The 61,879-nt window shown below is 32.5% G+C and overlaps 2 protein-coding genes across 2 annotated transcripts; one reads left to right on the top strand and one right to left on the bottom strand.

Annotated features, from left to right (window-relative positions):
• Positions 1–5,073: 5,073 nt before the first annotated feature.
• On the bottom strand, positions 5,074–38,520 carry LOC132549698 (carnitine O-palmitoyltransferase 1, liver isoform-like). The gene is made up of 21 exons (XM_060213651.1): positions 38,380–38,520; positions 33,962–34,098; positions 31,117–31,291; positions 30,435–30,536; positions 29,679–29,816; positions 28,047–28,124; positions 27,567–27,674; positions 27,193–27,277; positions 26,711–26,825; positions 26,190–26,346; positions 25,465–25,512; positions 22,066–22,173; positions 20,018–20,043; positions 14,974–15,039; positions 13,959–14,021; positions 11,257–11,341; positions 10,870–11,034; positions 10,134–10,268; positions 9,168–9,356; positions 7,450–7,620; positions 5,074–6,480 (listed from the first exon to the last, which is right to left on the bottom strand). The coding sequence occupies exons 1-21, from the start codon at positions 38,518–38,520 to the stop codon at positions 6,406–6,408; spliced, it is 2,367 nt and encodes a 788-aa protein (XP_060069634.1). The 3' UTR covers positions 5,074–6,405.
• A 9,021-nt stretch (positions 38,521–47,541) lies between these two features.
• Positions 47,542–52,755, top strand: LOC132549745 (dnaJ homolog subfamily C member 8-like). The gene is made up of 9 exons (XM_060213701.1): positions 47,542–47,646; positions 48,845–48,946; positions 49,219–49,275; positions 50,055–50,121; positions 50,525–50,619; positions 51,010–51,081; positions 51,683–51,774; positions 52,180–52,255; positions 52,553–52,755. The coding sequence occupies exons 1-9, from the start codon at positions 47,542–47,544 to the stop codon at positions 52,655–52,657; spliced, it is 771 nt and encodes a 256-aa protein (XP_060069684.1). The 3' UTR covers positions 52,658–52,755.
• Positions 52,756–61,879: the final 9,124 nt, after the last annotated feature.

The following is a 61,879-nucleotide window of genomic DNA, read 5'->3' on the forward strand; positions in this document are numbered from 1 at the left end:
CTCATATATCAATACTTTATGCACAAAGTCATGATAACTATTGTTTGAATAACTTAATTTTAACTACATTTTAGAGAATATCTCAATAATTATGTGTGATTCTACACTAAATTTTTGGTGAACGTTACGTATATTGGGGCTTTAACATCATACGGTAGAATGCACTTAGTTATATTAGTATTATTCATTAAAAATGTATTTTTTCCCAATCTTGACTAAGTAATCTATCTCAACCTATGTCTGGGTTTATCCCCAATTTCAATATCTCTCTCCCTTCTTATTCAGCTGAGGCTTTTTACCCCTCATTTGCATTATTTTTCTTGAAAAAATAAAACCTGATGACACTGGAAACTTGCATGTAAAATTTGAGAAGTGAAATTTTAAAACTTCAAACTATTGCTTGTCAGTCCTACAGACTTTCAAAGAATTCCAGAACGGACTCACAAACTAATGACAATGACCTAAAAATCAACAACAAAGACAAACTCATAAACAATGGATATTTATTTCTGATTTTAAAGTGGTCTCTGACATCAAAAATGTTCAATGGAAATCCCTGAATGTCTATACATATATCTAAACAACTTAAATATCTCAAAGCAACAACAGAAGGTTTTAAGAGGGAAAATAAAAACAGGTGAGTAAACCTATGACAATCAGCTTGTATTTCTGAGGAGATACAGGCATGCTACACACAGCAAACTTTTAATGTGATCTTTGTGTCCTAGCATTTTCATCATACACTCAGGTTAATTATGCAGTCAAAACTATGCTTATTTGGGTTAACAAGGGTAAGGTCCCCTATTAAAGTCATCTTTTTTTGTTTATTGTTATAAATAAATACTTCCACAAACATTTCTACACAAATTCACACAGCAATTTTCCATTACCTAACATCGTAAAACTTTAATATATATATATATATATATATATATATATATAATTTTAATATTATATATCTTGTCATTAATTTTTGCAGCATTAAAGGTATAACTAGCAGTACTAGAAACAGAAACCAAGTATAATAATTACAAACGTAAGTAGAACTCCAGGAGATCGTAAACACAGTAAAACAATGTATCACTGTTATAGTCTGACAGACCGATCCTATTGAACCTGGAATATTTACGTTGGGGGATTATATTATAGTATGTCCACCTATTGTTTGGCGGAGAGTTGTTAGGAGGACAGAGTCTAGTAACATGTCCTATGATGGGATGTCTGAGTATCCTGGTCACCATTCATCTAACTATGCTCAACACACAAATATTTGTTTGTCTATAATCACTATAGAAATGAAATGTGATAGCCTATCCTGTTCAGATTTTCATAGAATTTCAAAGAATTTAATATCAACAAATCTTCAAGTCAAGATCGATAAAATAACAGAAAATGCCTTTATGAAATCTCTCCACACATGGAATCTCCTTTATTTTAAATTTTGATGGTTGAATAATCTCCACACATGGAGTCTCCTTTATTTTAAATTTTGATGGTTGAATAATCTCCACACATGGAATCCACACTCCTTTATTTTAAATTTTGATGGTTGAATAATCTCCACACATGGAGTCTCCTTTATTTTAAATTTTGATGGTTGAATAATCTCCACACATGGAGTCTCCTTTATTTTAAATTTTGATGGTTGTCTCCTTTATTTTAAATTTTGATGGTTGAATAATCTCCACACAATCTCCTTTATTTTAAATTTTGATGGTTGAATAATCTCCACACTCCTATATTTTAAATTTTGATGGTTGAATAATCTCCACACATGGAGTCTCCTATATTTTAAATTTTGATGGTTGAATAATCTCCACACATGGAGTCTCCTTTATTTTAAATTTTGATGGTTGAATAATCTCCACACATGGAGTCTCCTTTATTTTAAATTTTGATGGTTGAATAATCTCCACACATGGAGTCTCCTTTATTTTAAATTTTGATGGTTGAATAATCTCCACACATGGAGTCTCCTTTATTTTAAATTTTGATGGTTGAATAATCAGTCAAGGGAGAAGTCATTATCATGTATCATGTAAAATCCTTTCTTTTCGTTCCTTCAAAATTTACCGAACAAACATGAATCAGTTTATGTGAAGTAAAATGACTGTACACACCCTTGTTTTGCTTGCCTATTAAGGGTTATATAAGGAAGACAATTTATATAGATGATAGATAGGATGATAGGATGTGAAAATTGCCATTGATATGAAAACAAGACGACAACAATAACTACCCTGCCTTACTCATCGTGCTGTCATTAACTATACAAACTAGCAACAAACATTTCTATATCAAGATGTAACAATTATACATAACATGCACAAAAACATGTATTTCTAAGTTGCATAAAAGAATATATTGTGTTGAAAATTGCAATAAAACTAAATCAAAGTGCAACGTACCCAAATACCCAAACTACAACTAACCCTACATTTAATATTTTCAAAAAATGAACTATCTTGTAACATGTCTTTCTCTCACTTTTCTTCATTTTTCACTTTATCTTTTTAATTTTTTTTTTAAAGCTTCCTCCTTCTTAAGAGACGACAAAAGTGACAAACACAAACATACAATATCATATACAGGAAAATCATGTTTTATACTTCACAAATATCATTAATTATTGTTATCTCCAACATCACACACAACACTACACACTTTAAAAAAATGTCCGTATCAACTTCAGCTTTTCAGCAGATAAGTATGCTTCAACATGTAGTGGAGAATGGACAGGAGATTAACATTAAATCCTAAAAATTGTGAAACAAATAATTTGCATTGATTATGCTTAATGAAATAAAACTATACTACATGGTGTTTCTACACAGATAACTTGACCAGAAATGTAATGTGATATTGTTACCAGAAATGGTTTCCAGCTAAAGTGTATTTCCTCCAAAAATTTGCCATCTTGGTAAATGTATGGTATAAACAGCTAGGATTATCAAAAATGTATCGGATTGAATAGTCAGGATTAAAACTAATGTAACCCTAGTCAGGATTAAAACAAGTGTAATCCTAGACAGGATTAAAACTAGTGTAACCCTAGTCTGGATTAATACTAGTGTAACCCTAGTCAGGATTAATACTAGTGTAACCCTAGTCAGGATTAATACTAGTGTAACCCTAGTCAGGATTAATACTAGTGTAACCCTAGTCTGGATTAATACTAGTGTAACCCTAGTCTGGATTAATACTAGTGTAACCCTAGTCTGGATTAATACTAGTGTAACCCTAGTCTGGATTAATACTAGTGTAACCCTGGTCAGGATTAATACTAGTGTAACCCTAGTCTGGATTAATACTAATGTAACCCTAGTCAGGATTAATACTAGTGTAACCCTGGTCAGGATTAATACTAGTGTAACCCTAGTCAGGATTAATACTAATGTAACCCTAGTCAGGATTAATACTAGTGTAACCCTAGTCAGGATTAATACTAGTGTAACCCTAGTCAGGATTAATACTAGTGTAACCCTAGTCAGGATTAATACTAGTGTAACCCTAGTCAGGATTAATACTAGTGTAATGCTAGAGTTATCCAAGTCAGGATTAAAACTAATGTAACCCTGGTGTAATCCTAGTACTGTCACAAATATTTTATTTCCTTTAGTATTTGGTTGTGTTTAAGTTATTAGATTCACAACGTTTACTCACACGTTTCACCAACAAATATCAGCAAATAAAATTAGTCCTCTAACAAAATCTGAAGTATTATACTACAAGTTACGATTATCTTTATTCTTATTACTTCTCAAATGCATTGATCAACATTATATACAGGTTACTTAAAAAAAACCAACAACAACAATGCAAATATATATAACAGGATTGCCTGATACCCCTTTCCACTTCCTACCACCTTTCCAGTTTATGGGAGCATGAAAGTACAATGAAATTCCAGATTACACACCATATATCCGTACACTACATGAAGCTGGTGTATCAGTAAGAGAGCAGTTGCTTGAACTTCTTTGTTTTAATGTTTATAATGTTTTGGAATGACATATATCTATTCCCAGAGAAATCTTTATGTAATACATTGTTTAACATGGGTATAAACTGACCAATGATGCTGTTAACAGATATATTTATACAGATTTTCTTTGCTACAATGTATTTCCATGAATGTAAACCAATGTTTCAGCCTTCTACATTCTAAATATCTCTTCCGACATAATTTAATTCAAAAGAAATGAGTTGTATGCCTAAGATGTTTCCAGCGTAAATTTCTCTACAAGAATTTACTCTAACATCTTTTTTAATTATATCTCAGCCCTCGCCATTTTTTTTCTGATGTTTTATCACAGTTTCTCAATCACTGTCCAGGTATTTGTGGTGATAATATCAGCAGATTGAAAATATCAACAAAAACAAACATGTATAACCAAAAACCATGACCAGAAAACTCAATGTAAAGACAACAGCAGTAACAAATGGTTCTACCACATTACCAATGTTATTCCATTTTCATACCAAAAAAAGCGGGGAAAAAGAAATGTTGAAAACTGTAAAAAAAAAATAGTCTTTTTTCCATATTAAGTTTAAATTAAATATTAAATGTTTTTAACAGTCCTAATACTGGGCTACATTTACGGCTTATCAATCCATTCTAACCATCCCCAACCTCTACTGATGTGGTAGAAAACAAAACATTCCCAAACAATGATGAAAAAGAAAACTATATCAAAGATAATATAACACAAATTATTCAAATTAGTCTGTATTAAAATGGCATTTCTCTAAGACGATAATGAATATATAATGAAAGGTAGTATAGTGTTAGTGCATGTTTACCAAATCATGAGTATTTGCATCTAGGAATACAGTCCTTTTATAATACATACATTATATTTGTATCATTGCATTCAGTGTAATGATCCGTCCAAAATACTTCCTAATTTCTTTAGAGACTTCTATTTATAAAAAAAAAAAGCAGTTTTGATAAAATCTTTTATAGCAGTAGAAAATCAGTCAACAAAATTTCAAACATACCTGGTACTCGTGTTTGGCATACAAGCTAGTGTTGTGGTCACGTTAATAAACATCCAGGGCACGTTAATGTTCCTGCCACATTACACATTACTATCAGACAAATGCAAAAACATTGACATTAACCTTGTCAGATCTTGGGAATGATATTAAGTGTTAGAGAATAACTATCATGAATAGGGATTTTTTTTCATATAAATTAGTGTCACATTATTTTCAGCATATTTGCAGGCAGCATATTTCACCAAATGAAATTATCACAGATTTTTAAACAAATAATAAGAAAAAAATAAACAGGATGCCCTGTTTTACTAAAACATGCCATTGTATAATACAAATCTGGACTAATGGTAGTTTTCATCAATCAGTGTTGATCAGAGTGTTTTGGAAAGTTCTATTTAAATGCTTTTACAATTGATGAAAAAAGGGGAAAAAGTTACCAAGCTAAGTAGAGGGTCACTGATTACAGTGAATAGAGTATTAAAAGCATGTCAAGTTTTCATTTACATCTTGTATACATATATTTGTGGTATTCTTACAGTTGTGCTTTTTCCTAAAATGCTTTCAAACATGCCAGTGGTGATAAAAATTTCAATAACTTACACATCGAAAAATAAATATAATCTTAAAGCAGTGCACAAAAGGAAAAGGGTCAAAAATTTTAAAAATTTTATTCCTATGGGGGAAAAAATCTTCACTTTGGTCCTGGATGTAACTTGTAATCTGTGAAAAACATACAATGTTTTAGCGATTTGGTCTAGATGTGTAAGATAGTGAACTCCACATATAATGGTCTTTGTGTAAACCAAACAAACATATATGAGTTCTAACAAACACTATTTACAGTAAATGCACTCAAACATCAACATACATACAAATGTACAAACTATGTGAGAAATATCTACGATTATTGTTTAACCAAAACATGTACCAGTCCTGATGCAAGTTATTGTGTAAAGTAACGAGCTATAAAAAAATGCGACAGTAACTTTAAAGTATATATATTTCAGAATGCACTTAAGTCAAATATCACACAATACAGCAAACACAATACATTAATGGAATCCTTTTAATGTACTTTAAATCTTTGTTTTATATCACTCTGGTAAAACCTTGGTTAAACAATTCTGTTAAAGTTAAAAAACACAAAAAAAAAAAAAAAAAACATTTGGTCAGGCCCCGTTGATCTTGGAATATATTTTTGAAAATCAAAATGATAAAATCTATCCTCTAATGAGAGAGCTTCTATGTTGACCAGAGAGCCAGATCAGTGAAGGTTCAGTGTGTTCTATATTCCAATGAATGTCTTTATCTGACAGGCAAGATTCCACAGGTCACTGGTTGGCTGGAGGGATATGTAGTTGGAACTGATCTTATATTAAGAGTTTAGCTAAATACAAACTAACATCACCGAGAGTTGGTAAACATATTCTTGATATCTTGCATAGCCTGATTGATGCTGTTTCCAAATTTCTTGGAGTCCTGAAAGTAAATGAAATGGAGATTTAAAAAAAAAAATTTTGTCTATAAGTTTCTATTTTTAAAAGTTTTTTTGTCTATAAGTTTCTAAAGAGATTATACGTTAAAAAGAAAACCTGGCAGCTTAGTATCAATTAAATGATAGTTATGTTGTAGAATCATTTGTGAATTAAATAACATGTAACGATTTGTCAAGTTCAATAATAATATACTGTACTTATCTAACAATAAGCCACGGGTTCAAATAATAACCTTTGGCACAAAGTGGGCTTATTACTGGACAATGATTGGTTGATAATTTTTCCAGTATTATTATGTAGGTGTGTTTGTTACCAGACATGGGCTTATTGTCATAAAAGTAAATATACATATCATAACTTGTAAAGTAAGATTACATTTTCTTTATTGATGTACGTATGTAAGTATTAAAAGAACTTACCACTCTCAATATTTATTGGGATTTCACAGCCATAAATTAACTCTTTAACAATAAGGTATGGGCTATTTCAGTAAAATTCCAACCCCACAGGGGAATTAAATCTGAATTTTTCAAACAGGGACTACCTGGATGTCTGATTATAATTCAAGAAGTTCTATATTGTTTGAATAAACTTGCCTTTGCTACTGCTGCCATCACCCATAGATTTTGTTCTTTCTATTTGTTTCTTTAGAGGGAAGGGATGTGGGGTTTGAACTTTCGGATAAATAGTTCATCAGAGGTTAATGAAGTACAATGACTTAACAATCTGTTGAGCGTGAAAATGACATCAAATATAGCAGCATGATTAGGTAATTCTAAATGTTGAAGAAAGGAAAGAACTATGTGTATGTTAGGTAAAAGTATGTTTAGATGTCAGTGGAGAATCATCCTGTAATGTTACACTTGTGTTTTTGTCAATAAAACAGGTATTTTACTACAACAGCCTTATGATACATAACCACCTCTTAACATTAGCTTTGAGGTGTACTTACAGTGGTGAGGCAGGACACTTTACACGATACATGGAAAAAGATCACATCCTCTCCTGCAACAATATAGGACACCCCATATCCATCATCAGCCACTGGACCAAAACCTCCTCCTGCTGATATGTGTTCTGGATGCTTCACCAAGTCCAATTTGTTGGTCTGCTGGTGTGGTGTCTGTAAATTATTAAAAAGACTTATTGAAATTTTCCTGATAGTAGAAAGAATCAGCTTTGGTCAGACAGGTGAACTGTTAATACTATAAAGAGATCAATCAGCATTAATTTCTACAACATGAAACATTAAACTTTATCATGTATAAACATACAAATTTCAGAAACAGATATCACATCTTTTCCTTTCAATCACCATCATGTTTGTTTGGTTCACAGTATCACCTTCTTCACCTTGTATGAATATTTCTTGTACTAAAGTTTTGTTGTTCTTGATAGTGTATCAATCCCTAAGATCTGACTGAGGGTATAACATTAACAATAATCTCTATTAGTGTCCAGTTCAAGTCCTTTAAGGTGCCTAGGTTTAGTCCCTAAATGTGTACAAGTTTAGTCCCTAAAGGTGTACAGGTTTAGTTTGTGTATCATTCCCTAAGATCTGATTGTCCTGAGGGTATAACATTAGTCAATAATGGTGTCCTTAAAGGTGTCCAGTTCAAGTCCTTTAAGGTGCCTAGGTTTAGTCCCTAAATGTGTACAAGTTTAGTCCCTAAAGGTGTACAGGTTTAGTTTGTGTATCATTCCCTAAGATCTGACTGAGGGTATAACATTAACAATAATCTCTATTAGTGTCCAGTTCAAGTCCTTTAAGGTGTCTAGGTTTAGTCCCTAAATGTGTACAGGTTTAGTCCCTAAAGGTGTACAGGTTTAGTTTGTGTATCATTCCCTAAGATCTGACTGAGGGTATAACATTAACAATAATCTCTATTAGTGTCCAGTTCAAGTCCTTTAAGGTGCCTAGGTTTAGTCCCTAAATGTGTACAAGTTTAGTCCCTAAAGGTGTACAGGTTTAGGTGTACAGGTTTAGTCCCTAATGGTGTACAGGTTTAGTCCCTAATGGTTTAGTCCCTATTGGTGTTCAGGTTTAGTCCCTATTGGTGTTCAGGTTTAGTCCCTATTGGTGTACAGGTTTAGTCCCTATTGGTGTTCAGGTTTAGTCCCTAATGGTGTACAGGTTTAGTCCCTAATGGTGTCCTTAAAGGTGTCCAGGTTTAGTCCCTAAAGGTGTACAGGTTTAGTCCCTAAAGGTGTACAGGTTTAGTTTGTGTATCAGGTTTAGTCCCTAATGGTGTCCTTAAAGGTGTCCAGGTTTAGTCCCTAATGGTGTCCTTAAAGGTGTCCAGGTTTAGTCCCTAATGGTGTCCAGGTTTAGTCCCTAAAGGTGTACAGGTTTAGTATGTGTTTCCAGAAGTGATCAAATCAGTTACTGTGTGTGGTTGAGGCAATAACTGTGAAGTTTGGGTCAAGAATTTCAGCAGTTGATGTATTCAGAATCCCACGATGCATAAGGAACAATATGGTTCCTCGCAAAACTGGCATTTGCTTTGTTCTATCACCTAATTATTAAGCATTGATCTGCATGCCCCTTCCGTAAACTAACGCTATGTGATGTAGAAAAGATTTGTTCATAAAGTTTATGAAACTGAAGGTGCAAATTGAGACAAAATTTTAATCAGATCACTTTACATCTATGTTGGCCTTTTGAATTACCTGACTGGTTGATAATCTCCATGGTTCACTGAGCACCTCTGACAGGAAGGGTGAGTCAGTGCCCAGATATTTGGACACTACATACATGCAGAAGAGGTGACGATCAATGCCTTTGCCAGTCATGGCATCCCTGTAGCCCTTCTGGTGCACTTCTGCTGCAGCTTTCATCAGCTTTACTCGCTCAGCGTCCTGGAAACAAGTTACATCATTGTAATTATGAAATGCAGAATTTCAGTCAAAATTCACTAAATTTAAACTGGAAAACTTACCAGATTATTAAAAGTTGGTAAAGATATCAAAGATTTACTCATTATGATCTTGTGAACTGAACAGCAATTCAAAGTCAAGTCCATATGACAAGAAAGTTGCTAAACATAACTTATTCAGATTAATTATCCTAAGACATCAAGATAACTTTTTAAAACTTTAAATTCAAAATAACAGTAACCATGACATTGATTTTTCCAACCTGAAAAGCAACTTCAAACAAGCAATTCAATTTTTGTATGAACTTTTTTTTGTTGAAAAAATGGAGTTTTCTCTTCTTCTATTCAAGCAAAAGTTCATCAAGATATTGATTTGTAATTGATCCATTAAAAATCATGCTAGTAAACAGAACACAATGTTGATAGATGGCCAGAGATACACACGCTTTGGGATCACTTATTTGACGTATGGTAAGAAGTCTTTTTTTTTCTTTATACAAAGAATACGACAAGACAACTATTCTGCTTCAGCTCTAGATCTGCTGTCTACAAAACACTAAAATACAAACATCTGCTCAATGTCCTTTTCTCTCACTATTCTGTTACACATGTCAATATGGTAAAATGTAAAGCTGGAAAAATTAACGCATTCATCATAATGATTTTCAAACCATAACCAGTATCTATGACAACCTTTTTGACTTAAGAGATATTTTCTGGTAAAATACTCTGATTTGCTTTCACACAACGATAGACTTACGGTTTTTCCTGAATCATCCATAGATCGGACAAATGCACAAGACTCATTGGTACATGATCGGACAGTCTCAGTACGTCCTTCTTTAAAAAGTCTGGTCATGCTGGACTCGTAGGTCAGGCAGAACTTCTTGGCATTCTGTTATATAAAGAAATACCAAAAACTGTCAGTGAATCATTCTATGCAGAATGGGTTATAATACAGTTAACATTAGGTATTACTGATGTGTGTAGCATTTCACTAGTATGATACCAAAAAAGAGCTGTTACAAACATAGACCTTAAACAAGAAGAGCAATTGTAGTAAAAACTCTAGAAATGTGACACTCTAACATATACACACATCACGGATCAATGTGAAATGCATCTGGTGAACCTTCCAACAAATACCATTTCTTCATTAATATCTGTTCTCATGTAAAAAATATCTTATATCTTTCACAATAGGGAAAGTCCTGACAATCTAAGGCACTAAATATGTGTACAACATCCAGTGAGAACAGATTGGGAAATTTTACAAAGCATTACTCTACATTACAGTATATAAGGATGTCATCAAGCTGTCATAACTTTCGATATAAAAATCAGAAATAAATATCACAAACATGAAATACCATTGTACAGTCCATACATATTATGTACAATAAGAACTGGTTGAGACAGATAACAGCATTACCGAGGAAAACTTCAGTCAAACAGACATGTGAATGCATCATAATTATGTAAAGTACAAGGCATACCCTGTAGTAAGCCAGTTGGAGAGCTAGCTGAAGGTAGGCATCAGGACTAACTTTACAAGTCTTCATAAATCCTTTGCCATATGAGTTATGCATGATGATGTGCAGATCTACATCATTAAGAAGCTGCCTCGCCACTTCTAGACTGTTCTCTATCACAGCAATACACTACAACATAAGCATACAAATAAAGAATTAGAATTATTATTATCTAAATTCAAACAAATAACTTCAGTATTTTAAATTTTCAAATAATTTACATGTAGGTACAATTATTAAAATATAATTACATATTTGCATTAATTTTTGTGCTTTCCAGAATCGAATCTTTAAACAATTTTCTTTTTTTTCTTAATTTTTGAATTATTGAATCTGTTTGAGTATACATACGGGTTTGGGAAGTTCCCATTCTAAACGGATAGGGTTGGGTGGTGTCATCTCAGGTTCTCCCTTTGTGTGGCCATCTTCTTTGTATCTGTCAAACATTTATCATCCATTATCACATCTGACATATGCTCTATAGCAATACATTTATTTTACCTTGAATAAAAGAATTTTGTAGTTTAATCTTTGCTTTAATTGGTCTAGTAAAATTCTCATAGTTGCATAAATTTTCTTCCAGTAGCAGAAACTGGCATTAGAGGATATATTCAAATTCAGAATCACCGAAATCTTTTCTATTTTCAGGAATTGAAACATATTTCGGACAAAATGTCCAAATGCGTAAATAATAAATCAAAATTCTGAATTTGTTAAATCTAATTAAATGATAATTTTTATCCTTCAACATTCTAAATCAATAACTTTGTGATATAGATATGCTGTTTATTATATCAAAATACATATCTCTGTGAGTAGTTATAGCAGATAAAAAGCAATGTTATTTATTATAAGTGTAAAGTATACACCATTACATCTGATACGTTATATCACTATATGTATTGATATGATTTATGAAATAAATATGAGGTTCACTAATATCATTTCATCCATGAGCTCCCAGAACCTAAACGGGCAAAATTTCCCAAACTCAAACTTTACTAAACTGAACTAGCACTAGTCAATTACAGCAATTATAATATGCTACCAGATGCAGAAAAAACAAAAACAAAACTAAAATTCTTTATAATGCCTAAAATCATGGCTCAAAATGGAGGGGGAGAGATGAGATCTTAAAATAATCAAAACCCTCGCCAAGGACATACTAGTATGAATGATGGGACAAATATGAGAGGACAACAGGTAGAAGTGTCACTCAGGTATCTTACAGTACTGTTGCTAACTATGAAGGATATCAAATACTAAATCTTGGAAAATACAACTGCATTAGTTTAGTATCAGCTAAATATCTGAGAAGATATAATGGCTTTGTGTGATAATAATGTCCCTTACCAAAGAAATCTATACACAATATAATTTATCCAGGACTTCTTAAAATTATCACTAACGTTTGTGAATCTACCATTGCTAGCTTGTAACAGGTAATTTAAGTTCTAGCCTTCAGTGAATACATGTGAAATCCATGAAATCCATAACTGACTTAAATATTCTCGGTGTAGCTAGTAACATTTTCCTCTAGATACTCCTATGATGATTTTCACTGCAGATAACTTTAAATATGAACAGAATTTAACAAATGTGGTAATTTCTGACATAATCTGTATATTTGACTAAAACATTTTAAAAGCCAATAATGATTAGTTCAGGATAATTGGATTATGTAATGTAACTACCAGTTTGAAAGCAAACATTTATTTTGGCTGATTGTTTCTAAAAAATAAATGACAGTTCACTCATCTTTAATGAAAAAACAATGTAAAACAAGTTACAAATATTAGACCAACAGGAAGAAAACAAGTTTTTTTGTTACTATGTCATTTTGGAAAAGTCAAAACTCAGTGATTCTGTCAGTATGAGACAGGTCTGTTATAGGATGAAAAAAGTAGCCAAATCTCCAACTGGTGCAGCATGCATTTTCCAGTAGGTATGGAATATTTTCAAACAAGTGATTCTTCTATAACCGGATGATAAATTACGGAATTGAACATAACCGCAACAATAAAAGGTACTACTACCTACAGGACTGCGATGAAGTATCATGGACGATTGTATCAATCTCTTCCATCAGAATCCAACCCTGCTCAGAATTATATTTTCCCATATTCATATCAGAACAACATTGTGGCAGTTCCTGGGGGCTTATTTCGTCAGGGAAGCAGAATCAGTGAAATTCAAACTTTAATAGTGAGGAAAAAACAGCACAATTATTATTATCTAACCATTAGTACAGCGTTAGTACTGCTATTCATATAATCTTGACTCTTTCAACTTTCAAACCTTTCCTTTCAACTTTATTCCTTTGCTTTGCTTATCCTAAATCAGTTTACGTGCTAACATTATCAAACAAAACAAGGGGACAAGAGAAGCCTTCCTTCATTTCTCAAGGAATAATTATTACAAGCTTTAACTGTCGAAATCAAAGATGGCTGCATGTTGGCTAATTCATCTCTTCATCAAACTCAAAACATAACTTGCACATTTCCAGACCAAAGTATTTCTCAAGAAACAGCAGTAACATTTTTAGGATTGATGGGTAACAAAAGACAGGCAATTTTAACAGCCCTCCATCTAAAGACATGCCCATAAAAAAAGTTAAAATGTACATATTGAAGGAGTTATTTGATAACTTTGGCCCCATCTCACCGTACCTTAGTGTGGGCCTCAAAAACTTTAAATACAATAATATCACAATAAGATTGATAGGACATTATATCTGGAACCAGTTTATTTCTCAATACCTACTCAAATTTTGCCCACCAAGCCACATGAGGCCACTTTCCCACTACCAACAAGCAAATGGCTGCCACCTCCCCTCCACAACAATGCCAATGGGTACCCCCTCCAACTATTGCCCAGCCACTGGAATCCCTCACAACCACCATTCAAACCTCTTGTGGCCCTCACCCAACACCAACAAGCCACTGGCTCCCCCTTCCCACTGCCACTGGAATCTCCCCCTTCCAACCACCACTTAACAATGTCCATCTATCTGGTGTTAGTGAGGACATTACTGGTCAGGTTTCATGTATTACCCAAGAGTGCGATCGTCTGCCGTTGATACTTCCCAGAGATGGCCCATGACCGGCGCGTCGGCCCTGTTGTGTATATACAGTTACATGAGGGTACAGATAGAACATGATTTTGTACAGTATGTCTAGCATCAAACTACATCATTACAAAACTCAGGCCATGATTTTGCCAAGCTACAATAAAAACATGTTAATTCATGTATTAGTACATGCAGTGACAACAACAAAATCAGATGACTGGAACAAAATGCTATGGGAAGGAAAAGCTCACAGCTGTTCCAATGACAATGGTGTTTCTACATATAACCGATTGATAATCTGATTCTCAATCTCGGATCTAATATGGACATCGAAGATCCGATATGACAGGGTAGGGACACTTCCATCAGAGATAAGAGAGATCTTCCTAGGGCATAAATCATCAAGCAACAGGATTTCTGAATGAAAGTTTAAGCTTGAAATAAAGGCAGAAGAGTATGACAATACTACTACTTTATGTATCATCAGATAACCTGTTTAACACCATATTTCTATTGGACAAGCTGTTAGCTAAGTATTAGTCACCTAAACACAAATGGACACAGCCTACAAAGGTTTCTAGTTCCATTCTGTGTTATGTACCCAGTCAGGGTTAGTATAACTAGTAGGTGGTGTACAACTTTAAGCAACCTTCAACATCTGTGTCGAGATATTTCACTTGGATTTTTAAAGTCAACATCTCTTTACAGAATATTTCCTAAGAATATATAACTATTGAATGTGTAAGTAAAGCATATATGAAAATTAATCTTTTTTTAAATCATAAATTAATTGTAAGGAAACTTTGAAATCAAACTTTTACAAACTTGTAAAATTGTACAAAAATTTTCTTTATAAATTTACAAGAAAACATACTGGGTCCAGTGAATTATCAAGGCAGATGTTGATGATGCTAAATACCATGAGTAGGACAAACAAGATGAAGTAGCAAAAACAAAGTTATACAAGAACAGGTGTGGCAGTGCGATACATGGCATACCCAAACTTGAACTTGTCCTCAATAGTGGCATACTCCCATAGATGGGCCATGATGGGTGCATCAGCCCTGTAGTAATCAAGAGATCTCCACATCAGTCTGGCCACACCAATCATACCCTTGCTATGTCAACACTAGCCACTTACCAGCCACCTAAATATATTTTATTCTAGCTGTTTATACATAAGATATGCTACAAGAACATATATCCTCTGTAACAGGTTTGATTTTAATCCATGGCTATTAGGCTCATTTCATAATTTTGAGATTCATATTTATGACTGAAGACTGATTCACAATTATCATAGCAGAGTGTACCTTACACTTGTTAATTCAATTGCGTCAATTATCATCAAATTTACATTATTTGGGACTTGATTTTGTCATGCAATAGTCATGTAAAATGCAAATAGAGATACAAACTATTTATAAGTACTAATAATTTGATTGCTTGATGAAATATCATCTTTTTTTTTATGTAAATATCATCTTGACCTGGTTCATCACAAATTATTGTACTATACTGTTTTAATTTATTATACAGAATCTATTTGAAAACATTATTCCAACAAGCTGATCACTGATCAAAACGATTCAATTTTTTTTTTCATTTCCATTTTAAGACATGCAGATTCCAAACATGCTCTTTTTACTCAAATTAAGAGAAATGCACAAGAAATCTTCGAATATGACATAATAAAACATCTTTTTTGTTTAAGGGAATACCATATATGTAGACATCATATTTCACACCTTGATTTAATTTTAGCCTTGATTAATTTTTACGTTAAGTAAATTAGGTTCTGACATATGTGTGGTTTAGTGTAAACATGACAAGCAGTAAAAATGAAATGTAGAGAATCCACATTCACTTAATGTAGGTAAGTGAGAATATTACTTTATCTGATACACAAACTGACGAGATGTTATTTATGGTTTTGGTCCACGATTAGCTATAGAATAATACATTAACAAATACTATGAACACCATAATAATGATAAAATACTAGAAGAATAGATTGGAAGTATGTTGACTACTTATTATTCTAAAATGAAAGATAATAATATCATTTGGTATAGTGATTAACCACACTTGCCATACTGTTCATTTTTAATGTAGTGAAGAGATATCAAAAAGGAAAAAAAAATAGTTTAAAAAAATAATAATAAAATAAAATCCACGATCACTGAAAATCTTAGAAACAACAAAGAGAATTTCCAAGCCATGCAGCAGCACAACATGGAGGTAAAGTAGGATGAGGCAATTCAGACAGATGTTGGCAAGTATTGTATCATGGTGCAATCTAAATGCAGATATCACTTATAACATAAAGCAAGAATCAGACACTGATAATGTAACACATGTAAACAATGTGTCTGGAAATTTGGAAATTGAGAATGGTCAGAGAAACTGGATATATGACCCAGTTTACAAATATATACCTGGTACTCAAAGACAGAAAATGGTCTGAGAAAAATAAGTACATTTGTGTACTAAAAGACTAGAAATTGTATCCTGGCATACCTAACCATTAAGACTTTCTAAGAAAGTAATAATTTGTCATAATATGTAAATTGGCATACCAATATACTGATACAGCCAGGGTGAGAATGGCCACAGAAAGTCAAGATATACATTATGTATAACTTAGTATAGCCAAGGTGAGAATGGCCACAGAAAGTCAAGATATACATATGTATAACCTGGTATAGCCAGGGTGAGGATGGCCACAGAACGTCAAGATATACATATGTATAACCAAGTATAGCCAGGGTGAGGATAGGCATAGGAAGTCAAGATATACATATGTATAACCTGATATAGCCAGGGTGAGGATGGCCACAGAACGTCAAGATATACATATGTATAACCTGATATAGCCAGGGTGAGGATGGCCACAGAACGTCAAGATATACATATGTATAACCAAGTATAGCCAGGTTGAGGATAGGCAGAGGAAGTCAAGATATACATATGTATAACCTGATATAGCCAGGGTGAGGATGGCCACAGAAAGTCAAGATATACATATGTATAACCTGATATAGCCAGGGTGAGAATGGCCACAGAAAGCCAAGATATACATATGTATAACCTGGTATAGCCAAGGTGAGAATGGCCACAGAAAGTCAAGATATACATATGTATAACCTGGTATAGCCAGGGCGAGGATGGCCACAGAAAGTCAAGATATACATTTGTATAACCTGGTATAGCCAGGGTGAGAATGGCCACAGAAAGTCAAGATATACATATGTATAACCAAGTATAGCCAGGTTGAGGATAGGCAGAGGAAGTCAAGATATACATATGTATAACCTGGTATAGCCAGGGCGAGGATGGCCACAGAAAGTATATACCTGGTATAGCCAGGGTGAGAATGGCCACAGAAAGTCAAGATATACATATGTATAACCAAGTATAGCCAGGTTGAGGATAGGCAGAGGAAGTCAAGATATACATATGTATAACCTGGTATAGCCAGGGCGAGGATGGCCACAGAAAGTCAAGATATACATATGTATAACCTGGTATAGCCAAGGCGAGGATGGCCACAGAAAGTCAAGATATACATATGTATAACCTGATACAGCCAGGGTGAGAATGGCCACAGAAAGTCAAGATATACATATGTATACCCAAAGTAAAAAAGTGAAAGGTCCGAGAAAGTAAAAACACATCACTATATTTATGTAAACTTAGAGACTGAGAATGATCAAAGAGAACATATCATGTAGATAAAACAGTAAAAATTTGGTTTAATATCTTAATGCCTCCAAAACCAAATAATACTAGAGCAAAGTTAACATTATCAGTCTTATGTAACATAATTATCATGATAAATACTGTTAAAAAGCATGTTAATGATTCTGCATTTTTTTTTAAGAATTTCACCACTCTCAGCTCTTTCAAGTTTGAGACAAACTTAAAATTGCATACAACACCACATTGTGATATAACACTGAAAACACAATATCTACATTTTACAATGTGAGTATTGTATGATTACATACAAGAACCGTTTTAGAAAATTTACATTAATATGCAGCAACACATAGATAATAATGGTATTTACATCACAATGTGAGCACATGTATGGACACAAGGCATACATTAATATATGTTGAGCTTTAACACAATATATAGGACAGCAACAACAGCTACAGGGTTAATGTTAAACAACATATTCTACAGATTTCACAAAACAGTAGGTAGTACCATATATAAAACACAATCAATTAGCTGTTTTAATCTACAAAACCATTAGAGTCCACAAAAACACGTTGATTTCCACATCTGTATGTGTTTTGGTTTTCAATTTTTACGAAATCATGTCTTTTGAAATGTTTCAAAATTTGTTGCGTAGAAACATTTCCAAATGGTTTAAAATTGCAATAACAGACATGCACATTCCTATGTTTTAAACATTATAGAAATAGGTGATGAATATACATCCTGAAAGGTAGGAGTTCAGACACCAAGTTCTAAACAATGTAAGCATTATGATTACTAGAAAGTAAGCACTGTTCATTATACATATCACTTATATAATCATGTCACCAACAACTTTACCAATCTAAGTACTACACTGATATTAAGTTACATTACAATCACCCAAGTTGATGATTTACCAAGAAAATCCTTCATAAAAAATATGGTTTTATAATATATGTGTGGTATATATGTCATGAATGAAGCATAGAGCTTGTTCTTGATTAATTACGTAAATAAGTTACTTTTATCCAGCTAATTGTACAAGGATACTTAACTCATCAATAAAATTTTGAAATGACTTCATTAACCAGCAGCAAGTAATGTGTATCACATGTGAAGATTATTATGAACTATAAAATATCTGAGAGGATTCAGTATCATTTTGACAAGTAATCAGGTATGTGCTAACAGTATTCAGAACTTGGTGAAATATACACAAAATTCACACAGTAACTGCAGACAACATGAAATCTACTACACTGATCAGTGTGTTATAGTAAACAAGCAAATACAAAAACAAAATCATAGCAGATATTGAATCAGGATCACATTTCAATAACATTGATTAACATTGCTTTTATCATATTTTCTGTTTATTCCATGCATTATTTATTACAAAATATTTTCTACAATAATAAGTAACATCAAGTCTAGTCATTATTTACAAATATGTTTATATTTTAATTTCTTAGTTATGATTTTTTAAAATAATTAATTACATATTGCAATCACACTAAAAGTTCAATCTTCTCACAAAATGACATTCCTTTTGGTATATCATAGTAAAGGTGTCTTTAAATGATATTATATTGGTACAAGAAAACAAATTGTGTTTCCCTGAATCTTATAAATTATCAGCAGAGTCCAGGAAATATATGTTTTCCGTAGCAAACAATACTGTGCAGTCAAATCAGAAATACTGTCACAGTATTTTCAAACTGATATATGTAAATCGTCCAACCACAAACATCACTTTAACACAGATAGGAAATCAATCAATAACTGTTACAGGAAATCAATGAATCCAAAAATAGGTCAAGTATCTATTTTAAGAATTTTCAGACCTGTTTGTTTTTCATTTCACATCTTTGGAGGACAAATTTTTAAAACTTCATCAAAAGAAGAAAAACAAAATTGCAAGTGAGCAACCAGAAAGATTATCAACAATGACCTGAGGCATTGTTTTATTATCTGTACACTCAGTACCATTTTTGTCAGATTAAAGAAGGATTGGTACATTTGAAATACAATGGCACTGACTACTGCCTAATTATATTTTCTCATGTCGATGTCTGAGGAGCTAACATGAGACTGAACATTGGTATACCAGTAGTAGTAGTTGTTGGAATAAAAACTGGTTAAAATACTGTTTCAATATTTCTTTTAGAAGACTGGTATAACAGTAATGTGGAAACCATATTACTTTAGTATACAGTATAACTTGTTGTTACAATCTACCTAACTGAGTGACAATAAGTGCTGACTTGACTGTACAGTATAGAGATGTAGGCTACAATACACTGTACTATGATGTTGTACAGAAGAACTTACCAGGAATGTTCTGCATTGAAACCAATCTATAAAAGGAAACAAGAAGTTAAGAATTAACATCATATCTCTGCTAGAAATAATGTATAAGTTTACTGTAACTCAAGAATCAGGGATCAAAATCAAAGCAAGGATAATTTGTAAAACTTACACAAACGTATAATCAATTAATTAAAATTCTTTAAATTGCTGAAATATGCTGATCTGTCAAATTTTTGGTTTATATATACGGTATTTTTTACACACGGAATGTGTAACATTAATTTCTTATCCAGAATGACTCTACGATGTGTTCTGGATGACAACAGAACTTGCCAAACTTGTTTCAAGCCTAGAGCTACTGTATACTGTATAATGGTATATTGACAAGGGGAAATAGTATATAAAACTGTCAGTAGTCAGTGTTATATAAGAGATGGAGAATCTGGCAAGGTTGAGACCAGAATACATTCTAGCTGTCCTTCCAATATCAGAATGACCTCATTAGATTCAAAATTGTACCAGTTATCTTCTATCATAGAGACAGGAAAAGAGGAGATGAATGAGGGGAGATGGCAGTTTGCCATGTACGGCCAGCTTATGGTAGAAAATTCTTGCATTCTTCACCAAATGACCACTGGCGAAACAATGTTAAGCACTATGTATGAGGTAGACTATTGTTGTTCATATGATGCAAACACTGGCAACACACTTCATATTTGTTACGAGTAGGTTAAAAATATATGTAGGGTTTGGTAGACATTATCTTATATGTGAGCATGTGTGAATGATTATATGACTTACATACAACGTATGCTTGCTGTTTGGAACGTATGAGCCATATGCTGGCAGAAGTATGAAAATTTGTGCATACAAAATTTTTCAATGACCCCAACACATTACAAGTTGTGCCAACATATACCAGTGATCTGCTAATTGTATATTACTTACTCATCGCATATATCCAACATATATCAGCATGTTGTTCATACTCTTAAACCTGAACATAAGCTGGCTAAATTGTCAATAAGTGACAGGTCTGTTTATACTTGACACAGAAATGAGACAGAGCAGCAACATCTACTATAAATTATAAGGTTTTCTACAGTAAACAAGGCTTCAAAACACTTTCATTATATTCATTCATATCTCTGTTAAATATGACTCTAAATATGACAATACCAAGGAAATATTTCATATTCCAATATTACTAAAACATTTATATTACAGCTTCATTGTTAATCATAAGATTATTAGTGTATGTGTCAATCATTTGTTAAATTTTTTTGTATGTGTGATATTTGTGTATAAAGCGTTTACCTGTGTGTGTGTGTGTGTGTGTGTGTGTGTGTGGAACACATCAGTACATGTGTATAGGTGTGTAGTAACTGGTGAGGCTGTATGAGTTATGGTGTGTATGTAACCATTCTGAATAAGCATAGATCTGTGACATGGAAAACCTCTGTAAAATATAGTAATTATATATATAAGTATATATGACTATTTATACTCCATATCCATGTGAGTGTAGGCTACTGTAAACAATCATATACAATAGAACTGCTCTTGTTTTCAAGTCTCTGAGAACAAACAGATATGGTCACAGGTAATGGCCTTGTCTAACAATACAAAAATAATTAAAGTTATCAATCAATTGGACAAATAAAAGAACCATGTTCATGAAAATTTGAGATTATGACATAACTGCTCCTGTTATCTTTTTTGAGGCCAGATCAACAGATTCATATGCTTTCTTAATACGATTTTATGTTTGACTATTTTAATCGTACTGTGAATTTTTGGGTAGACTTCAAGTAATATTTGAAAATGGTCAGCATCCAGTTGGTTGGACAGTGTACTGTCAGAGAAGTCTCCAGCTGAATGGTGTCAAAATCACAACTTATATTAATTTATCTGTACAAACCTATACTCTACCTCATCATATACAAATTCCGCCTGAGAGTTAAAGCTGGTAAAAGTGATAGTTGAAAATCTGAATGAGGATGACACAGTACATACAGTCTGATTACAGACATAAAAATCTACATATACTGTCCCAGAGTTGTCCTTACCCTTCCATTGTTCAGAACCACCAGTGTGAATGACTTGTCAAACCATCGGTCATAGCCCTTCCCGTGCAGCATGGAACGTCCAAAGCGATCCATCTTAGTTGAGTCACACTAAAAACGAATTAGAAAGACAGTTTACCATATGGTAGTTTTTCATTATCAAATTAAATCATGATTGTGATACGAATGTGCCTCTTATTAACATGTTATTTTATAAATAAAGTGGAGTCCTTGGGTCCATACTTATCATCATATCAGACACTTTGCAAAATATGTATTTTAGTAACGATATACATAATTAAAAATACGAACATGCCTTGACATCTGTCAGCCTTGGGTATCAGACTTATGGGTACAGTGATTTTTCTATTATTACAACTAAAAGTAAAAAAAAAAAAAAATACTTTGGAAATCCAAATATTACTTCAAAACCATGTAAAATTACCAGATCTTATTTGACTTCCGTTGTCCTTAAACGAAATCAAGAAAAAAATACACGGATTTAAGAAAATTGTTATAGGCTTTCAAGAGAATAATTAATCATAGTTTGAGATTCTTATATACTGCTTTATCATAGTAACAGTGCCGTCACAAATTGTTTCAGCTATCACAGGGACTAGCCATAAGTCTAGAGAGCATATAGCTGGAGCTGCCATTTCAGCACTTAAACAGCTTGAAGCCCACACATATGTCCAGCACTGACCATGGTCCTATCACTAGATCGCTGTGCCCCAGAAAATATGTATACAAAATGTATTTGTTTAAAGAAAGATCACATATCACTGTGCATACTACAAATGAAACACAAAACTACTATTGACACTACAAAGCAATTTTTTACAACTTCTTTGGAATTAACGTCAAATCAAAATACACCAGTTTACAATAAGATATTCACTGTCTAGAAATCAAAAGAGGTGAGAAATGAAAATACATCACAGAGTGTAAATTCAAAATAGGAGAACAAGAATGCCATTCACTGACTCAAATATTTCTGGAATTTATCTAAATATCTGTATTTCTCGAAAATAAAACTGAATTTTGAGATTTGCAAATTTACTATTCTTAGTATCTTTAACACAATACAAATTAACTGAAAGTCACTGGCTCACAGAAACACGTGAAATTACAGATTTAAAAAGCAGTATCTCATCTCTCTTGGAGTGGCAGAAAAAAATATCAGTTATAAAAGTACAAAATTACAAGTACCCAGGTATCTGCTAAAACTTAGTGAACAATGACATTTTCATTCTCAGATTTTTCATGAACCAAAATTGTACAAGGCTTGATTCTATCATTGCTCATTTACATACACAGTACTGGGTAGGTATAACAACAAAATATTGGCCCTATATAAAATGACAAAAAGCAAGCTTTGGCAGTGCTGAAAAGGTAAAATAATGACAGCTAGATCTATGGTTTCCTAATGGTAGTGCTGATTTCTGTTGTTTCAGTGATTTTGGGAAAAAAACAACAAAATCTTCTACAGCAAGATTACCATAACGATGCCACTCACTCAGAGGTGGGCGATACCAGTAACAAAACATAATAAAGTATTGTACCTAGTAATATAAAAAAAAAATTATCAAATAATCCAATTACTTTGTTTTCATTTCCTATGAAATTTCCATTTTGAGTAAAAACATTTTCAAATCATTTACAAGTACAAAATTTGTTTGAGATTTTTTTTCTCGGTATAGAATTTAAAAAAATGTTGTCTGATTATAAACACATCTACGTAAGACACATACATCTGATTGGAAGTTTTTCCCCTCATAAATATTCTGTTTATCTTCTTATTCCCTACCATGCTGTTTTCACTTTTGCAAATTTCTCATTTCACTCTCATAAAGAATCTCCCGGTCTACTTTAACAATTTACATTGAGCCACAACAATTGACATGAGCCCCAAGCACCACATTAGTAAATACCTGGTCTGTGATTTATCCTGAACATGTTATTAGAAGCATGTACCATTAAACCCATTTAGTATACTGTATAGACTTTGATCCCACCAGGCAAAATCCACAATATTATAGAATGGTGTTGTCTCATAACATTATTAATTGTGAACAAAATAAAGCTGGTTTTCCCTCTCGTTATTTTTGATATCACAAAAAGTGACCAAATTTAAATATTCCCGCAATCTTGTAAAAAATCATACTCCTGATTAGAATCCCTTAGTGGAAGTAGACACATTATATCTATATAATGTGCCATTCTTACTACACATAAATGTCAGAGTGTAAACTGGGTAAAGGGAGATAATCCTGGAGTATTTCAGGAGGTATTATAATAAAAAAAAAAATAGAAATAGTCATCATTAAATATCATAATTATGTACAGGTAATGTCTTTTCAATATCATGGCAGTTATTGTGGGTCGATCATAATTGCGGCAAAGTCTGCATCTAGTCATAGAATTCAGAGATATATCAGTAATGTCACCCAGTCATATCATTTGGAATCCCGAGCTAGTACTACTGATCACCTATAATATTAAGCAGAATACCAAGCAGAGAACAGTCAGAAGGAAATGACTTGATAAGGAGGCAGAACCCATAATCTTCTTCACTTTGGTTAAAAGCTATCAGAGAAAATTTCATAAAACATCTTTGTGAAATAAATGGAAAATGAAACTTAAAATGAGTTATTGAGCCAAAATGGTTCATTATAAAGTACAGAATAGATAAAAATAGAAATGTTATAGAAATTCACAAACGAAATGATACAATTGAATTAAATCTTGATTTGTTTGTGCTGGTTTGTATAGAACCCTAATCTTCTCGTCTTACTTACACATAAAGGCATGCATCTAAATACACATAATATCACATGGAATTACCAACAACAAATAGTACAGTTTACCATATCATGCACAATAGATCAAGGTTGTACAGTGTTTACCTGAATATTTAGAGATCCCACCTACCAACAAATTGAGTTAATGATCAAAATATTGTTTATCTAAATTTTAGTCAGGTAAAGGTGTCACAGAAAATGACGTAGTCCTATTGAAATCGAAGTTCATTTGTGCAAAGTTGTAAGAAACAAAAGATTTTTTTTTCATCGTTTTTGAAGACACAGAAGACAATGTGCACCTTAAAAGTACATTCTTACCTATACGGTGACATTCTGGGGGAAACAAGTTTGCTATTTTATGTCAGTATAAACACTTCAAAAGTAAATGAGAATTCAAGCTCAAACTGTTAACTCCACTTTATTGAAAAGAAAAGTGATTATAGGATTAAATTGTGATATTGCATAAAGTGGAGGAAGCAACACTCACTGTGTTTTTATTTGCTAAATTATAGAAACAACATTAGACAGTAAAGAGATTAATTATTAATAAAAGTTTATATAAAGTCTATTACTGTATGTCAATATTGTAAAGATCACTTACAGCATCAAAGTCCTGGGCCTCGTCATCAAGGGACAAGAAGAAGGCAGCCTGAAATACATTACATTACATTTCACAGTGAAAAAATGTTTAATGTTTTAATACAGTATAATAACGGAACCAGAAGAAACACAGGTAGCCTATGGTATGCCATTCTACTTCAGAGACAAAAGATAAAGTCAGTAGGATTCACAACTTACTATCAAAATTTCAGAGTGTTTCTAATGCTTACAGAATTTAACAGGTTTCGGGTATAATTTCAATCCAATTTAATGACACCAAATTATCACACAAAAAAAAGAGAGAGAAAATGTCAGCATGACAAAAAGGACACGATTCCAAGACACAGTAATGCCATCCAAATGTAACTCTTTCCTGAAATATCAATTCAGTTGACTTCTCAATATAGAATTACAATTCATAAGTTTGTTTAATCAAATTTAGAGAGTCTCTTCATCAATCTTTTTAATGAAGCAAATGAAAATATCTACACAAGGAAATGTCTATGAGACATCATTGCTCTCACTGCTATGCAATCTAGAGTCTGATCAGGTGTAGAATGTGATGTTAATATGAGACTATGGGGTAAATATGATCAAAATCTGTTGAGAGATTCTCTTTGAGAAGACGTTGATGCAGAACAGGACATCACATGACACAACTTGATGAATGAGGCAGGGCTTGAAAATTCTAGATAAACATCTGATCAAGCTATTTTCTGCAACTACCTTTTCTATAGCATCCAAAGATGCCTTGTTTTTGCCTTTAGAGAAATATTCTTGACGAGCTTTAGCCCATGGCACACGGTCTCCTGCAGTTAGGGCAGCAAGATGTTCCTCTCCAGGAGCTGACTCTGAGGTGTCATCTATGATCTTCTGGATGGAACTGGAAGGCATCATATAAAAACACTATCATACAGATAAATATACTGGGTAGTATCCCAGTAACTGCCAACCCTATAATCACAAGTAATCAAATAAATTTCTATATCATAACATAAATTTTCTTTTTTTTTTTTTTTTTTTTTTAAATTTTTTAGAATGTTGATTAATTACCAAAATAATTTCTATGATTTTTCCCTTTTAAATCTATAGCATAACCTGATGACCAGCCATAATTACTTTTCCTGTACTTCTGATCAATAATTTCTATGAGTGTTGCACCTACAATACTGAATCTGTTCTTTATTATATACCTAACAGTATATGAATTACGTGACTTTGAACAGATGATGGTGAATGTTACTTACACCTCCAGTTCACAAGGTTTAAGCAGTCTGCCTCGCTGGTAAACATACATCTTGAAGTACCGTCCTCGACAGTATACTGCGATATGTTGACTGTCCTTCATGTACATCAGCTTGTCTGTCAACAACACAATAGCTCAATGAATAAGTCTCACTCTTCTTTTTAGAATTATATATCAGAAAATGAAAATCTTACAAATAAGCAGCTATCATACTGTAATAAGGAGCTATCATACTGTAATAAGGAGCTATCATACTGTAATAAGGAGCTATCATACAGTAATAAGGAGCTATCAGGTTATTTTGTTTACCATTGATGTGGCAACATCTTAATCAAAACAAACTTAAATTCAAATAAAAAAGCCATCATTTTTTGATAGAATGTGATGGAGACAAAGGTAACTTTGATCTGGCCATTTCATGACATAGGCTAGTATCACCATGCCATCTCCTCTGTTACCAAGCAAAACCTGATTCAATTTTACCTTTTTCAATGCCTGGTATCCTTGTTGTCTGAAATTGCCTTTCATATTGACTGGAACACAGGGGAATTGTTTTGTTCAGCAAGATCTGAAATAGGAGATATTTGTAAAAGAGAAATCAGATAAGATTGCAGTGTTTATTCTGTCAGAACTCTTATTTACCTAAGGGATTCTCTGCCTAATGCCTAGTTTTAAGAACTGTGGAAAATGTGAAAAATTACTTCAACCGTTTTTAATTAAAATTTTAGAAATCAAATGTAAAATCAACATTAAAAAAATGTATGAAATAATTGAATACCAGAAACATCTTAATTCTATTCAATACATAACAAATGTTGACATTTGTATCATTTTGCAGACAGATCATTTGGACCTACAGGGTTGAGTTGTTCGGTGTCCAATTCTCGTCTGTACAACAGCATGGCATGGATAACATTGGCTGCTCTAGCTGCCTGGATCTTGGTAGGATGGACTAGCACTGCATCCTGAAATAGTTCAGCAATTAGATTGATTTAATTGATTAAATCAAATTTATTGAAATTAGTTTTCGTATCAATTCAACCTTTTTGTTTCACAGCGGTACAAAGGAAAATTTGGAAAACATGAAATACAACAAAATGTGCTGAATGAGCCACATTAATGTATTGATGAACCTGTAACATTTTCTATTATAATTATTAGGGAAAGTTTCTACACACAAAAAAAGCATGTTACCATATGGAATTTTAGGGAATTTAGAATCCAGTCTTTCATACTTTAAGACATTCTTCTAAAAGAAAGAATTGAAGACAAAAAGATGGCTACCGTGTTTACTGAGTCCCAAACAGTGGTACAATTTTTGAATATTCCATACTTACAATACCATAGAAGTTACTGTTGACCATGATTGGTGACCTTCCACTCAAGTAGACATATTCCTCCCACCAATCAGACACCTGTAATACAAGATATGTACGGTAATCACAGCCTTCAACTTATTTGTTTGTCAATTCTCAGCCCCCAATTGGCTGTCAAGCTTATCGCTATACCATGTACTGATGGAGTGGAAACAATGGGCATTATTTTTACTTCAGCACTATAAAGTTGATCAACTTTCTATAACTCCATACTTTAGCACTAGCTAATCTATCATCTTACTACAACTCCAAATATTCTTAGTTACACACTAGCTAGTCTATCAGATTTCTAAAGTCTGGATGTTTTGTTCAGTATATTATCAACATTTGTAATACAATAACATTAATGCATATCCTGATTAATGCTTAAATACTGGTAGAATGAAGTAAACATTATGAGTATAGCATTTAAAACAAACATCATGAGATCTAATAACTATTGTCTATTTGAGTTTACTAGCATATCACAAAACAACGCTGATACATGGTGTAGTCAAGTTAATAACTGTTTTATTTTTGTTTATAATTGTTTAATTTTTCCTCGAGGTCTGCTCGTAATATGACTGTACTAGTCATATATCTGATATCACCCTTTAATCACCCTGCCTAGTTAGGGGTACCCAGAGGGATGGGCCTCAGAATCCATCATCCTACATTCAAACACCCTGCCTACTTAGGGGTATCCAGACTGAGGGGCCTCAGAATCCATCATCCTACATTCAATCACCCTGCCTACTTAGGGGTATCCAAACTGAGGGGCCTCAGAATCCATCATCCTACATTCAATCACCCTGCCTACTTAGGGGTATCTAGAGACAGGGGACTCAGAATCCATCATCCTGCATTCAAACACCCTGCCTACTTAGGGGTATCCAGACTGAGAGGCCTCGGAATCCATCATCCTACATTCAAACACCCTGCCTACTTAGGGGTATCCAGACAGAGGGGCCTCGGAATCCATCATCCTACATTCAATCACCCTGCCTACTTAGGGGTATCCAGACAGAGGGGCCTCGGAATCCATCATCCTACATTCAAACACCTTGCCTACTTAGAGTATCCAAAGAGAGGGGCCTCGGAATCCATCATCCTACATTTAATCACCCTGCCTACTTAGGGGTATCCAGACTGAGGGGCCTCGGAATCCATCATCCTACATTCAAACACCTTGCCTACTTAGGGGCATCCAGACAAAGGGGCCTCGGAATCCATCATCCTACATTCAATCACCCAACGCAGTGTTGGCTCTACCTTCCCTTTTTGATTTTGATATTGTATGTGTGGCCGAGCTTTTTTTTTTATTACTATCATGTATTTCTGGTTTAACTTAAAAATACAGAAATATTATTTTGACAGGTAGGACCTTGTTTTACCAGTTAAATAGCTGATATTCATTGGTTAGTTTTGTGTGAAAGGGTATTAGCAGCAGTATCACAAACTTTTCTTACACCACATATACCTCCGTCCTGTGAATTATTTCAAAGCGATATCTGACTGATAAAGATACTGTGAAACACGTCTAATATAAATGATACAAACTCAAAGGAGAAATCTTTAACATGAGTTATATAAATACTGTATACAATGACTTACATAGTTCGTGGACCACCAGGACTTCAGTTTCAGATAGCGATTGAGCTTAGGACCTAATCCACTGAGGAACTCTTTTGCCAGGCCTTCCATCCTGTTGTATTTCTCATCATCCATCAATGGACGTATTGACTTCAAATACTAACAACAGTGAAAAAATATAACAGCAATGAAAATGTGCTAGACCTCCTTGTATTAATGCAAACAGGTCATCTTGTTCTATACTGAAATTTCGGCAGCAGTGAGGCAAAAGAAACCTTCTAACTTCTATTCCAGGTTATAAAACTAGAGCATCAACAAATCAGCCAAGCTGTGTGATCGATAGAAATACTACTTGGATCAGAGTACTGCTTTAATTACTCTGCATAATCAAAAATGACAAAAATAACAATGATTCTAAATTTTTCAGTTAATTTTTGTGTTTCCAACTCATCTATTTGTAAACTTTCAAAACTTCTGTATGCACAATTAAACTTCTTTCCAAATACACAATGAATTTGCATATCAATACTTGTTTGTCTCTCAAAAGGGTTGTGACATAGCACATGTTATTCAAGTTATCTTCAATCTAGTACTGAATCCCAGGACCATAGATTACTACAAACATCTATGTTAACTCAACTTAACAGATAAAAGAGATCATCAAACAGTAAAGGTATTACCTTAGGATATAGATATATAGATACCTAGTTTACCAAATCGTATATATGACATATCACTGTATTTACATTTTACTACTAAACAAGAATCCTGACTTACCCTGTCTATGGTGTCGCTGACTTGAGGAACGCTAATTTTGGGGAGGGCACTTTGGTAACTCATTAACAATGGCTTTTTTCCACCGAACAACTTCACCAATCCCTGAAATTAAAGATATTTCTACATTACTCATCATGTTTTGTTTAGATGTTTCGCTTAAATGTGAAAATGCTAGAGCAAAAATGAAGGGGTGAAGTGAGGTAAAGACACTGTCGTACATCAATAGATTTAAAACAGGTCAATTTTACAAGTACATCTATTAATCTTATTTTACTGCATAGTATTCGGATGAATTTTTTTCTTGACAACGATATTATTATACAGTTCTAACTTGGTACAGCATTACTGTGATGTTTGTAACATTTGATGATAACAAAAACACTCCACCATAAGGTCTACACTTCAGTTTTATGGTTTCTTGACATTGACATTATACAGATATCGTCACAACTCGGGAATTCCCAATGCCATAAAAATGTATTCAGTAATTCTATATATATAAACAGGATGTAGTCAGTTCATGGACAATAGTATCAAATTATCTGAACTTTGACCATAGAATCACTACATCACAACCATCACTACAGGTCGGTCATTAAAAGTAAAAGAACACTTACTTTTAATACCGGTAAATGAAAGGTACTGTATTGAGGAATATTACAAATTTCAAAAGTGAATTTACCATCCATATCTTGGTGCGAAGAGTCATTGGTCCACGAGGTTCATACATCCAGCCATGGTAGTGAAGTAGCATCTTCAGTGTGTATTTCATTACATTGGCCTTGGCTACCCACAGTAGGGTGGAGAACAGCATACAGCTTAAGTACAACCTCACAACTGAAGAGAAATCTCGTACCCTACAGAACAAAAAGAAGGCAATTTGGGGAATCAAAGTCTCACCAAGATGACCTGATACATCATTTTCAAATGACTAACTAATAGAATAGGAGATAATGCCAAGACTAAGTTTTTCTTTGATATAGGTCAAAGGCCAAAAAAGGAGGTTCTTTGATATAGGTCAAAGGCCAAAAAAGGAGGTCAAAGTGACCTACTCTGATACTCAACAATCTGTTTCACCAATGTGAACCCACGGGGGCAGGGAGGAGAAGGGGTCAAATGTAATATAAACAGAGAGTGTGACAGAAACATCTTGTATACTACGGGAGAATCAAGACTAATATAAATATTGACTGATAGGTATACAGGTAGATGTACATGGACATATTCAATACCTTAACATGTACATGTATATATTCAATACCTTAACATGTACATGTATATATTCAATACCTTAACATCTACATGTATATATTCAATACCTTAACATCTACATGTATATATTCAATACCTTAACATGTACATGTATATATTCAATACCTTAACATGTACATGTATATATTCAATACCTTATCATGTACATGTATATATTCAATACCTTAAACATCTACATGTATATATTCAATACCTTAACATGTACATGTATATATTCTTCAATACCTTAACATGTACATGTATATATTCAATACCTTAACATCTACATGTATATATTCAATACCTTAACATGTACATGTATATATTCAATACCTTAACATGTACATGTATATATTCAATACCTTAACATGTACATGTATATATTCAATACCTTAACATGTACATGTATATATTCAATACCTTAACATGTACATCTATATATTCAATACCTTAACATGTACATGTATATATTCAATACCTTAACATCTACATGTATATATTCAATACCTTAACATGTACATGTATATATTCAATACCTTAACATGTACATGTATATATTCAATACCTTAACATGTACATGTATATATTCAATACCTTAACATCTACATGTATATATTCAATACCTTAACATCTACATGTATATATTCAATACCTTAACATGTACATGTATATATTCAATACCTTAACATGTACATGTATATATTCAATACCTTAACATGTACATGTATATATTCATGTACATGTATATATTCAATACCTTAACATGTACATGTATATATTCAATACCTTAACATCTACATGTATATATTCAATACCTTAACATCTACATGTATGTATATATTACATGTATATAATACCTTAACATGTACATGTATATATTCAATACCTTAACATGTACATGTATATATTCAATATAACATGTACATGTATATATTCTTCATAACATGTACATGTATATATTCAATACCTTAACATCTACATGTATATATTCAATACCTTAACATGTACATGTATATATTCAATACCTTAACATGTACATGTATATATTCAATACCTTAACATGTACATGTATATATGTATATATTCAATACCTTAACATGTACATGTATATATATTCAATACCTTAACATGTACATGTATATATTCAATACCTTAACATCTACATGTATATATTCAATACCTTAACATGTACATGTATATATTCAATACCTTAACATGTACATGTATATATTCAATACCTTAACATGTATGTATATATTCAATACCTTAACATGTACATGTATATATTCAATACCTTAACATCTACATGTATATATTCAATACCTTAACATCTACATGTATATATTCAATACCTTAACATGTACATGTATATATTCAATACCTTAACATGTACATGTATATATTCAATACCTTAACATGTACATGTATATATTCAATACCTTAACATGTATGTATATATTCAATACCTTAACATGTACATGTATATATTCAATACCTTAACATCTACATGTATATATTCAATACCTTAACATCTACATGTATATATTCAATACCTTAACATCTACATGTGTATATTCAATACCTTAACATGTACATGTATATATTCAATACCTTAACATCTACATGTATATAGTCAATACCTTAACATCTACATGTATATATTCAATACCCTAGGATCTACATGTATATATTCAATACCTTAACATCTACATATATATATTCAATACCTTAACATGTACATGTATATAGTCAATACCTTAAGATCAACATGTATATTTTTATACCCTTAAGGAAATCTTAAGTAGGGGAATGGATCTTTTTATGAATAAATACCTGTATTATTATTAGGTGTGAAGTGATTGTATCTGTACTCTAAGCAACCTCCAGACTTAAAATCAATTAACCACTATGGCTTAAATGATTCAGAAGACACACATTTTAAACCTAAAGGCTATAAATGTTATAACAGTTATGCAATCAATGACAAGTCACCAAACTGTAACAGTTTTACTGAAATATCTAGATTTGTTAACCCACATACATGGAACCTTGAGTGATATTTTGACTTCATGGTGAAATATACTGACAGCCGATGAGTCACACCATCAGGTAAGTGTTAAAGAAATGTCAATCAAGTCTTAAGTAATGGCTTATAAATATTCATTTGTAGCAAATGCCCAGTTTAGATACAATACAGGAATATATCATTGAAATAATTACACATATCATCAACACCATCCACACTGATATATAACATTATCTGTCTTTGAACTTACCATGGTATATGGGCCTGGGACCATCCTATAAGACCAAATGAGATGTCATATCCCGCTAATTGAGTTCCCAGCACTATTGAAGCAATGAAGAGCCAGCTCATGGGGGTTGCAGGGTACACACCATTTTTAAACTGGTTCTGTAAAACAATTCAAATCTTTATAAATATCTGTTCAATAATCATCAATGCTTCTGTAGTGCAGCTGAACTCTGGACTCTTAAGTTTTATCTTCATCCACACAAATTATTTCTTAGTACCCAGTTTACAAATGATGTCATGTTATACACACCAAACCACAAGGTTGATTTTATTCCTTAGTTTTTTGTTGTTGTTGTTTTTTTTTTAATCAAAATGAGTCTTGTCTAAAGAAACACCAAGAACACAATTATATTACAGACAAATGAATCCTGAACTTTCTCTTTCAGAATAAATCTAACAAGACATATAAAACTGTTTAATTGTTATGGCAATTTAACAATCGCTAAATTATGCAGGGTGTTGGTTTTTTCTTTCTTTCTTTTATTTATTTATTTATTTTATTTTGTTTTTTTTTTGGGGGGGGGGGTGGTTAACTATTTTGTTTGTTTACTTTTCATTGCTTTTTATTCATCTTCATTAAAATCATTTTTAGAACAATATTTTGATGAAGCACAACCAGCACAAAGTGATATCTTACCACTCATAGATTCAATATTTCGTATATTTAGAAAATGCAGATCAGCTTGCATACCTGACAAACCTCTTTAAATAATAGTGATGTTGCTGGTTCAGATAAAAATGTACCATTTTCATGACTCTAGGTATAGCTCAATTAATATCACTATTTCTATGGATTTTACATTTTTTATTTTAACCCTTCATACACATTTCTTCATTCATTAATCTTTATACTTGCAGCTTAATGAAACTACCAGGTAGCCATATTTGACAGCAGAATTTGCTAAAACAAAATCACTGTATGTGTCTACTATAAATATGGCCTATATGTATGGAACAAAGTCCAACCAAAGTACATAAATGTATTATATAAAGGCACTGTATATATTGATAGGCTTCTTAAAGGACAACAAAGGAAACTTTGACTTGGTAGAATGCCAGCCTTCCTTATTCAGACATCTTGGCACATTATCTAAGGTCAATACCAGAGGATTTTAACCTTGATTACAATATCTGTCATAAGATGTGTGCTAAAATAACAGACCATTAAAAAAAGCATGACCTTTAAATCAAAGCATTTGCTTTATCTGCTTAACACTACCACCAAGAATTTTACTGAGCAATGTGCAAGATAAGTCACAGTATTTTGGAAAGAGAGTTTACAAATTTCACTTGCTTATTCATTATTTAAAATAAAGCATAATGCGTTTCATATAAAAAAAATCATCCACATTATCTCTATTTTTTGCTCAAAAGTCAAAAGCAGATATTTCTCGACTGTTAAACACTGTTAAAAGTTTGCATTAATTTGATTTAGCTGAAAAACTTATAATATATGTTGACTGCTGTTCTGATCCCAAACTAATGCCTTTATATCATAAACATAAAATGTCTTTAGAGGATTTTTTTTTTAAACTGCCAAAATCTACAATTTTACTACTCAGCAGTATTACTTATATCAAAACTAAAAATAAGAGAGATCATTTCCATGTATTGTTAGGATGATTGTGCCAGCGGAGAGAGCCAGCATATAAAAACCAAGAAGGTATATCAGAAAGATTTTGTCTTTTCTGTACAGCTATTACTTGTTTAGCACAAATATGTTACAAAATTATTTTTCCCATACACTGAGTTTTCTTTAAAAGCCAGCTGTTAGTAAAAACACTTAATAAACAGGGTTTTTTTTCACTTATTTTATACCACATTATCAACCACATGTTTGAAAACTACAAGACATAAAAACATTTCTATCGCTACACGTCCAAGTCCATGGATTTTCCTTTCAATATTAGGTAAGAATGAAAACCCCCATTCCCACATGCATGGTAATTATAATGTCAACAAAACATATTAAAAACATGCTGTAGCTTCCCCCATGAATGAATCCATATGACACATCAGCCATACCAATAGAGGAACATCATAGTTCCCAATCAAAGTTTTACAACAAATAAAAACAAAATTTCCTTTATAAACTTTGACGAAGATTTTGTATTGATTTTTTTTGTAGAAACACCATACATTATTTGATATTAACTATCATCCATTCTGCTTGTAGTTTTCAAATGTAGGTATGACAGGTAAAATAACTGCTTATACTGGTAAAATAAAGGTAAATCTAGGTAAATTGTACCATATACTACAAAGCAAAACAAAGAAAATAAAAACCAACAGCTGTGGCAGAAGTACTTCTGTTGTTAAAGCTTTCTAAAGAGGGCATACCTAGTATGCCGAAGGGTTTGTCAAAACATGTCAACAAATAAATTAAACTGATATCTTCCGACAAATATTGCCTGGTCAATTATACCTTGAACCTGTACTAAATACTATACAGGACATTTCAGTATTTTGCAAAGAGATAGTCACGGCACATGTGAACATTACAGAGCATAGTCAGAGTACTTTTAATGAAAGTTTGTGGTACAACAGTGGAAAAATCCCAGTTTTACAAGCACACATTATGGAAGTGTTGTCATTTAAATTATAACTGTCAGGAATCTGTCATCATTGTGGATTTTTTTTTATTTATATAACATTATATATGGGGAAAGAGAGTATATCTATCACACCATACCTGAATACATACTATACACACAGAAAACATTCCCAAAATACAAGGTTTTATGTTATATGGGAGGAAGCAACACCTACATTCTGATAAATGACTACACCTAACCTTAAAATGATACCAGGTCCTAATACTAAGTGGACATCATCATTATAAATCATGAATCATTTCGACCATGTAATGTCTTCTATCATAAAGTGTGAACGTTGTTTGTGTCTGGTCTGAGGTTCTGTGATTAGAATATGTATACTAACTAGTGTGCCATTATACAGCAAGGTTTTACATATTATACCTTTGAAGGTATTTCTTTTCTAAACCAATGTGTTTTGGTTATACTCAGCTATTTACTGCATTGAACTGTTTATACATACAGCTCATTGACAAATCCCTCAAAGGAAATGAAAAAAAAAGTTAAAAAGACATTCAGTATACTGTGGGTATATACAAGTTGAGCTAACTTCAAATTCGTGTTACGCTTCATTACTCATCCATCTACATATCATTTTCAAATATTCTATTTCAAATAAGGACATAAACAAAACCTATTTTTAGAAACTACATTAAATAGTAGGATGGTTACGTATTAGATACCATGCACGTATGGAATGAACTATAATAAAATAAGATGATAGTCTGTGCTGTCACTGTGACAATGGTGTCATCAGATACATTGTAACTATCCTTATAACACTGTGTCGTTAGTAAATGAAGCTATCTTACTAAGTTACAGCTACATCAAATAATATGTGTATCTCACATTAGGCTGGCATAATGTAGTAAAATATCAGGTCTCAATAGGATGTTATGTTGTATCTATGTGTGGTCTGACTTGGGTCTATTAACTGGTACATACAAGATATATGTACTTTGTATAAAGGGAACATAACACAAAGAACATGTATACATTGTTCCTCATCCATCATTTTAATATTCCATTAATACAACTTACTGTAGGCACAAAGTATACTGTTTGTCGTGACCAATCTACAATTTAATATCATGATTGTTTTTCAAATTTATCGTTAAAATTAATAAACCCTTAATTTATATATTTCTAGAAATTCTGTGTGTCCTATGAAAATTCTATGAGTATAGGACTCAGGACTTACAGGCAGATTGATCATTGTGTTGGTTGATATGTATAGATTCAATGGATTGACAATTTAAATAATTACTGTTTTTGTTCTTGCCTTATACTTAAATACACCTACGCTGGACTCTCTGACTGTATTTCACTATGATCAATAGCCCTGCAAGTACTACTCAAATATACCTGTAATTTATTTTCCTATAAGTCTGTAGGCCAGGGGCCAAAACGTAACCCCTGACTCAGTGTGATGGGATGTGCTTATTATCACAGATCTTGAACAAAACAACATTTGCTATTATTTCTGTTAAAGCAATAGATAATGATGGGCTTATTACCAGACACAGACTTATTGTTGACAAATATGGTAATTATTTACCATATTTCATGAAATCATCCATTCGCCAATATCCAACAATTCAGGTAATAACACATGTTACATGAAAACTAATGACCTAACTTGATCCATTGATTACATCTGTCACATGTGTATCTACAAAAAGGTCATATGAAGGTCATCAGGGCCTATGTAAGTGCCCTAAGACATGTCAACTTGATTAGCCTGTTCCATGTCTGTTATGGTTTAGTATGTGTAATTACAGCCTACCTTGGCTCGTCCTATACGCTTTTTCCAGGACCGTACGCCACTCTTCCATACTGCCTTGAGAGCCTCATGGTTGAGGTTCACATCAATTCCTTCTGGAGTGACAGAGAAGGAGAAGGCTACAGCGGAGTGAGCCTCAGCCATCCTTACAGATAACTATAGACTGCTCACCTGCAAATACATAAACATAGACACCTTCATACTACTTTGTGTTCATGTTTAGACTGGACTATTCAAATATAAACAAACAGATGTAAACAAACCACTACACAACTACGTACATTACAGGTAGAATGCACACCAAACTGACAAGATGTGTTAAATTCAATTACAATAGATTTAAATATGGAATTCTAAAGAATTAAAAAAATCCATATAATCTGTTATTTCAGCATTTAAAAAATCATCAAAATTTTTAACTTAAAGTGTTTCATATCATAAAACACATATAAAAAAGATTGCTTTTGTGTCTAATATTTGCATTTGTTTATGTATTAATTTTGATTTTACAAAGCTGTTGATACAGCCTGCTATGTGTACTTCTCAATAAAGTCACAAGTGATACCTTGTCACTTACTGGGTATGCCTTTTGTCCTGTGATCATTTGAGTTTTTTTCGTCTGTTTTCGATGAATCCTTACCTTAGTTTTACACTAACAACAGAGATGCTACACCTATACCAATACACCCAAACACACCTTCAATATACTCGTACATATAGATACAATCTGGAAACATGTAAACATGCCTTTGGCTCACTACCTAATTGAAGGAGATGCTCTTCTCTGTCAACATATACTGGATGGACAGCGTACCTTATTATGTCTTGTTTGAGGTGGGATAAGGAATGCCCCCTTCCCCCCCCCCACCCCCCCCCCTCTTCAAATTGAGCAAACACCATCTACAATATTTGTTAAATCAGTCATCCTACATTATGATTATAAATGTTTTACCGATTTGATATTAAACGTAAAAAACAATTAACACATAAGAAATTAAAGCACTACATTATCTTGAAAAATCAACGATGTACAAATAACCTGCTTCATGTTGGCCTTTCACACACCTTCACTTCATTCACAGAATAGAAGTTTATTGTTGGGTAAACATTCAGTAATGTTGTTTACTAGTGCGTAATGGACCAGTATCATTAAAAAATCTCAAAACATGCATGCTACAAGTACAATGTCTTTATAATGATCAAATCTCATACGTATGCCAGGTTTGTATCCCCTTAATGACCATACATACTGCTATCCAAAATTATCAAGGTGCCTTATTTCCATCTATTATTCATGCAACACCACATCAATAGATAAAGTATCAAGTTATCATCCTTTCAAAATTGTCTGCAAAGATCCATGTCTCGTGCAATATGCCCGAGTGTCTTTAACCTCCCTACATACTTCCTTCCTCCAAGAGATACACAAGAGTACTGGAACATAATTTGTGGCTAAAACAGGTGCTGCACAACTATTCACACTATACACAGCCCATTAATGTTAATGAAGTTATTAATGCTCCAAGATTTTGTTCATTTCTAGTGTATAAATATACATGTACATATGTCACGGACAAGCATCCAATGACATATACATATTTTTTAACACTTTTTAATTTAGCATAAATACCATACTGCTGCTAGTTTTGTAAAATGTCTGTACTTGTTTACTGATGTCACAGAAGGAAAATGAAACTGTTAAATTTGTGGGGAAAAAATACTCCTGTATTGAAGCACTCTAAAATGACTAATGGGCTACATAAAACTTTTCCTGGAAAACCGTATCTAACAATATCTCTTAAACATCATAATATAATAATGTTATATTTTAACATTTCCTAAATTTGTATTTGTTTTCACTGCTAAGAAAGAATTTTTTTCCAAAAACTCAATCTACAACTATTGATATTTTTTACTTCAGTATAGAAATATATACTTTTCTGAAGTTTCACATAAAAAAAAAATGACATTAAACCATGTTTTCTATTATATTTTGGTCTTCATTCGTAACTTACCATTTGGAGTTTACCATTTCCAAGATCATAATTTAGAACAAATATTTCTAAGTAAAAAAGAGAGCATTGACCTGAATAAAAAAAGTTATACTTTTAAAGATAGAGTACACTTGTACTAGCAAGTCATAACGTTAACAAAGCGAGAGAATTAGATGTAACAGAATTTCAATCAAGTTTGACTTACCTGAGGGTGTTACACATCAGTGTGTTATGAATATACACAAGTATTATACCTAAATGAACTAGTATACACAGGGTTCAAAGTCCACATGGATATATACATTCTACCTTGAGTTACCAGACATGGGGCCTATACTGGGAAAACTAATGTCATCCTAAACGGTCATACCTAATAAATTACGTCTACATCCGTGATATAATCATGAGGGTCAGTGCAGGTAGTATGTTGTCATTTTAACTGGAAAACTTAGACTAGCATAGTGCATGTATAGATTTAATTTCTTTATTTCAATAGTATTTGAGAACTATTGAAATAGTTAATTAGGATATTGGATCAGAGCAGTAAAAAAAATTTAAATCACATTTCATTTTTGTCTTGCTCTAAAAAACATGACTCGTTCAAATATTAAGTAACTATTTGTATTCATTAAATTTGAAATCTTACCTGTAAATATACCAATGTATATGAAGTGTGCACCATATGTTTCATTCTTATCATTATATACACTAAGAGTAGTACACTGGTATAACTATATAGTCATAAACATGTCAGTGCAACACTAATACATTTCATTTATACATGTTGTTGTCAGGGCAAAGGAAATAATCAAGTTAAAAAACCAATGTTATCAGTAGTGACACAGCACTAAATTTGTTTAATCATTTTCTATCACCCCCATCCCCCACTCAATTTTTCCCCTTTTTCCTTTAGTAACATGTCAACCCCCTTTTTTAGTAACAATGGCAGATTAATGATCAAGTGAGAATTTCCCACATATATTTAAATATTACAAAAATCCTTATGATGACATAATGATGAAACAGGATACTTTTTTTCATGACAGCCAACATGTGATGTGATAAGTAAGTTCACCTAGAACACTTATGGAGGACTAGCAAAAAAATCTAAAAAAAAATCTCAACTATAGGTATCTCTGACACTTCATTAAGTAAGTTTACATGTGTACATCATGTATGCTGTATGTACTGCTGGTATGTAGTAGTATATATGTAATATAAAAAGCAATCTCACCTTTGATATGATAGCCAAGTTGCTCACACAAGTTTACATCTGTTGGTAATACAACTAAGGCTCTTGAAAATGATATTAAAGGATGATTTTTTAATCCAATCTGATGTTCTATTAATTTGAGAGCTATTTTTCACAAGAGTTTAACTGAAATTTTGAGCATCCAATAAATATCACTCATCCCAAGTACATTATACTCCATTTCCTGTGAATTCAGGAAATCCACAGTTATGACTGCTACTTTCCTTGTAAAATGCAAAAACCCAACATACCTTTGTACAATGGAAAAGTTAAAATTATCTATTTATGTGTAAGGGTTGGTGATTTTTACACAAAAAAAACAAAAATAAATAAATAAAAATAAAATGGTTTCTGTTTCTACTACTGAAAGAAAAATAACTGAACTTGAAACTAATGTGTAATTCAGCATTACAAAGCTAACAAGACAGAGATAGCTACATTCTACATTTACTGTTGTACATTATTATATAAGATGGGACATGAGAAACAGCATGCCCTAAGTATTGTACATGTAGTCATAACATGTGTCTTCTATGTGGACAATAGAAACAGGGCTAGGGACTGCAAAGACATTCATACTCTGCTTTCAATGATGTCATAGATTAATTACCTCTTATACTTGTATACTGGATTCTATCACTAATCAAGAGGTATTTTACACCTTCAGGAACCATTTTGTCACATCAACTACAACCATTCCGTGTACATTTAAAAAAATTAACATTAGACACCAAAACTGATAATGTTCGACTGGAGTAAATATTAGAGAACAGCCATTTCACACATTTAGAAGTTTTACCAGAGCAAAATTTTGTGGTTTCAAAGGTAATCAACACATAAGAACAATTTACGATGATCAGATTGCACTGACCCGAAAAATTAGAATATGTGAATTATGTGTATAGCATTTGGTCACTTCAATAATGCCAATTTCTCATCACCTCACCAACACCTGACTACAACTAACATAATAGTTACCCCTGGTATTATAGCCAGAGTTGAGGAAATCAGAACATAATATGCATGTATATATAGATATATATATATAAGTGAGAAACCAAAATAACCCAGTATTCATCATTATGCAATATCATATTTATGTCCCAATAACTATTGCATGTATAATTTGTTATAATTACAAAAGTTGGATTAAACTTCTATCTTATAAAACTTCTTATCAAGTTCAAAGTCATTAATTATCTTCACGATCTGGATATACACTAAAGATATTTTGACAATTGCTAGCAATTTGTTGTATGTTCAACAGTATGTTTTTCTTCCTGGCGCTACAAGGAAGAATTACTTCTAGACCTGCCACACATGAAAGGGTTATTATTAGTCTGTGCCATGTACAGTGTCATTCTTCATGGAAAAATTTACTACCAGGTTTCCTAAAATCTAGTTTAGTTATCCTACAACATATATATACACATAGAACACAGGAGCTGTTGCACAACTAACAATACTATAACAGTAGTGAATATAGAAAAATTGCTATATTAACAAAATAGTTTAAATTTTATACTTTTTAAGTATTCAAAATGTCAATTGGTGTTAAATAAAGTCATATGTGTTATTTGTGACAGTACTGCATGACAATTAATGTTCACAAAACTGAAAGTCAGACCAAACGCTGTAAAGTATATTAGTTTTTCTTATTAGATGTAGGTAAGTGTCACCCCATTATTGCCATGCATCATGTATGGACAAATCGATCGTTTAGTGGAGTGAGAACCGAAAATATTAAAAGTTTTCGAGCACTGTTCCCGTTCGGGCACCGGTCTTGTTAGTCTAAATCATTGTGTGAAATTAATTGTGACTGTCTAATCTTTTATTGAATCATTACTATCAATCAAATATATGGCCATGATACATAAGGCCTGACTAGTATCTAGTGTTATCTTTTGATGCATAAAAAAGACCGCGTTATGCAATGGAGTTGGTAATGGCATCTTTAAATGTTCAATGTCAAGACGACATTTTGCAACACACGATAAACATAACAAACTTTCAATCAAAAGTTTACATTTCTTCTTACAGTTTAGAACAGGTCTGTAATCAGAAGCATTACAACCAATTGTATTTGCTATGTATGGCGTTCGATTTTCGATCAAAACATTTTCAAACGTGATTTTCCATTTAGCGTTTCTTACCTCTCTTTTCTGTACGGCGTTCGTCTTCTCACAGCAGAGTGCTTCTCGACGTGACGTCAGTAATCCGAGTCCCGCATGTGTTTACCTCCAGCGAGAAAACTATAACATTTTTGTTAACAAACGCAGGGCGCGTTCGTTTCGTGATATGACCTGATAAAGGTGTTCCTTTTTATTATTTTTATTATCGAATTTGTTTTTTAATTGTGTTGGAACATATTGTTATGTAGTTTTATCGAAATTTTATATATTTTTTTCACACAATTATTCAGAAAACAATAAAAAAAATGGTGAACAAACATTTCTGTTCTTCATTTTATTTTTTATGATTTTCATATCAATGATAAACAACTTTACGTGGCTACTATGCTTCGGTAAATTCTTAAATATTAGCATCAGTATGGAAAAAGAAATAAAAAATAGAACTACCATGAATGACTCCGTTCAAATCAAATGAGATTCACGACACTATGAATGTTACGGTAAAGTTGATGAAAAAAATCGATATACCAAATAATCAATTAACTTAATGTTAGGTAAAGATGATGAACTGTTATTAGCGGGCAGTATTTGTCGACAGTGATGGACATAGAGAATTTCATCCTATCGCACTTATATAACAATGAAATAATTAATAAGCACAAGTGAAGAATTCGAAAAAAACTAAGTTATATTAATTTGTCTTCTTCTTCCTAAAATGGCGATGGTCGGAGAGCGCCACCGCTAAAAACGATTTGATATAACGAAATCGTTTATATCGATCGACATAATTTCGTTTATTTGCTGCAAAAAAGATGCTTTTAACAGGGCGAAAAAGAAACAACGATCTCCTTTTTCGCTGCTTAATAATCTTTAAATGTAATAAAAGTTTAAACTTTACAACTCAAAAGAATTTCACCATAAAACATCGTACAATGTACAATGGTGGCTGATTTAGGCAATTTCGCTGGTTGCCAATGCGACACTGCGACAAAAGTTTTCCGCTATTGCGACAGTGTTACAAAAGTACCCCGCCAACGCGACATTTCTTGTTCTCGTGTTGTCACATTGGTCGTGTATTTTTGTCGCATTGGCGGGAGCGACTACGCGAAATTACCGCATCAGCCACACGGTAGCGTACATCTGGGTAGATAGGAAATAATGAAAAACGAAACGACACAAGACCAACCTCTTATTATCAAGCTCACATTTCATGTCTTATCACCTTTGTGCAATGTAACTGTTTTGTTTTGTTTAATTTTTATGCAATTCTTATGGAGATATTCCTGTTAATTGTGGGATTGCTGTCTGGAATAAGACGTAACACAACTCTGATGCATGATGTCTTTGACGTACATTTTGATCTTGTATCGTGTTATTATTCTCAAGACGTTACTTTCAACAACACGCTTTGTATTAATGCAAGATATATGATAACTTCCACAACAGTATATCATGCATTTACGTCTGGTTCCTTGTCGCTATTTTTTTTCTTTTTTTTTCTGAATGTTTGTGGGATATCTTTCTCACGATGCTGAAAAAGCATAAATTACACAGAATTCGTTAAATTCTGACTAACACAGACGTTCTCGGTTCTCGTTACTAGGCCCACAAGTTCTTTATCGAACTTTAAAATGTCACCTGCAGGGATTTTTTGAATAATAAATAAGAAATTAAGCGCCAACTTGCACTTTGTTTTCCAGTTTGCCTTTTAAAATGACATTTCATGTAATATATTTGATAAGGACGCCCCCAAACACCGGTCCTCCAAACATAAACAAATACAGGGAATTTGGTTGACATGAGTGGGACACTTCAAAAGTACACATTACATAACAAAGATATGGCTGTTTATAAAGTGTAGCAGACGGTATTCCGTCATCCTGAGATACGTGTAACCTGTTAATGAAATTTAGCAAACATAGGTCAGAAAAGATGCAATGTCTCTACAACGATATTCTATTTACATGTTGATTTCATTTGTCTCGGAATAGAGTGGCTTTATAAAATTTCGATCATTTTACAAGACGCGTGATTTAAATTCAGACGAAATACTTCAACATTTAGATATCATGCTTTCTGACAAAAAAAAAAAAAAAAAAGAAAAAAATTCTTCTAAAAGAAATTATGCCTTCACAAAGCAGGAAAGCGATACAATATTCTTGACACTCCAAAATTATATCAAACAATGTAATTGTTTTTCAACAAACTTTGAAATTGAAGTACGTGGTTTAAGCAACTGTTTTTGTGATATAAAAATTTGTGTTTGTTGCCAATATGCGTATCAGGCTAGGTGGAAGGTGACTTGTACTAAATTTTATAATCAAATGTATTCACCAGGGATATGTTTATATGTTTATTGTTAAGCTTTATCATTATTCATTCTGTATTGAGTAAGTTATTTCTAGATCCGTTGATTAGTCTGTCGTCGCATATACCTGGGAAAGGCATTAATGAAAGCTTAATTATCATTTTGACATTCTTAACGGCCCGTCAACACATAAAAGGTCATTAGGACCATCAACCGGTAAAACATACAGCGATCCAAAACGGAAATAACATCAAACAAACTAAAAGGTAAAAGACAAATGCTAAAAATCTTAAATGCTTATATTATCAAAAAAGATTAAAATGGTAAGTCATAGTCTATAATACAGACCAGCATTTTTTTCAGAAAACCTAGATTTTTTTTATCTCAACAATTTCAAAAAGGGTTTTTAGATATGTAATGTTACGATAAAAAATGTCTCGAGTAGACAGAAGGTCAATGTAGTCCAATTGTTTAACGGTGATGTAAGCTTAGAAATCGCTTTCCAATTCCATATATAATATTCGATTATATTCAAATTAAAATATTTTAAACGAAATGTAGTGGTAGCAGTAGTAGGATAGTAGAAACATTGATGTAAAGATAACGTCTAACGAGACCCTATGGTATTTAAACGTTCATAAATTATCTTCTTAACTTGACCGGAATATCAGTTTTTTAGTGCGTACTATCCATTTCCTTTGTTGAAATTCAGTCTCTTATCAGTCCCCTAATCAGCATTTCGGCTCAAAAGATTTACATCCTATAAAGTGTAGTGTTAAGTTTGTTACTACCACTCGAGATTCCAAACTGAGTGAACCGAGTTAATCGACAAAAAAGGACCAACATAACAACTGATATATGTCTCTGTCAATGAATGACATCAAATAATAAGATTTTAGTACGATATAGAAAAAATGGCAAAAATCATCTCATATTTCTGTGTAGTGGATAAATGTCCGGATCTGCTAGGCATGATGCCGACCTGAATATTATTTTTAAGGAAACTTTTTTTTATCAATCCACGGGTTAACTTCTTATATTAATTTATAAACCAATTAATTGGGAACAAAAATGAAAAATTATCAATATCCAGGATCAATTTTAACCTCATTTTATGCCTTTGTTTTACGTATTTCCAAATATCGAGCACACAAAATTATCCCTTTTTCTACAAAAATGTTTCAACTTAATTATATATAAGTGATTGAAAACTGCATAGCTAGTTTGCTTGCAATTAACACTTGCACTACTCAGCTTCATTAACAAAGGTCAAAATAGCTTCTTTGCTTATGTCAGGGACGTTTAATCCCTGTTAATATTAGGACAAAATGAAGAATTATTCAAAATGAAATTTTAATAAAGAAGATACAGTATATCACATGTTATTTAACGATACTAAGATGTTCATTTTTGGAATGTTGTAATCGAACGCACCGGGTTCGTTGGAACTCTTTCGTGCTGTAGTGAAAAGAAAAACAAATGGCTACAGAAAAAACGGAGGTTCTGCCTCAGGAGCAGAATAATCCTCCACCAACAGAGGGAGGTGAAAAGGGGGAGACGCTGTTCAACGAGTTCTATGCCGAGGTAAATATTTGTGAGGTTGTCGTTATTTACAAATGAATGTGTGGTGTGTAATCTTGACATGAAATGGGCACAAGTTCCTTGTAAATCCCAACAAACAACTGAACAAAAAGATGAAGTATCCGATGAGAAACAATGCAGTCCAACATTAGTTTAATTCTTTTTTTAACGTAACGAATTTGTGATTTAGATGACAAAATTATTTACATAACCATCATGTGTATACATCTACAAAATATATTCCACTATTTTATTGAGAAGAAAAAAGTAAAACAACGCTGATCATCATGCGGTGTTATAGGCTGTGTACACACCGTCAAACCGAAACTCATTAAATCGTTCACTTGTAAATCTAGCTTCAACGATCCATAGCCCTGAAACAATTATACAATTTCATATATGATGTTTGCAGAGGAGACCGGGTATTTAAGTAAGAGCTAGGTAAATAATTATTTGGCGTTGTACAAGTACTTTATCATAATTTGGTCTGGTCTTCATATTTTCCACCCAGCTTTGATCATTTAAGGACAGCTGTATCCTACAGGTGAATGCATGTGTTTTTGGGAGACTGTTATATCTGTTCATGTCAGCAAAAGGCCAAAAGTGAGGCAGTGCAAAGGCAGACACTAGGAAATACATTGTTGTACAAAAAGAAAACAAAAGATAAAAGCCTTTCAAGTCTTCCAAAGATTTCATTTAATTTCAAGCAATAATTTTTTTCTTTTACATATGCGTAAAAATTTATTGAAGTTGTTTACACAAAAAATATAAGAAAAATATTTGTTGTGGGTTAAGCTTAAAGTAAAATATTTTGCATTTTGCATTTAGCTACTGACCCAAAAATATACCCCCATCTGAAAAAGTTTTATGATGAATTCAGTTCATCATTGCCAGAATCTTCGGTCTTTCACTCATATTAGTGCTTGCTACTTACTCAGTGCTTTTCTGACTTCTAAAGCAAATGAAAGACTTTGATTTGTGAGTTGGGCCAAATAGAATGCAGGTTTTACAATGCTGTGCCCCCTCTCCAATGAAACAAAATATTCTCTTTACCTACTGCCAAGTTTTCCAAGGATGGGTCAATGCCAACCAGAATGCTTAAGGGATGGCCTTATCTGTCTTTATATCATAAAAACATAACCAATTGTTTGTTATATCTGAGTGTATATGTACTTATGCATCCAAATAATTTTCATTTTAGGTGAAAGCTATAGAACATCGGGATTCTGTTTTGACACCAAAACAACAAATTGACAAATTAAATCGACCAGGTGCTACCTATTTTAATCTGAATCCTTTTGAGGTAGGTATTGCCATTTGATGCTATCAAACAAATGACTGAAGTCAGTTAAATTTTTCTTTCTGCATTTGTAGTATCTCTAGCTGTATGTAATGAATAAGATAAATGTATACTAATATACCACTAGGCCATTTGTGTAGAAACAGGGTCATAGGTGATTAGAGATCATGTGTTTTGGAAATTTAATATTTGCCAAAAAAAAGTTAATACAACATATTAGGCAATTTTTTCTGTGAAGAGAATTTTTAAACTTATATTTTTTTGTTTTTCATAAGGTGCTTCAAATTGATCCTGATACACCATTTGCAGAAATAAAGAAGAGGTACAGACAGGTTGGTAGTGATTTTATACCCTATGACATATATAACATGCTGTAGACCCAGATTTATTAACTTGGTAAAATCTGTGATAGGAAGGTCGGATGGCATAGTGATAACACACTCTCCTTTAACCTAGCTGTCTGGGGTTCAATTCCCAGAACGGATGAGAAAAGGTAAGGGAGTTACCTGTTCAACTACATGGGTTTTTTCCTGGGTATTCTGGTTTCCTCTGAATGTAAGACCCCTTGTGTGTAAAGTTACATTCGAGCCAACAAGAGTAATTAATAGAAGCTTGACAACTTGTTTTGCAATTGTTATAAAATAAATGTTTATATTTTAGTGGTAGTATTTGCCATTAAGGATCATTCATGATAGATGAATAAACTCATTTGTCAGGATACCAAATAGTGTATTGTTCAGATATATCAGTACAATTTATAGGTTTTGTATATAACCAAGCTTTCACTGACAGAAGGTCGCAACGGCTTAGTAGGTTAGAAAAGTGTCCTATGTAAACTCTGTGCTGACATGGTTGCATCCCTGGACAAGATACTATACTCTAATTGCTCTGGATGGCCACAGGTTTCCTGTTTCCTATAGACAAATACTTGTGTCTACAATAAGTATGGAGTTTACTGCTTATTGTATTTTAGCTTGAATTAAATTGACAGAGCAGGAAATCTGGTTTACTATTATATTGTGTTGTCAAACGCATTCTCACATAGGAAAGTTTTTTGTTTTTAGTAATTAACCTAGTAGCTTTATGATGAAGGAAACATATTTCATTTCAGATGTCAATTTTAGTCCATCCAGATAAGAATTTAGATAACAGAGAAAGGGCACAAAAGGCTTTTGAAGGTAAGGTAGAGATGTACTCTATGCTCTTTACAGGATTAATTAAAAGATATTAATTAAAAGATTAATTAAAAGATAAATTTTATTTAATTCCAATTACAGTATAGTTTGTTCTGATTTCCCTGTATTTATGTAGGTTATTTACATCAGACATTTTCATTTGTCTTAACCATTATAAAATCAACTTGAATAAATTAAGATACCAACTGTCATTTGTATTTTTGTTTCTTTGTGTTTTTTTATTTACTAACTTGTAATTATAGAGAATAAAAGGAAATGCCTATTAAAGATTGTGTCTAAAGATTTTAACAGTGAAATTCTCTTCCGCAATCAAAGAATTTCAAGGACTTTTTCTTGTAGACCCAAGCAAGGAGCAATACATTATTTCAAATTTATTGTGTTTCAGCTGTAAATAAATCATATAAAACATTAGAAAATGAAGAAGGATATCGGCGGTGTAGAGAAATCATTGATGAAGCCAGAATCCGAGTGAATGATATGGTAAGTGGTCCATAGAATTTGCAATGAGGTATTGAATCACTACAACCCATGATATGCATAATCCATTAGTAATTGTGGGTTTTAATACCTGGAGACTGAAAAAACTTTCCATTCATAGGGGATTGATTAACTTTTACTTTACAATTTACTGTTCAAACTGACATTTAGAATATTCTTTTTCACTTGTCAAGAAGAAGATAGGGTGAATAAATGACAATGTAATGATCAGATTTGGGGAGAGGTGTTTGTATACAGGTTAAACTGTTTTTATTTTGTCATACTAACAAATTTCCTATCATTATTACTTTAGATTTCATTTGATTGTAAATGTCAGGAAAAGAGTAATTCTTAAGTATCTTGATAGTGAAATAATTTGTTCATTTGAAATAGATCAAACAGAAAAAGAAACAGAATAAAAAGGAGGGAAAGCCCCCTTATGTACCTGAAGATGATGAGGACAAGGTAAGTATTGTATATAGTGTAACTAGCTAGTGTGATCTATAGCTGCCAATGTATCATAATCTTATTTACAACTATGGATCAACACACAATTATTCCACTGAATAGCTTATCTTCAGTTGGTAATAACTGAACAATGTTCAGTGCTGCTATAACATGAAACAGATATATTATGTATACTGTAAAAATGTTTGTGGTTTATGTTGTTGCTATGGAAACATGAAAATAACCACAAGAAATGAAAATAATAAGATTCCTTTTTGTTTTAATTGGGTATCCACAAAAACATGGATTATATGATGATAAAAATGAAATGCTTCAAACTATGAAAAAATATTATCTCTAATTATTTCAGACGTAACAGCATCTGATAAAAAATAGTTTTCTGTACTGACAGTCAGTAATACATGGCAAAGTTATACACAATTTATTGAGGATGATATCACATCACCCCCAAGTTCCTGATGATCAGCTACCATATCATATAGTTAATAGTTACTGACATTCTGAGTTAAATTATTCTTGATAATCATCATCAGCAATAGCAAATCTCCACTGTGCATGTTTCCTGTGAATAATTATAACACATTGATCATGTCTGCAGTACAAGCACGCTGTCCATGTTCAGACCTGTAAACTGTTTGCTGACCTTGAAAGGATGAGGCAGGAACGAGAAACCAAAGATATGCATGAACGGTCAGTAACATCACTTAACCATTCATAACTTTCCCACAGAAAATAATCTTTTATCTATATATTTCAACAAAAATGTCTCCTTCATCTTAAAGATGATGAAATATCTTGGTATTTGTATAAATGTATTTAACAGGAAAGTTAAATTTTATTGATGAAAACAATCTGTATGTAATATTAATAAATGTGAAGGAAATGTTACCTCTGAAAGTAGTTGACTGAAAATGTTCATAAATTTGTAAATTTTTTAAGAATATAAGTTGAATTGTTATAAGTTTTATTTGAGATGTTTTATGAAAAGGGTTTTTTTTGTAAGAATAATCAATAATTAGGAATTCTGTGTTCTTCACTGTCAGAAATTTACATCTGTTACATAAGGATTTATTGTGCAATGATTTATACCAACAGAAAAAGGAAAGCAGAGGATGAGGCTGCTGCTGAAGAAAAGAAAAAAATGGATGCTGTCTGGAACAAAAATTTTGAGGTGAAATAAATATCATTATCTTTTTTTTAATGTGATTACAGATAAAAGGAATGTAGAATCAATTCAATATTTTAAACTTTTCTATACAAATCCTCAAAAAATGAACTTTAGGTATTCAAGACATTGGAGGTGCTTGGATCACAAGTAATCAAATCAAATCAAAATGAAAAAAGTCTTATTAAAATTTTAAGTTATTGTTTTACCCATTTTGCTTTTATTATAAGATATCTGGTGTTAGGAAAGGTTCTGCAATTTGAGCTTGAATTTTAAAGGTCTGAATTGGATTTTGTGTTCCAGGAGAGTCGGACAGAAAGGGTGGATAGTTGGAGGTCATGGAAAAGTGGTGGCAAAAAAGCAAAGGGCGTGTTTAGACCTCCAAAGCACAGAGCTGAGAAAAGATAACTAAATGATTCCTCTACACCTTCACAAAAACATCACCAGTTGTTTTGATATTAAAGTGTCTATGGGGTGTATTCCTGTCAGTCTCAAACAGAATGGTTGTCATAGAATAATTCATACTTTAATAAAACACAGTAAACTTGGGAGTTTGGCTCAGCAGGGACTTAAAAGAAAGTATGAGTTTGACTTAACAATCACACTTCCTTTAAAATCCCTCTAATTTTACCATCTAAGCTCTACAGTTGACTTTGATAGGATTTTTTTGCCTGTTACCTGAACAACAGGGCAAAATTTTAGATAAGGCAAAGCCAGGGTCACTTACTTCCATGTAAAGGTGCTTTAAATTAGAATCAAGCATAGCATGTTTAAAGTGTGACTGTAAATTTTTGTTGTTAAATTTGATAGGTATGAATTTGAGTAATATTTAATGTAAGCTTATATATTGTAAAACGTTTCATTTTTCACTGATGGTCAATGTTCACTCTCAGTTACTGTAAAACCATTAATTTTGGTGAAAGCTTTATTTTTGTTGATTATATGGGTACTCTTAAACCTTGAATTTATATATCCACAAACTGTAGAAATAAGCATCATTAGGTTTAGTGAGCTATATTTAACTACCAAACCAAGTGCCCATGAAATAGTAAGTAGTAATTGAGCTTACCATTTACTTTCCAGTTTGTCTGTATATTTAGGCATCTCTCTAAACTTATCTCTGGTATAAGAGATCACTGTATGTCAAAGCACTAAGCATGGATGTTGTTGGTTGGGTACAGGTTTTTGTCTCTGTAGCTCATCTTATCACTAAGCATTGGCTCACTGAGGAATTTCAGTGTTCTGGTGACATGTCCAAGCGGAATACATTTGTTAATGTCTCTACTGGTGAAAATTTGAATGGTTCATGAGAAGTAATAGAAGTGTAACAGGGTAACCCTAGTGGACTGAAGTAATTTAATCTATTAACTCCACAATTCACAATTCTGGTACATAAAACTTACTTTCCTTATTTTTGGATCATGTATGAAATATTAAGTCCGATATTCTCAATTAACACCTTTTCAAGATACGAAAACCCTTAATTGGAATAATGAATCATTTAAAAATGAACACAGCAATGTTTCTCCTGATTTCCTTAAATATCTTTATCATTAGCATGGAGCATTTTTGTTTCTAGTCACAATCTCAGAAATTTTTCTCTAAATGCAACTTTTGTTCAAACGTTTACCTACATCGACCCAACAAGTTTTAAAGGGTTTCGCTAGACTTCTAAAAATCTGTCGAATGTTTGGTTTACAGTCTTAAGAATTGACAATTTGTGAATCTGAATGTCTATAGATGAACAGTATCTGGATAAGTATTCTGTGTTCGTCAGTTGTAACAAGTTAGCACCAGTAGAGTATGTGTCTGTAAATATGATTGTGGTAACTGTAATAGTTTACATGTTACCAAGGTAACAGTTATACATGTTACAGTGGTAATTCAGTTCCAGATCTGTTGTAATATTGTAAAGTAACATTTTTTATTGACACATTTGTTTATTGAAATAGTTATTAAAATGTCTTGTCATGTTGGGAGGATAAGGTTTCTGTTAGAACTATTTTGTATGTTCATATTTTTAAGAAATATTCCAATCTGTCACTTATTGATATAAATACTTGGTCAAGGTCAGAATTCAAACTGGTCAAGCATAATGACATTTGATTAACATATAAACCTTTGATATTTGCCCTCATGTATATAATGCAGTGCAATACATTAGTCTTGTTTGCTGTATATACGTTACAAACCTATGCCCCCATGTTTGATAATAGATCAGAGATTAGTCCAAGCAGTTGCCAACCTAGCTTTAAATATTCAACCATTTTACTTGCAATGTCAAAGAAGAAAAAACAGAAGGTATCTGATATTATGAAGGGTATTAAGTATTTGCCTTTTTTATGAAAATAATTTTGATTAAAAAATATTCCCGAGTGAATTTTCTAGGCCCATGTACACCTTACTGTAAATCACTTTTTTTTTTTTAACGAGTATCTAATTTCATGAAAGATTTGTGACTGTCTTATTTGTGAGTACATAATTTCGTGGGTACCACACCTCAAAAGTCATTGACTTTAGGACAACATCAGAAAAAAAAGTATTTTTGTGAAGGTTTTGAATTCATGAATTATGCTACTCGTGAATAAATGCGGAATATAATTCCTCGCGAAAAATAAGTGATTTACTGTACTTTGTGTTTTATGAATTGTGGTAGACATGGATCTGAAAGTTATCATGTTTGATGGATATCATAACTTGTGTCATTAACATTGAGATTTAGCATAGTTTTTGTATTTACTAACCTCTATCATCAACAATAGTTAAATTTGTGTAAACATGATTCCATTATTGTTTAAAAATGAATATACTTGAAGTGCTAATTTTGATTTTAGGAACAAACTTTTACAAATTCAATTTGTGGTATTATTTTTTTCAAAGTTCATGAAAGTTTTTTTTATTGATATATTTTCATTTTATGTAGATATTGTCTTTGAAAAAGATGTTTAAACTCCTATTCACTGTATACATTTTCATGTTAAAAAATTGTTTGAAATCATTTTGATTAAATCTTAAACACAATAATCTGATTATTCTATTGTGAGAGTCTGCAAAAAATGGTATCTTTCATTAAATTCGTAAATTCCTCCTTTAAAACATCTTGTCACCCCAAAAACAATTTGGAAAAGATAAATTATTTCACTGCCATTTACCTACAGTATTCTAAGCAAGATCAACTGCATTTTGTGTCAGTTTATGTGATCCATTTTTTACTGACATGAGAAATTCCTTTTTGATAAGAATTAAGTTAAAATAGAAGATGATATGAAATCAGATATTGAAATTTTTGTTTTAAAAAATATGAACACGTTTACGTTTTATTCTTACTGAAGGTCAGTTTCATATGACAGGTGTTAAATTGTTTGATTTGAGTTGTGAATAATTATCAAGACCAGCATATATATCAGCACTCAGGATATTCAATTTGTTTGATTTTTTTTTGTTTTTGTTTTTTTTTTCTTTTTTAATTATTCCTCCAAATTAATTTGCTAAGTAAGCAATGAATACAGACCACAGAAAATAATCAGGGAGCATTTTTTCTATGAAATAGATAAATATTTCACAAATACAAAGACTATTTTTGAAAATGCTGTACCTGGTATAATCTTTGTTATATAATAATGTTAAAACAGTATCTTTCTGTTGTTTCAATACATGTAGGTCTTTGTCCTATAGTGTTATTTTTGTATGGTGAACAGTGTGATGAATTTGATTTGTAAATTTTGTGATGTGTTACAGAGAAATAAGTCTGGTACTTCTATATACTATGGACCTTTTGAAGCTGAAACAAGCACCATGGTAGTAGAACAAATGTTCATACACTAATTTTAAAAGTTTAGGATGCACTGAAATAAAGTACGTCAAGACAGAGTTTTCAGAATGCAAAACAGTTCTTAAGTGGATGCAGCGGTGAGTTGAAAATGTGTAATGGTGATGTGGTGCATCAAGAAACAATTGCTAAGGAGAACAATCAGATCTATTTTGTGTTAATGTCACTCAAAAATGTGTGCTAGTCATTAAAATGTGTTCTAGATTGACAAAAGTAATACATTTTTGAGAAATTAGGATAAAGAACAAACCTATCGTTATCTAGTCTTTTTTTTCTGACATTCTAATTCTTCGAACGTCTGGAGTTTGTCTACTCCAGACCTATACAAGAAATTGAAAATAATGTCAAAATAATTTGGACTACTAACTATCCATAAACAAATATATAGCAGGTAATTTTCTCAGGTGAAAATTTTCATGATTTTCTAATGAAACAAAATATTTAAATAAATGAACATTTTGCAATCTGGATGTAAAAGAACAACTATCATACATGTGTCCCATTATTTGATGGATTAAATTTTCACGGTCACAGTAATGTAAAATCGTGAACATGCCCGTGAAAATAAGTTGCTATACAGTGGATGTTAAAAGGGAAAGTTTAAGGATTGCAACGAAACATGAAATATACCTCCATCTTCAGACATAGATTGAAACTGTTTATATAACATAAATACATTTAATGTTTTCAATAAAACATGTCAATAAACATTTTTCATATTCATATTGTTCATTCCTCAAAGATAAATCACATCTTGTCTGAAGATTTTATTTTCTTTCTTACCAATAATGCAACGTTTTTAAGATTGTTATCAGGAAAATTGTCATAATTGGTCATTGAATATGTCAATGGATTTCATGTGCAGACCTGATATTACTACCATGTTTATGCTACAGTAAGACCGGGGGATGGGTGGGGCCAACACCTTATCTTTTGACTCCATTAGGGAGGCTTAGCACAAAGCCATGATGTCATTTAGGGCATTTTTAATAAAACTGCACCAGGTGTGAGTGGGTTTATTAGCAAGCATGGGATGATTCAGATGCTATGTTGATTATTTGTTTAAAGCCGACTTTATTTATAGTCTCAGTATGATGACATCCTAACCAGGTCTTTAGGAGTGCATTTTTTAAAAATTTTATTTCTTGAATCTGTAAACTTATTTTCAATGTAAGAACCAAAATTCTAGTCTCTAGTTAAAATGATTGCTTGTGAACATTCTGGTCAATTTGACTTGCTTCCTTGTACAAATTCTGATCTCTGGTTGAAAGGATTGCTTGTAAACATACTGATATTTTCTGGATTCCTGTTAACAAGATTGTGTGTAAAATTTCTGATGTTTAGTTGACAGGATTGCTTGTATAACTATGGAGTCTGGATGACAGGATTGAATGTAAAATTTCTGGTCTCTAGTTAAAAATGATTGCACAGAGAATTTGTGTGAGTGGTTGGCAAGATTGCCTCTTAAAATATTGATGTTTGTTTCACAAGATTATATTTACAGTTTCTGAACTTTAGTAGATTTCCTGTGAAAATTTTGGTGTTATGTTGGCTGGATTGCACGTAAACTTCTGGTCTCTAGAATCCAGGGAAGTGAAGCTATATCTGTTTTCAGTAGATTTTCAGTACTGTTCAAGCTTTATTGAGTTTTGTTCCTCTAGAAATTCACTTGATGAATTCACAAGTGTGTAAAGGACTTTGTAGAAATAAGTATCGTATTAAGGTGGTTGGCTGTACTGATAATGAATATGCTATTGAAAATATTTGATTCCTACATATCTATTTTGGAAAAATTAACATTTTTCAATTGTTGATTTTTTTTTTTTTTTTTTTTTTTTTTTTTTTTGGCAAAAAAATTGAGTCTGCTCTGACATTTTACTACATTTTCAAACTAAAATGAATTTTTGCGTAAATATGTGTAAACATTGTACTATATTATTGTACCAGTTTTTATGTATGACAGCATTTGTTTATACTGATTATTAATGTATTGTAATTTGCAGAGATTTATAAAAGAGATTCAGCAAATTCATCAGTATCATTTTTATCATTGAAAATCTTATGTACCGGTAACATTATTACATGTTTAATGTAAATATTTACATCATGCAAACATTATTTGTTGTTTTATTTTTTTTGTCATCATACCCGGTATATCACATCACATTCAGCTCATTTCATCAAAGATGATTAAATAAATTAATTTGTCACAGGTTTTGAATTGTGAATTTATTATTGACAAAGAAAAAAAAAAGAAAATGTTTTGAAAAAAATGTAATGATATATTGTGTGGATGATTAAATGTAGAGAAGATTCAAATGTGATATTAAAACATTTGTATGTTAGGAAAAAAAAGCTTGTTTTTGTCTGTTCTGAGGATTCCTTGTATAAGTGACCTTGAACTGTTTCCGAGGTCATGGGTCAAAGTTGATAAATACTCAAACAACATTATATGAAAATATACAATTTAGAGCATTAATGCTTTGATATGTAGACCAGCAATGAAATATTGTCTAATATATATCTTACTGTTTAGGTCAATGGTCAATTTCCAGCCAAGGCTCTGTTCAAGGATTAACTCTAATTGATTATAAGTTTTAAAACTTTTCTTCAGCTCTAGGAGACCTGAGGGTCATGATGTATTTGGCAAGTAGGCTCCTGAAATGGAGTAGTAGAGATATCTGGTGATAACTGAATGATCTTTTCCTATTGTCAATTAATTTACTCGTATACATATACGTTGACAATCTACAAGTTAAAGTGCTTTGCTACTATGGTATGTGGTATGCTATAGAATGCAGCAGCACAATTTGCTTACCCCGATATGGTGTGGCAGTGTTGGCTCTCCATCCATCCATGGCAGGCCAGCATTAACCTTTTTCCTCTATACAACTTCTATTTGATAAAAGACCAAGATCAAATTTTGGTTTATTTAGATGTATTGAAATATCTTAAACACCATATATTGACCTGTTGCATACAAGGATAAACGGCTATCAAGTTTATTTAGATAAATGACTTTGAATCACTTTCAAGGTCACCTGGTGTTGAAGGTGTGTAGATTTTCTGAAACCAAAATGCTTTGAATTGTAATAATGAGCCAATTGTACGCATGGATGATGAGTTGTTTAAATTTAATTGGTCAATTTAATGAAGTCATCAAAAAAAATATCAATAACCAAAAAGACTCACGTTTTTTGCCAGTAGCATTGTGAGACGAAGGACTCTTAATATTGGAAAATGAATAACCTTGACATAGCACAGTAAAAGTTGGCATTAAAATCCTTGAGTAACTCCTAAATAATTAAATACTATCTATACATCATATATGTGTAGTTGGTAATGTTTAGGGGAGTTTGGTTTGATTTCATTATCTATAACAACATCACAACAATAGATACCCAGCGAACAATTTTACTGAGAAGCAAAGTCTTAAAAATATATGTCATATAACTGTATACGTAGACATGCATGGAATTTAATCCCTGAGAGCAAGTCAGCGTTGACAGCCACAGAATATCAACCCCACAGAATTAAAAGCAATACAGTGTCTCATAATACTCCAGAGTAGCATGCTTGGAAGCTTGGTAAATGTGTCAAAATCAATTAACTTGTCCCATTGTTAACATCACATGGGTTTGATATACCAGGTATCGTCAATCAACGTCTGAATAATAAAGAGACCATTAAATGGCCATGATACTGGGATGGTAGTATGCCATGGTAAAGGGCTGTCCAAAACTTCAAGTAGCTTTGTCTGAATAACCAAACGTTTTGTGCTGATAGCATGTTTGAATGCAGAACTCTCAAGTTTGTCAAAATGAATGACCTTGACCAATTCTCAACATTTCATGAGTAAAATTAAAGGGTCAAGTGAGCTATAGGGTTAGTGTGGTGACTGTTGTTCGTCCATTTGTCCGTCTGTCGTTTGTCAACTTGATATAAAAAGCGCTACTAGTCATTAACAACAACAGATTTTGACCAAATTTGGTCAAATGCATCCTTGGGAGGGTAACATTTTTTTATAAATTATGTGGCCTATCTTCCCAGGGCCTGTGGGGCTGAGCCCAAAAGCGGAAATTTTGCAAGTTCTTTAAAATCCTTCGACACCTGTAGGAAAGATATGCCCAACCTCTCTGGTCTTGATTTTAGGGTTATATCTTTGAAACAGTTGAGATCCCCATCCCATAACCATATACGGCATTACTAGGCATTAAGAAATAAACTCAACCATAATGTAAGAATTGGCCGTGGGATGTGCCCCACCCTTCGGAACTTAGTTTCAGGGTTATATCTTTGAAACAGTCGAGAGCCCCATCCCATAACCATATATAGCAATGATGGGCATCAAGAGATAAACACTTTCATGATGTAAGAACTGGCCATTAGACGTGGCCCCACCCCTCTGGACTTCATTTTGTGGTTAAATCATTAGAGATCAGTTGAGATCCCCACCCCATAACCATATGTGTTTATAGAATTATTTCACATCAAGAGATAAACACATTTGTCATGTAAGAATTGACTCAAGGAACATTATTTCTGGGTCATATTTTTTACATAATTGAGATACCATGTTAACCATATAAACTCTTACTTGGAATTAAAAGAGAAACACAGTGATGACATAAGAATTTACCCACTGGCCTTTCCCCATCAAAGAGGTTAAGTAACTGAGCTTTAATTTGGAAATATTTGAAATACCAAGCCTATAGGCATGTATACCATTGCTGGGCTTTATGATCCATGAGGGCGACACCGGTCTTCTGGGCTTCTTGTTATACAAGAAATCAAAGGAACGTGATTCTTCAGACAGGTAAATGCTTGGGTAAGAGCTATGAAGTTTGTCTGGTCAAATTTCAGTCTATTTTCCGACCTTTAACTTAAAAGATTGTCATTTTACTCTAAAACTATGAGATCTCTGCTGGTATTTTTAATTAATATCAGGACACTCTCCAATTATTTCTTAACTGTTGTAGTAAAATTATTCATTTATTTTGGAATAAACCTTGTTTGTATTTCTATTGTACGACCCAAAACATTTTGACCTAATTTAACTTCAGATTGATTTTAACTGCATATAGAGAATACTTATTACATTCTCGGCAAAGGGGAAGTAACTATGCAAAAACTCCGGTTTGGAACTCTTTCATTGTGGAGGTCGAAATTAGTGCTGTTTATAAGAATGCAGGGATGCGGCGCAAAATTTGACAGGTCGGTTTTACATAGGCCTTTTTATCCTACAGATTGCCAAATGAATATCATTCATTGTCTTTGATTTATATATTCATAATGTATGCATTAACATAGTATTCAGAAAATGCCAATATATTGGTCAAACCTGCCGATAACTACATATTCGGATCGTTTGTTGACATGTAACGACTTGTTCGTTTTGTTAAAAATCATAACATGTTATTAAAAATTGACAAGATAATATTAAGTACCAGAATGAAATTCTACCACAGTTTATTTCTTCTATATTATATGGTGTATCCGCATGTTCACTGTTCAATATCAATATTTGATTATTCAGTTTCAAATTAAATGTACCAAACAAAATAGATCTAGAATAGATTTTTTTACTTATTATTTTTTTTTAAACTTTCCTTCGTTGTTTTATCAAAACTTGAAGATGTGTTTACCAGATTGGCGATCAGACACAGTTTGGCACACTCTAGCAATGATTTTTGGGACTCAAATATTTAACTTCCTGACACAAGTTTTTTCCTGTGTAACTAGCTCAAATTTTGAGAACCCATCTCTCTTTTTAATTTGTAACAGGAAAACCTTGATTTTAA

The sequence above is a fragment of the Ylistrum balloti genome, unplaced genomic scaffold (assembly GCF_031769215.1).
Source record: "Ylistrum balloti isolate Yb309-2 unplaced genomic scaffold, AGI_CSIRO_Ybal_v1 Utg370076, whole genome shotgun sequence".
NCBI lineage: Eukaryota > Metazoa > Mollusca > Bivalvia > Pectinida > Pectinidae > Ylistrum > Ylistrum balloti.

Excerpts from the sequence above, each read along its gene's own strand:
- LOC132549698 (XM_060213651.1), bottom strand. The coding sequence starts at position 38,520 with ATGGCTGAGGCTCACTCCGCTGTAGCCTTCTCCTTCTCTGTCACTCCA. Across the intron at positions 30,537-31,116 it reads TTCGCACCAAGATATGGATG|GGATTGGTGAAGTTGTTCGG; the intron begins GTAAATTCACTT and ends CTTTAATTTCAG. Across the intron at positions 22,174-25,464 it reads AGGCCCAGGACTTTGATGCT|TGTGACTCAACTAAGATGGA; the intron begins GTAAGTGATCTT and ends ATTCGTTTTTAG.
- LOC132549745 (XM_060213701.1), top strand. The coding sequence starts at position 47,542 with ATGGCTACAGAAAAAACGGAGGTTCTGCCTCAGGAGCAGAATAATCCT. Across the intron at positions 50,122-50,524 it reads GGCACAAAAGGCTTTTGAAG|CTGTAAATAAATCATATAAA; the intron begins GTAAGGTAGAGA and ends ATTGTGTTTCAG. Across the intron at positions 51,082-51,682 it reads CTGAAGATGATGAGGACAAG|TACAAGCACGCTGTCCATGT; the intron begins GTAAGTATTGTA and ends TCATGTCTGCAG.